Source organism: Schistocerca serialis, chromosome 5, assembly GCF_023864345.2.
Source record: "Schistocerca serialis cubense isolate TAMUIC-IGC-003099 chromosome 5, iqSchSeri2.2, whole genome shotgun sequence".
Taxonomy (NCBI): Eukaryota; Metazoa; Arthropoda; class Insecta; order Orthoptera; family Acrididae; genus Schistocerca; species Schistocerca serialis.
In genome coordinates this window covers 790,105,029-790,177,117 of record NC_064642.1, presented here as the reverse complement: position 1 = coordinate 790,177,117, position 72,089 = coordinate 790,105,029, and the positions used below count along the sequence as shown (strand labels likewise).

At 44.3% G+C, this 72,089-nt stretch overlaps 1 pseudogene; it reads right to left on the bottom strand.

The window, feature by feature from the left end:
* Positions 1-46,981: 46,981 nt before the first annotated feature.
* LOC126482569 (5S ribosomal RNA) lies at positions 46,982-47,099 on the bottom strand (annotated as a pseudogene).
* Positions 47,100-72,089: the final 24,990 nt, after the last annotated feature.

The following is a 72,089-nucleotide window of genomic DNA, read 5'->3' as shown; positions in this document are numbered from 1 at the left end:
CGGAGAGTAAAAGGTGTTTCTTCTGTTTGATAGTCATTTTTGCCTCCAACCAACTGTATTCATTGTTCTTGGCTATTTCCGATCGATTTCAGTATACAAAAGATGATGTTAACTATACGATTCCATCAGTACACCTTACTCCACAGCGAATTCAACATGTCTGCTAATGGTCCACTAGTCTCAGTTTTCAGTATTCTCAAAAAACTAGAACTAGTGGCAGAAACAAGTATAAGCTAAATAAAAGCCGAGGTTCTGGTTTGCTGTTATCTGAAAATATTTCTGTCACATGTGTCTTGAACGGGGGCTATTTCCTGCAAGATCAGTCAGTGCATTGTGACATCAACAGTGCAGATATGTAAAGTAGATGAAATACAGTACAGACTGGAAGGATGTTTAGCAAAATAATGTGATACCTTACCTAACAGAGACATGTTTCACCGTTGGGCCATATAACTATAGAAAAGCTTCAGCGACATTGAATGTGTTAGAGCCACAGACAAAATATTATCCTTTGATACCCACACACAGACACACACACACACACACACACACACACACACACACACACACACACACACACAAGAAGTGTCCCATCAAGTCGATTACATATTGTTCGATACATCCTTATGAAACATAATTATGAATACCGTAAATGAATATGAAAACCTGTTTAAGTTCTCTTGCATGTCAAGACTTTCAAAGGTATTAGTAAAACCTGTCAACAGGCACTGGCGGGCCTATAGGAACCAACCGATCACCGTGTCATCCTGTGCCAATGGTGTAACTGGACGGGGTATGGACGAACGTTGTAGCACACCGCTCACCTGGCCATTGTCATTCTTCGTAATCTGAAGCCGCTGTTATTCGATCACGTAGCTTCTCAACTGGCCTCATAAGGCTGAGTGCACCACGTTCCCGTTTCCACCGACGAATAAGCTCCTCGCGGCAATACCAGAAATTTAACGCAGGTCCTCCATGTGGCAATCAGACGTGTTAACGACTGGCCTACGGCGACAGACAAAAGGGATAGTATTAGTAGTTACAACACGGCATTCGGTCGCTACCGTTGGGTGTTTAAGGCCTGTTTTGACCGAGTTCAATTTATTAGCAGTTACATTGTAACGTGATCGTATTCCCGTTTCATCGATGAATCAGTGGGTTACTGTTTAAAATACTCGGAGAGTTTGCTCAACAGAAATGTCATTTTAGCAAAACAACAGGTATATCATGCCATGCTACATTTATTCATGTATGAGGAAGCCGAGATGATGATGCCCTCGCCCTGTTTGAATGTCGAAGTATTTTCTGTCAGTCCCTGTTGTCTTTTTCGTTTTTGGATCTCTTTTTTCTGCAGTTGCAGATATAAAAGTTGTATAGGTAAATTACCGTCTTTTGCAACTGCAATGAAGGTCTTATTAAGACCGATGCGTTTCGTTTTATTCTAAGGTATCTTCAAATGTCACTGTAACAACACGTTTTTTCTTCTTTTTTTTCTCTTAAAGTATTGTTAGACAGGGTCCTGAACAGTTCGAATGTTGGTAAATGCCAGAGTTTTTTTTGTGTATGTCAGTGTAATCGTACGTTTTTAGATATTTATGTATAGTTATTGCTGTGGTAAGCTACTTTTGTTCCTTGTTTCTTGAAGATGTTCCCATTTCTCTTTCCTATGTGTGTGTGTACCAGCTCGTGTCATGAGTTTCTGTGTTGTTTCCTTATTGTTTTGTGGTGGTGATGGTGTGTTTGTGGTGGGTATTGTGGGTTTCTGAGTTTGTGTTATTTATTTATTTTTATTTTCATGTTTTTCTGGATTGTGTCGTTCAGTTACGTTACTAGAGATTCTTGCGATACGTTATCTTTTTGCTATCCGAATCCATGTGTCCAGCACCTTATCATCGTTGTGTTTTGGGCCTGTCGGTGGTTGGATAAATGATGTCATATTGTGTCTCTTGCACTGACTTTTCTGCAAATGTTGGAAGTGATTTTTCTTTGTGATGGATATATCTAGGAAGTATATTTGGCCTCCTTATTCTGTCTTTAAGGTGAACTTTAGGCTTTTGTGTAATGTGTTTATCTGCTCGTGTATCTGTTCTGTTTTGTTTTTTGGTCCATCTTCCCATCCGAGGAAGTCAACCATGTAAATCTGCATGAAGATATTTGCTAATTCTGCAGAAATTGGGGATCCCTTTGGCAGTCTTTCATCTTGTGGATAGAACTCTTTGCTGAATTCAAAGTAATTTTGGTAAGTAACGACGTGTAGGAGTGAGGTTGTCTCTGTTATGTGTTCCTGTGGTAACGGATTGTAAGTATCTAGATTTTGTTCTATTATCTTGATAGTTTCTTTGACTAGGATTATGGGGTACATGTCTGCTACTCTGCAAAATCAAACCAGACCAACATAGCTGTACCTGGAATACGTAAACCTTTTAAGTGGTTTATTAGTTCTTCTCTGTTCTTCACTGTTCTGTAATTCTGTGTTTTATACTGTTGTTTGAGAATGTGTATGCCTGGCGAGGATTTATGTAGGCGCTTTTCTATAATTTACAGCCCCCCCCCCCCCCCCCCGTCGGAGGTTGTTCGAGTCCTCCCTCTTTCATGGGTGTTGCGTTGTCCTTAGCGTAAAGCATTAAAGCATAGCTTAGTTTAAGTTAGATTAAGTAGTGTTTTAGCAGTTTGGTCCCATAGTACCTTACCACAAAATAAAATTAATTTACAGAGGACCTACAGGAGTATTTTCCTTATGGAGCTATGGTTGACTCCGGAGTTTTTAGGCATTAGGTATCATACACAAAAGTCCAAAAAGGGGCTGAAATGTTGTGTGATGTGGTTGAGTCCGTGAGAGGACTTTCTTTTGGTATAGCCACTGTCTCTCGACCGTTTCCATCTGCTTGGTCGTACACAAACGCCATCTCGACTTGTGCCTGACATGAATACCGTACCATTCTGATGCTTATACTACGCTGTGTCAGTCACACAGTATACAACTACGGCACGTGGTCAGAGGAACTGTCATTCCTTTAACTATGTGCCGTATACTCATCAGCGCCACCTGTCTTGGAAACGATGCATTTCCCAACACGTATTCATACTTATAGGACCTTCTATCGTCCGTTTCAGCAGTGTGTCGGTTTTATTAATGTTCGCTCTGTATAGTAAGTAAAAATGTACATACCTTTGTTCTTTAACTAGTAGTGTTTTACTGAGTCAGTACAGTGAAGCTTTTATCAAAATGTTATTTTTGTTTTGTGTAAATGTCATAACCTGAAACTTGTAGTTGAGTAATTGGCTACGCATTCTGGCACTTTCTACATCGCTGGATTAGAATTAGAGCTTGGTGAGTTAACAATGAGTGCCAAGGAACTACGGTTGCGCCACGAGATGTCCGCTAGCAGAGGGGCTAATAATTGGAAATGTCCTGTGCGCTTGCGCAACACGAGTAGTGAAGCCCTTGCTGCAGACATCAGCCGCCTCACTGTTGGTTAAGCCGGCCTGAGTGGCCGAGTGGTTCTAGGCGCTTTAGTCTGGAACCGCGCGACTGCTACGGTCGCAGGTTCGAATCCTGCGTCGGGCATGGATATGTGTGATGTCCTTAGGTTAGTTAGGTTTAAGTAATTCTAAGTACTAGGGGAGTGATGATCTTAGATGTTAAGTCCCATAGTGCTCAGAGCCATTTTTTGAACTGATGGTTAAATGAGCCAATGTTGACAGCTGCTGCTGCAGCTTCGGCGTCAGCTGACAGGCTTGTAAGCTACAACGACTTCTCCTTTTGCGGGGATAGTTACTTATAGCCCTGGAAAACCGAACAAATAATGTATTTGCTCGTTATAACGTCTATGAACAGTGCTAACAGAATCAACGAAGTGTTAGTGCTAGTGAACCTGACGTAAAGTGTCCCAGAAGTTTAGTGCAATATTATATCCTGAACAGGCTTGACTTTGTAACTTTATATTGCTTGAAACGTCTGCTTTTGACTTATGGAATATTCTTGATTCTATGGTGATTGTTCACACAGAGAACAAATTTCCACGGCATTTAATTTTGTATTCCGTTTCGCTATTTTATGAGTAATTAAAAATTCATATATTATTCATACTTCTATGCGTGTTCCGGTGTCATGTGAATTACGTTTTGTGTGAACTGTCATTTTATCAATGATGGACACTAAGTAACCTTAGTGAGTAATCTTGCACCATTTGAACAGACAAAGAGAGAAAAAAAAATTTTCAAATAGCTCTGATCACTATGGGACTTAACTGCTGAGGTCATCAGTCGCCTAGAACTTAGAACTACTGAAAAGTAACAAACCTACGGACGTCACACACATACATGCTCGAGGCAGGATTCGAACCTGCGACCGTAGCGGTCGCGCGGTCCCAGACTGTGGCGCCTAGAACCTCGCGGCTACACCGGCCGGCAAACAGAGAAACCAAAATGAAAATTTTCTTTGCAAATTCATTACAAGGGTTACATAGCTTCTTGCATTCAATAATCTAGACTCACGCCGTTCTAAAGTTAGTGGTTGCAAGTGGGACAAAGAAGTAATTCTGGAAATTATGTCTTCCTATGCGAGGAGAGGTTAGTACATGGTTGCCCACCACCTACTTGCCATGAAGAACAATTTGAAAGCCTTAGAATCTTACATTCTTCACACCCTTCACATTGTTGAAATAACTTGTCTTTGTAGATCATGAAACGTCAATTTGACAATGATGTCTACTGATACCACTCAAATAGTTAATTGCTTTTTATACTTAATAAAACTACGAATATAAGTGAGTTATACGAAATTTCATAAAATGGTGCAAATGTTTCTATCGTAGAAAGCAAGGTTAGGTAAAATTTAACTTCCATAATTTGTCGAGTTATTACAGAAAAATTACAGTATCTAAACCTATTACTCAGTCCGCATTTTCTGTGTATATGACTAAATATAAACACTTCATGGGCCTGAGCCTACGCTGAAAATCACGTGCTTTACGCTACTTTTTAGTAAGAACGACATTATGCCAGGTCTAAAAGTATGATACCGGAAAGTCCCTATAGATGGAGTTAGTCGTTAGTTTAGGGCCCCTGAGACCGTGTATTCACCGCCATCTGCTTCCTGTAACGGCTGACAACGAATGTCAACACACAGTAACCCAAGGTCAATACATCGGTATCTCTTTCAAACCCGTAAACTTGTAGAGTTTTGTGCCTGAGAACTGCGATAAGCGGAAAGCATTGGTTTTCTGCTATCATTTGAAGAAAACTGCTGCAGAATCGCATAGAATGCTTGTCCAAGCTTTCGGCGAACGTGGTCTTGAGAAAACACACTGTTTCGAGTGGATCCAAAATTTCAAAAGAGATGATTTTGACGTGAGAAACGAGAAGCGCGGGAAACTACCGAAAAAGTTAGAAGACAACGAACTGCAGGCCTTATTAGATGAAGATGATAATCAGACTCGACTGGAACTCGTGAAACAATTGAATATGTCGCAGAAAATCTTTTCTTTTCTGTTGAAAGCTATGGGAGGGGTGCAGAAAGTGGGTAAAGGGGTTGCGCATAAACTGAATGAAAGACAGCAAGCAAATCAAAAGACCACTTGTGAAATGCTCCTCGCCAGGTACTAAAGAATGTTGTTTCTCTATAGAATAGCGACAGGTGATAAAAAATGAATGTATTTTGGGAATACCAAGCGTCGTAAATCATGGGTGAATCCAGGCAAACCATCGACATCCACTGCAAGACCAATATCGCTTTGTAAAGACGACAATGCTCAATGTTTGGTGGGATCAGAAGAGTGTCATCTATAATGAGCTGGTGAAACCATTAACACTGATCACTGCCAACAACAAATGATCGATTTAAATCGGGCATTACGTGTAAAACGACCGGAACATGGAAAAAGACAATTCAAAGTCATATTTCTCGATGATAACGCCCCATCACACACAGCAAAACGAGTCAGGAAAACGATCGAGGCTTTCAGTTGGAAAATACTAGGACATGCTGCTTTTTCTCCAGAACTGACTCCGTCCGATTACCATCTGTTTGTATCACTGGGACATACTCTCTCTGAACAACGCTTGAGTTCGTATGAAAATGTACGATAATGGCGCACTGACTGCTTCGCTTCAAAAGAACTTTTTTTTTTTTTTTTTGGCCTGGCAGTCATACCCTTCCAGAGAGGTGGGAGAAATGTATAAATTTCAATGGAGATTGTTTTGAATAAAACATTGTTTATCAGTTTCAAACAACAGACGTGTAATTATTGCAACCAAATTCGGTTTCATATTTCTATACCTGGCAGTCGCCATCCAGTAGGTGGGAAGTGTCTGTTTATTTGTTTGTTCGTTTTCTGTGTAAAAACCAGTTTTCGGACATTGTCATACGTTTTAGTTCACATACACAAATTTTTAGTTAACATTCATAACTGCACACGTTGATGTAGTGAACGTCAGAAATTATCACTTTTTTGTTGCAAAAGCAAACATGTGCTATGTACACTGTTTGACAGAGGGGCATTACAACTTGAAATACAAATACATACATTGATATAATGTGTGAATATCAAAAATTATCATTTTCTTGTTGCATAAACGAACTGATGCTACATACACTGTTTTAGAAAGAAATATTACAACTTGAAATCGTATACTGAATACCAGATTTTCTCTATTAATAAACGCTTAAGTTTATTCTTTAAGGTCTATATATTAGCTGTCTTGAAATCAGATGGTAGTCTGTTATAATAGATTGTACGTACTGTACATAAACTACGATTTTTTTTTACTTGCAATACAGTAAATGTTTCCTCTGCCCTTTTTTTGTACCTACGTACATTACACATTACTCTTTGTTGCATTATATTCTGGATTTTGTTCCACAAACATTATTCCTTGCAGGACTTGCCGGATGCACGTAGGGTAGATGGTTAGTATTTTATATTTTCTGAAGATTTCTCTACAAAGCTTAAAGATACAACCTCTTTCCATTTGCAGGCGGATTTTCGTTATTTTCTGATTAGTCGTTTCATTGTTAACGTGTCAAAGTTAAGACGTCGCGACTGAGCGTGCCGTTGAAACTGTTGCGGCGGAAAAAGCACGGGTGTAAAGCTTGAACGTTTGTTGGTTGCATCGTACTTAATTACTCTTGAATACACCTCGTGTTTGTCAGACAAGAGTTGGTGAAGTAAGTGCGTTAGTAACTGCAATATGTAAGGCTGTGGTGGAGCACACTTGTACCTGCGTGCCGTCTCTCTTGTAATCTCTTGTAATGCGTGCTAAACGCCCAATCAGAAGTGAAGAATGTGCAACTTCGTAGTCGCATTGCAGTACAGCAATGCCGCACTCATCTGTCATTGCGAATAGCGGGCAAGTGAACGTTCGATACAAGAGCAGTTCCGAATAAATGAAAATTGTAATGTTTGTCCTTTATAGCACGAAATGAACAATAGATTATCTCGAGTAAATTTTGCAGGAGAGACTGATGAATGAAAGAACATGTACCTTAATTGCTTTAGCTGTTGGCTGAAGTTTGGCTGCTGCTATTGCAGTCGTCCACTCGGACCAGCAACAGTTCCACTGCTACGTGAAGACAGCGGGTTCTGTATGCATAACTGTTTTCATGTTTGTGTACATGTCTCGCTGAATTGCTGTAGACACTCTGGATAACACTTTCGAGAGCACAGCGGCACGGCTGTAAAGTAATTTTAAGTATTGTTGTTCTCCTTTGCTACCTTGATTATGACAAGTGCCCAAATAAGTTCACTGGTGTTGGATTCACATTGCACCACAACCAATCGCAGAAGCTTCATTTCCTTGTTGACTCAGCTTAGTACACTTTACAAAAGGTATTCCTGTGACCTGGAGCGCCGTCGGGCGCTTTCCGGTAAACCCGCTTTGGTAAATTCCTCATATGATGTGGGATTAGACTGAAGCACTGTATTATTGCTCCCCACACACTCAAAAACAGAACCCTTTCTCAATTTCATTGATGGATGAATTTATCATTGTGTGTTATGAGGCCTGATCTAAAATAATAGCAGAACTTTTTTGGTAAGTTCTCGAGATAGCTCCTAAACAACTCTTTGCAGTGCCTGGCATTCACCTGAGATTGATAATCACGACCCCCTTTTTGCCCAATAAAACATAAACCACCAGTATGCGTGAACCCATCTTCGTTCCCACTGTGGCACGTTATAACCCTTCTTCAAGGACCGGACAGTGTTTGAGTTATTCACTTCCAGACATTCCATTCTTGAACACTTGCTCTGTGATAATCGAATACGTCTTCTCATGAATATGGCATCCTTTGTTCCTGCCATCCGAAATTTCTGCAGTGATTTACTCCAAAGAAACTCTCATCAGTTTAATACACAGTCCATCAAGAGTTTCGCCAGCATCTTTTATCTCGCAAAACTCGTCCTGACACTCGGTTATTCTCCAACACAACAGATTTTTTTGTTGAACTTTTTATACCTGACTCGCAATTATGTTCGAATAACACGCCATAGGGTTTTTTCACTCATCTTCTTCCACTCTTTCCAACATGTGAATTACGAAGCGTAAAAGAAAAAGGAGCAAAATATCTTTATAAAAGCAGCGCAAACTGTCGTATACATTAAGTCAATCGAACGAAGTCACCCCCCAAGAAAAGGTGAACTTGAATTTACATAACATCAAATATTGTAGTATATACTTACATTAAACTAATAATAAAGTACCAGAAACTAATAAAAACGCAAATTTTAGGAAAAAATTGGAAGTGTCGAGTCGCGAACCACTGCCCAAACAAGCCACTCCAGACTGATCAATTACGCTACTCACTTTCCTAAACCGACACGGTAGTGACAATCAATCATAGCATGCTAGCAGTTGCTGAAAACCTTAATCGTAGATATGTTACAAACTGAAATTTAATTATAACAAATTGTATCAGGAACAATGCGTTTTGGGCGGATCTTCAGTGTGCAGCTGCCTTCAAATAACCTACTCCCATAATACGCAAGTTAAAATAATTCTTTTCCCACGAATATGATGTTTCTCATTATTTTATTGGAACGAATCACACGCTTAAAAACGGGTTTTCCAGTGATTCTCAATTTGCTGGTGCCGAGAAACGGCATATATACGTATAGGCTTGAAATGAATGCCAATATGGCGCCTCACAACTCTCTACTGAAGGAAGAAGGCGTGCGTGTGACGTAGATGGCGTTGTGCCGTCTCATTGGCCAGCGCTCAGACGCACGCTCAGGATATCTGACATGCTAGATACTACTCTGCACGTTCGGAAAGACTCCCGAACGTGCTATTCCACACTATGACGTCAGAAACTCGGGACGCTCAACGCTCAACGTTCGGTTGCACGGTCCGTGTGCCGCCGGCTTAAGGGGACCTCCCAGGGCCACTCCTAACTGCATCAGTTAAGACGAGCCTCGCAGACCCCCACGCAAGAATGCCCGTGTGCACGCAGTCTCAAGCAAACACGCTGGCCTGCGGTCAAGCCGCCGGTCACATGCGCCCCGTACCTGCCCGCCAGCGCATTGAGACGTACACTGATCAGCGTAAACGTTACGACCACTGCTCACCGCGACGTTGGTTGCCACCTGACCGCGTTGCGGGCACGTGAAGCGGTAACAGTTCTACGTAAACCGAGCAGACACTGACTGGGGACCACCGTAGCGAAGATACGGGATGCAAATGGGGACATCCATTGAGATAGGCGATTGTACAAAATTGTTAACGCTATCGTGGCCACTTGTTGGCAAACTGCCCGTTGGCTTTTCTCTCGGGTTCTTCGGCCGACGTTCGTCTGGTGATTTTTCCGACGTTTCGCCAGCACGAGTGGCTGGTACTGTCAAAGTTACAGGATCCAGTCCACCACCAGCAATGGAAGGTGAAACTTTGACAGTAACATCACACACATCCATGCCCGAGGCAGGATTCGAACCTGCAGCCGCGTGGTTCCGGACTGGAGCGCCTAGAACCGCTCGACCACAGCGGCCGTCTTTTTCAAAAATGGTTCAAATGGCTCTGAGCACTATGGGACTCAACTTCTGAGGTCATTAGTCCCCTAGAACTTAGAACTAGTTAAACCTAACTAACCTAAGAACATCACAAACATCCATGCCCGAGGCAGGATTCGAACCTGCGACCGGAGCGGTCTTGCGGTTCCAGACTGCGCCGTCTTTTTCACGGAATTTATAAATATATATAAAGAGCAACAGTGCTTGCGCAAAGTGAGATCCAAAAACTATATTAATGTGAATTTAAAGACTGAAGCCTGCAACAAAATAATTGCGTTTTGGAAACCAGCTATCCTCGAAGTGAACCGTGGTTTTGTTAGAAAACTGGGAAAAAATAAAAAACTTACGAGTTTCATTTAGAAAGTAAGCGATTGATGTTTGTAAACGTAAGTTTAGTGGCAGGTCTCTCGTTTACATTTATGTACCAAATTTATCTTACTACGACTTTCCTTTATTTACTGTTCATCAAAAGCTGCCAATGGCTTCTGAAAACGTTGACTACACAGACAGAATTGAGTGACAATAAGATGTGTAAAGTGAGGCTTTTACCAGCAATCATCACCGTTTCTGTTTCCTCTCCTTCTACGTCTGAAAGTCTCACATTTATGTTCCGGATTAAGGCACTCTTTCCCTTAACGCATTTTACCACCAATATCGTATTATTTGACGCCTTTTACTTGTCTTTAATAAGTGACCTCACTGAAAAACTTACTTGGATGTGTGCATGAATTTTCTTCCATTTGATTTTCAGCCATTTCTTATTAAAAGTATTAATACAGTAACCAATACTTCTAAATGTTTGCCTTCATGACCTTTGGCCGCATGATTCATAAAGTAATTTGCAAGTCTTGGGAATTATATCACGTAGTGATGATGTGGAAACGGCTGTGGGAGATTTTTAAATCATTCAGGGACTGACCCGATGCTAAAAACCTGAGAGCAATCCTCTGCAGAAATGCTCTTCTACATAACTTCCGCGCGGCTTGCCCCGTCGGAGGTTCGAGTCCTCCCTCGGGTACGGGTGTGTGTGTTCTCCATAGCGTAAGTTAGTTTAAGCTTTATTAAGCAGTGTGTAGGTTTAGGGACCGATGACCTCAGCAGTTTGGTCCCATAAGACCTTACCACAAATTTTAATTTCAGTTTCCACATATCTGATTTTGTCCTTGACGATGGCAACCAACGAATCATTCTTAAACAGCTTCGATAGCTGGCCAATTGTCTTGCAGCTCGTTAATCAAAGAAGTATAATTGCGGCGGTCATTCCACTCCTTAACCTCAGTACCACTTCGTTTTGGTTTACTTTCATGTTCATAGCTGAACTCCTACTGCTGTAGTGCCGATAATAATACGTGCTCGATCAGTTTTAGCACGGAAAACGGCTACAACTGACGTACCCGCGGCGCACACGCCACGCAGGATTTTAGAACTGACAAAACTTCAAACGCCACGCATGCGCCTGTACCTGCGTGCGTGTTTCAGCATACACGCGGATACCTGCACGTGGCACTTTTGAACGCCGACTTGCGCATAGCCAAGAACGTGATCGAGAACTTTACTCAACACACCTGTTCGCCACGATTCAGTACGCATTCAGTTTCGCACGCCGATGCGTGGCTCTCAATCGCGCTGTTGAAACCGTATGTGGGAGGGCCCCTACTCACTTCACTAGTTGTGAATATGGAGGGTCATATTGTCAGCTTACCGATCTCCTGGCCGTTGTCAGTTTTCGTGGGCAGGGGCGCCACTTGTCAATGAAGTACCTCCCCAATTAGCCTCACAAGGGCTGAGTGCGCCCCGCTTGTCAACAGCACTCGGCAGACCTGCACGGTCACCAATTCCAGAGATAGTCGAGCCTGACAGCGTTTAAATTCGGGTGATCAGATAGGAACCGGTGTTATGACCGTAGGCAGGCCTTCGCACATAGGTAAAAGGCAACTAAATTATTTCACGAGGAGTGTCTCACACGAGTATATAACAACGAATGAGAGCAGCAGTGTTTCCTATCAAACGAGACGCCCCAATGTTAACACTGAAACAATAAACCATAAAATGGGAACATCGTTCAGAGGTCCGGCAATATAGCATACGCGAGCACGCGACGCGTAAAGGAGCATAAGCAAATAAATGAAGCCGGCCGCGGTGGTCGAGCGGTTCTAGGCGCTTGTCCGGAACCGTGAGACTGCTACGGTCGCAGGTTCGAATCCTGCCTCGGGCATGGCTGTGTGTGATGTCCTTAGGTTAGTTAGGCTTAAGTAGTTCTAAGTCTAGCGGACTGATGACCTCAGTTGTCAAGTCCCATAGTGCTAAGAGCATTTGTAACAAATAAATGAAAGGTATGATATTAACGCTATTTGTAGAATTACGTGCATAAAACCACAACTCTGAAAGGCAACAATAGCGCATACGTTTACATATTTCGTCTTGTTAATGCGTTTCAACATCAGGAGAGCTGCGACAATCTACATTCGCCACTATTAGGACAAAACGACTAATCATAAAGAAATGAAAGCTCCCCTGTAACTAGAGAATGGTTTTGTCTTTAAACTGTGCAAAGAAAAGAAACAAAAATTCTTCTAATTACGGTCTGACTTCTACGACTACTCAGAGTTGACACTCACCAAAAAAATGCACGAAAAAACATGCTCTCCCTTACATATTACCGCGTTATGTCGCTCCCTTTGCGACGAAAATGTAATATTCATACACGGAATAGAAGTGGACATTTAAAAAATTTCGGCAAGGTACTACACACTGGTGTTCGTCATGGAATGTAAGCAGAATAGGAGCTCAGGAATCAATCATTTTCAAATGGGTAGTAGGCAGATAGTATATATCGTAGCACACCTCGCAGCATCTGAAGACGACAACCCCGTTGATCATCGGAATATCGTGCATAATAATGGAGCCAACAACTCAGCCGATCAAATGAAAGCACACTATTAACCAACTGCGTCAAGAAAACCTGAGAGATAAAAAATTATTTTTGTTTTTAATTTAATTTTATTTTATCCACGTTCAAATTTATAGAACGCTGTGACTGTAACGCAGTTAAAGTTTCTTGATGAATATTGCAATCTGTATTGTTAATTTTATATAATAACCTATTCCCTACACATGTTGCCACTGCCCTTATTTTCACCGAAATTGCAGTCTGTGTCGGGACCGCAGTTGGTAAAAAATTGCTCTGAGCACTATGGAACTTAACTTCTGAGGACATCAGTCGCTTAGAACTTAGAACTACTTAAAGCTAACTAACCTAAGGACATCACACACATCCAAGCCCGAGGCAGGATTTGAACCTGCGACCGTAGCGGACCGCAGTTGGTCTTAACACATTGGAGAAGCACCCGAAGTTTTACGAACTCCACTGATACAGCGTCTTCTCTCCAAGACGTTGTCCAGCCACAGTGAATGGCGAGGTGTCGGAAGTAATCAAGCGCTGGTTGATGAAATGGATTGCATGTGACTCGGCTATTCAGACTGACAATGAGACAGATGAGTCGTAGCAGAGATTTCACAAGGGATGTCACTCATTTTTTCACGTCATTAGCACTGGTTAAGGTAACAAATTCACAGTCGTCACGAACTCGTATGTTCACACTGATACGCGATCTAAAACTGACACACAAAACAATCCACATTTGTTGCAAATATGCTTTTCATGCACAGACGAACAAATAATTTTCCTAATATGTAACTGGTCTGCATTGCTCGGAAACTGGCACTCTGAAATAAACCTTTACTGGTTGCCGGAAGTTCTTGAACTTTAATTGCCCAACCGACCAACATGCCTCCCCAATGAATGCCGGAAAGGTCAGCTCTGTATAACTGCTACCAGTGTCAATCACTTCGTTGGGGCATTGTTAGCGACAACCTCACATTGTGCAAAGTTATTTGTGCGGTTTAGATCTTTTCTTATTTTACATACACTACTGGCCATTAAAATTGCTACACCACGAAGATGACGTGCTACAGTCGCGAAATTTAGCGGACAGGAAGAAGACGCTGTGATATGCAAATAATTAGCTTTTCAGAGCATTCACACAAGGTTGGCGCCGGTGCTGACATGAGGAAAGTTTCCAACCAATGCCTGGTGAAACGTTGTTGTGACGCCTCGTGTAGGAAGGAGAAATGCGTACCATCTCGTTTTCGACTTTGATAAAGGTCGGATTGTAGCCTATCGCGATTGCGGTATGTCTTATCGCGACATTGCTGCTCGCGTTGGTCGAGATCCAATGACTGTTAGCAGAATATGGAATCGGTGGGTTCAGGAGGGTAATACGGAACGCCGTGCTTGATCCCAACGGCCTCGTATCACTGGCAGTCGAGATGACAGGCATCTTATCCGCATGGCTGTAACGGATCGTGCAGCCACGTCTCGATCCCTGAGTCAACAGGTGGGGACGTTTGAAAGACAACAACCATCTGCACGAACAGTTCGACGACGTTTGCAGCAGCATGGACTATCAGCTCGGAGACCATGGCTGCGGTTACCCTTGACGCTGCATCACAGACAGTAGCGCCTGCGATGGTGTACTCAACGACGAACCTGGGTGCACGAACGGCAAAACGTGATTTTTTTCGGATGAATCCAGGTTCTGTTTACAACATCATGATTGTCGCATCCGTGTTTGGCGATATCGCGGTGAACGCACATTGGAAGCGCGTCACCCGGCGTGATGGTATCGGGTGCCATTGGTTACACGTCTCGGTCACCTCTTGTTCACATTGACGGCAGTTTGAACAGTGGACGTTACATTTCAGATGCGTTACGACCGGTTGCCCTACCCTCCATTCGATCCCTACGAAACCCTGCATTTCAGCAGGATAATGCACGACCGCATGTTGCAGGTCCTGTACGGGCCTCTCTGGATACAGAAAATGTTCGACTGCTGCTCTGGCCAGCACATTCTCCAGATCTCTGACCAATGGAAAACGTCTGGTCAATAGTGGCCGAGCAACTGTCCCTTCACAATACGCCAGTCACTACTCTTGATGAACTGTGGTATCGTGTTGAAGCTGCATGGGCAACTGTACCTGTACACGCCATCCAATCTCTGTTTGACTCAATGCCCAGGCGTATCAAGGCCGTTATTACGGCCAGAGGTGGTTGCTCTCTGTACTGATTTCTCAGGATCTCTGCACCCAAATTGCGTGAAAATGTAATCGCGTGTCAGTTCTAGTATAATATATGTGTCCAATGAATACCCGTTTATCACCTGCATTTCTTCTTGGTGTAGCAATTTTAATGGCCGGTAGTGTATGTTATGATCAGTTTAACTTTAGAAGTGTGTCCTAATGACTACATTGATGACAGACTCTTTACCCTTTTGCGAATTCCTATTTGATTCTTGTTTAACTAATAATAAGTATTGAAGCTATAAGGCTTTGCAGACCAGCTGTGCCAAGAAACCGGTCAGGGCGTAGGACTGCCCCGCCGGTTCCCTGGCAGCTAATTTTTACGGACTATAAGACAAACCTTAATTTTTTTTGTAAAACAACATTTTTACCGTTTCTATTATTAGATTGCAAAGCCAGACTAAAAAAAACAAATCTTACTTTTTGAAACCGAACTGACCTTTAAAATTCCTGAGAACTGTCATCTTCTTGTTCTGGCCATTTCGCATTCAGTCCTCCATTCGCACATTTAGTCGTCCTCATTTTTTCTATTCTTCTTTACTAGCCGGCCAATCGCGAATGGTTTTTTCTGTTAGTGGTGGGGTGAAATGCCACTCGGCTGCTCTGTTTCCATGCTCTTCTGCGTATGCTATTACTTTCAGTTTGCCGTCCGCTTCATTTTAATGAATACCTTTTACTTTTTTCATTACGAAACTAGCTACTGACAAAAATATTGTACCGTTACCGATAACACGAATCACTTTCAACTCAAGCACACTTCGACGATACGTCATAAACTAGACAGTGTTCTGGGTTTGTGACGGCGCGGCGGGAGGGAGACAGTGTTAGAAAGCTGGTGAATCCTCCTATCTCATGTTCGTAACATCTGTGCACTGCTGCTGCCAGTTGAAACCAGTGTTGCTACATAGAGATACGTTTCCGACTGCAGCGAATATAGGGCCATTTTTAAGATAGCCGAGAAAATTAAATGAAACACTGCACATTTTTAACTTAATGTCGACCAAAAAAACCCACTGAATTTTGGAGGCCATTTTTCGAGGATAAAAGTGCGTCTTATGGTCCGTAAAATACGGCAATTGAAGCAACTCACCAAACTGTTTACGTGCGCAAATCGACAGGTGGCATCAGCGTTCCTTCGTCGCATCAGGGTCCCCTCTAGGGGCTGGCAATCCAGACATTTGTTCGGGGTAGCAAAATTAAGGGGTGCTATTTTTGCTGCAAGTGTGGGAAAAGTATTGATGTGTTAAATATTCAGTAATAGAAAAATATTACCACATGCCAACACAAAATGTAAGTTGTACTCATGTGAATGATTTCCATAGTGTCGGTTACATGAATTATTATGACGTCTCTCAATGCTCGCTCCGTGGAACCAAAATACATTTGTTTAAAATTTTGCAATCGATCAGGCACCACATTCTCTAGATGCTAGATCCGAACGACTTAGTAACCATAGTAACTGTTTTCAATTCTTATTTAAGATATACACGGCCTTGCCGCAGTGGCTGTACCGGTTCCCGTGAGATCACCGCACTTGAGCGCTGTCGGGCGTGGTCGGCACTTGGAGGGGTGACCATCCAGGCCGCCATGAACTGTTGCCATTTTCCGGGGTGCACTCAGCCTCGTGATGCCAATTGAGGAGCTACTCGACCGAGCAGTAGCGGCTTCGGTCAAGAAAACCATCATAACGAACGGGAGAGCGGTGTGCTGAACACACGCCACTCCTATCCGCATCCTCAACTGAGGATGACATGGCGGTCGGATGGTCCCGATGGGCCACTTGTGGCCTGAAGACGGAGTGCTTATTTAATATATACGGTTTAAATACTATGAGTAAATAAATGCCAAAAAATGGTTCAAATAGCTCTAAGCACTATGGGACTTAACATCTGAGGTCATCTGTCCCCTAGATTTAGAATTACTTAAACCTATCTAACCTAAGGGCATGACACGGAGCAGCAGCGCGGTTCCGGACTGAAGCGCCTAGAACCGCTCGGCCACAGCGACCGGCAAAAGAAATGCTACTAAAACACTCTAAGCGTTGTGCTTTAACCGATGGTAGTTCTGTTGACATAAATGGGGTGGGATTAGTAAAGGAAATTTCAGCCGACCTGCGCCTTTGGGCAAAAACGCAAGCGTAAACGATGTACTGAGTTTAATTACAAAGTTGAATTATGCCTCAAATCCTACTACTGCTTTACCAATATCGATAACGACACCGATAAGGAGTTTGTCTAAGTCTAATTTAATCAAAAACTTTTTACTTTCGACTGTAGAAAATCGTCTTAAGTGTTTTGCCGTTCTGGTAATCCAGATGAAATTGCTCACCAAGTAAATTAAAAAAAAAGATGTACTAAGAGTTTGCAGAACTTAAAGGAAGAAAACCTTTTTTGTGATTAGTTGATGTTACGTTGTTTTATTTTCGAAATAACGGACTTTTAAAATTGTGGAAATTGTATGGTTAACAGTTTCTGACTAGATATACATATTTCTTAATTAATTTGTACTGTGTTGTACAGTGTGGTTACCAGTGTTATTTTATGTCATATGTTTCTTTCTGAAAATACCCTATCATTAACATTTAAGTGAAATAATTTGATTTAAGAGGCGTCAATTTGTCTTCTTGTCCGGGGCGACGTAACCACTAGAGCTGGCGCTGGCCACATATACCGATCAATACTTCCTTGTGACGCCAGCAGTTCGCTAGAACATGTAAGGTGCTTTGAATGACAATAAAGTAATCACAGCCGGCTAGGGTGGCTGAGCGGATCGAGGCCTTACATTCTGGAACCGCGCGACCGCTACGTCGCAGGTTCGAATCCTGCCTCGGGCATGGATGCGTATGTTGTCCCTAGGTTAGTTAGGTGTAACTAGTTCTAAGTTCTAGGGGACTGATGGTCTCAGAAGTTAAAGTCCCATAGTACTCAGAGCCATTTGAACCATTTTGAACCAAAGTAACCATATCTGCAAGAGACGGAAATGTTATGTGGTATCACTGCCAGACACCACACTTGCTAGGTGGTAGCCTTTAAATCGGCCGCGGTCCGGTAGTATACGTCGGACCCGCGTGTCGCCACTGTCAGTGATTGCAGACCGAGCGCCGCCACACGGCAGGCATAGAGAGACTCCCTAGCACTCGCCCCAGTTGTACAGCCGACTTTGCTAGCGATGGTTCACTGACAAATTACGCTCTCATTAGCCGAGACGGTAGTTAGCATAGCCTTCAGCTACGTCATTTGCTATGACCTAGCAAGGCGCCATTATCAATTGCTATTTATCTTGTGATGCATGTACCGTCAGACCGATGTTCACCAATTATGGATTAAAGTTAAGTATTCCAACAGCTACGTACTTTATTTGCTAGACTCAAATCCTTTAACTGTTCCAGACCTCACGCCAGCCTGCGTGAGCTTAAACGCGTGCCTTTCGGCTTCACCTCCTAGTGGCTTGGCTGTCATGCCAAGTCACAACATGTTACACTGGTCAGAGTGGTTTGAAAATGTCCTTTACTGCACTGCAATGAAATGGTGCGGACTATTGGGCCCATCAGCTTTGAGTTTTTATTCCTCAGATGATTCAATTTTACCCCATAGGGACTAATTACTCCCAAGTTGGAAGCCACTGCAGTACGGACAGTAATGTATACAAGACTTAACGTTGACCTCGGTCGTGAACAAAGCAGTCACTGGCTCGCACAGTGAGGTAGGGCTGCTTGCTTGGCGCTAGCACCCGCCTCTCCACCTGTCCACAGAGGGCAGCTGCCGCGGTGACGCGTGCAGCGTTTTCGCGTGTCCCGCCGCTGTAAGCTGCTGAGGCCGGCAGCCACAAAGGCCGCACTGCGGGCGCCGCTGGCTGCGGCTGCGTGCAGACAAAGGAACGGCCTGGCGCACCGTGCCGCCCTGTTGCTGACGCTCTTGTTTCTGCGTTCTCCTTTCTGTTCCTTGCGTTATGTTCCGCTTCACGTGAATGCAGAGACACGGAAGTCATCGAGCGGCAGTACAGTTTCTGTGGTGTCACCGCCAGACACCACACTTGCTAGGTGGTAGCCTTTAAATCGACTGCGATCCGTTAGTATACGTCGGGCCCGCGTGTCGCCACTATCAGTGATTGCAGACCGAGCGCCGCCACACGGCAGGTCTAGTCTAGAGAGACTCCCTAGCATTCGCCCCAGTTGTACAGCCGACTTCGCTGGCGATGGTTCACTGGCTACATACGCTCCCATTTGCAGAGACGACAATTTAGCATAGCCTTCAGCTACGTCATTTGCTACGACCTAGCAAGGCGCCATATTCAGTTACTATAATTGCTTCAAGAATGTATTCTGAACAGATAATATTGTGAATCATGTACCGCCAAGAGTGACGTTCAACATTAATGGATTGAAGTTAAGTATCGGGCTTTCTGAATTCTCATTCCTTGTCATGTTTCAGACCTCACGTCAGTATAGTTCTTCCCTCCTCACGCCAGCCTGCTTGAGCTAAAACGTGTGCATTTCGGCTCCCAATCGTACCACGGTGTTGGCTCTTCTGCTAACACAAAAGTTTCTGTTTCTAAAATCGCCTCAGACCATACATTAAAATACCTCTGGCAAATCTTTGAACATAAATTAACATCAGAACACCACCTACTAACCATCGAACAGGAAGCCTGCAGTAGACTAAAACTAACAACCAGTCTAACATGGGGAATGTATTCCTCCACCATCCTCCACACCTACAAAGCACAGATCCGACATATCCTCCACTATGCAAATGTCACTTGGATAACTGCCACGCCTACATTCCATCAGTATCTCCAAATGGGGTTGTAGAAAAATGTCCACCACCAGTCACAATAAAAGGTTGTTTATTCGTCACACGACCGGTTTTGGGCTTGCGCCCATCTTCAGGTGTTTGTACATTCATGTACATGTTTGTACTGTTGGAGATCAATCTATAAATACAAAAAAATTATTTGCTAGTGACTGCACAGATACAAGTGGGAGAGTTGTCAGTGGTAAGGCAGCATTTGACGAAAATATATCTGTACTTACAAAAAGATGAACCACCATTATTACAGTTATGCAGTGGTGATAGTTTTGCCACTTATCTACACACAGTCCAAGGGTCATTATCATAAATTGTAATAGTCATATTGTAAACAAAATCTGTAACTGGCATTCTATAATGTGTAATAGCTTTCAAAAATTTCATATGTGTAACATTATTGTACCTCCTAGATCTAAGTTCTCTGACAACAGCGTGGCTCAAAACAGTTCTAGCTGTCATTTTTTAAAATTTTTAATAGCTTTGAGTAATTTCATATATATAGCAACATTGTACTTCCTAGATCAAAGTTTTCTGTCAAAAATGTGAACAAAAAAAATTTCATAATGTGTGTCAAGAAACGTCGCAGTCTATAATAGTTTTACAAATATCTACATATGCAACACCTTTGCACTTCCTGTGGCTAAGTTCTTTGACCAGAACCTACAAGCTTCTGTGTGAGCAACATCTTTACATCTGCTACATTTAAGTTCTTTGACCACAACCCACATGTTTGTATGTAAACATGTGCACATCATAATAGTGTAATATGGAGCTATACTTGATAAAACTGATATGTGGACGTAGAAATGACCATAAGTGTGTAACTAAGTGGCAAAACTATCACCACAGCATAACTGTAATAATGGTGCTTCATCTTTTTGTAAGTACAGATATATTTTCGTCCAATACTGCCTTATCACTTACAATTGTCCCACTTGTATCTGTGTAGTCACTAAAAAAAATTTTTTTTTTGCATTTAAACAGTGATCTCCAACAGTACAAACATGTACATGAATGTATAAACACCTGAAGATGGGCGCAAGCCCGAATCCGGTCGTGTGACGAATAAACAACCTTTTATCGTGACTAGTAACGGATATTTTTCTACAACCCCATAAAGAAACAGTCACGGGGTTCGACAGCATCCACTATGGATAAAATTCATTTCCAAATGTTTTAAGGCCATGCACTTTGCCTTGAGTTCTGAATCCGCTTGTTGTCGTTGTTGCGGTCTTCAGTCCTGAGACTGGTTTGATGCAGTTCTCCATGCTACTCTATCCTGTGCAAGCTTCTTCATCTCCCAGTACCTACTGCAACCTACATCCTTCTGAATCTGCTTAGTGTATTCATCTCTTTGTCTGCCTCTACGATTTTTACCCTTCACGCTGCCCACCAATGCTAAATTTGTGAACCCTTGATTTCTCAGAACATATCCTACCAACCGGTCCCATCTTCTTGTAAAGTTGTGCCACAAACTCCTCTTCTCGCCAATTCTATTCAATACCTCCTCATTAGTTATCTGATCTATCCATCTAATATTCAGCATTCTTCTATAGCAACGCATTTCAAAAGCTTCTATTCTCATCTTGTCCAAACTATTTATCGGCCATGTTTCACTTCCACACACGGCTACACTCCATACAAATACTTTCACAAACGGCTTCGTGACACTTAAATCTATACTCGATGTTAACAAATTTCTTTTCTTCAGAAACGCTGTTCTTGCCATTAGCACTCCGTCTTCAGGCCACAAGTGGCCCATCGGGACCATCCGACCGCCGTGTCATCCTCAGATGAGGATGCGGATAGGAGGGGCGTGTGGTCAGCACACCGCTCTCCCGGTCGTTATGATGGTTTTCTTTGACCGGAGCCGCTACTTTTCGGTCGAGCACCATACCATGGCACGCACGTTCACAGGATCTGACGGCCCCGGAGTTTTTTCTGTGGGGAAAGTTGAAAAATATTTGCTATCGTGATCCACCGACAACGCCTGACAATATGCGTCAGCGCATTGTCAATGCATGTACGAACATTACGGAAGGCGAACTACTCGCTGTTGAGAGGATTGTCGTTACACATATTGCCAAATCCATTGAGGTTGACGGACATTATTTTGAGCATTTATTGCATTAATATGGTATTAACATATAATCACACTGTAACAGCATGCGTTCTCAGAAATGATAAGTTCACAGAGGTACCTGTATCACATTCGAACAACCGAAATAAAATGTTCAAACGTACCTAAGTTCTGTATTTTAATTTAAAAAACCTACCTGTTACCAATTGTTTGTCTAAAATTGTGAGCCATATGTTTGAGACTATTACAGCGCCATCTATCACAAAGCGAAAAAAGCAGTCCAAGTAAAACATTCATATTGCTCCACGTACTTCACGAATATGTAATAAAAAATGGGGGTTCCTATTTTAGAAAACGAAGTTGATATCATTTTGACCTATGGCAGCGCGATCTAGCGGGTCAACCATAGCGCCATCTGGTTTCCCCCTACAAACTGGACAAGTTTCGTTCTTTGCAGTTTTATCGTTTGAGGCTTATTTCGTGAGACATCTGGCCCGGTCACGATCAAGGACCACCCTGTATATCTATCCCGTGACTTTTGTCGGTATATATAAGACATAATCAACATTAAAATTTGATGGCAACGACTTGACATAAATAGCGAAAAACAATGTCGTTACGTTACAGTACCACTCTTTCCTGGAAATATAACAGTCAGCCTTGTCGCTGGTTTCACTAGTTGTTGGGGGCAAGTCGCGTTCGTTAATTACACAATACGTCTCACTTACGGGGAACACGAAACGCCGCGTTATTGACTTGCTCACTCAGACGTACAAATGACGGCTATCATTCTGTGCCAGCTGTGAGTAAGGCAGGAATCAAGTTGCAGCACGCAGCGATCTTAGGGGATCAGATCGTCGGCCAGAGTCAGTCTAATAGTTTCACTCTCCAAACTCGGGAGAGCGGAAATAGCAGGTCGATGAAATATTCATGGCGCCCATTGAAAAACGATCAGAATCACTCCTGGGCTGGGGAGGCGGACCCTCTGCTCCCTAAAATATATTCGGCGCGTGATTTGGGTGTGAAAGGTGGCCGGCGGGCCGTCTCCAAATTGACTTCCACTGTTCTCAAGGAAATTGAAGTTCTCGGGATGTGCAGCTCTCACTCACTCCGCTACCGTCACCGATGATAATAATTCCGTGGAAGGCAATGAATTAATCCGTTGTTGTTCCAACAGCAGACAATTCAAACCGTCCACCTGCGACAGCAGTAGGATACTTAATGAGGCCCTGAGCATTGTACCGCCTCAACGGTATTAACAGCAGCTTGATACAAGCCTTTAATGATTTTTCTTTTCTTCTCATTTGTAGAATGTGAGAGCCACAGCCCGCCGGGTTGGCCGAGCGGTTCTAGGAGCTTCAGTCTGGAACCACGCGGCTTCTGCGGTCGCAGGTTCGAATCCTGCCTCGGACATGGATGTGTGTGTTGTCCTTAGGTTAGTTAGGTTTAAGTAGTTCTAAGTCTAGGGGACTGATGACCTCAGATGTTAAGTTCCATAGTGCTTGGAGCCATTTGAATTTTTTTGAGAGCCAGAGTGACCAGAAATCTAGGAACAACGTACATAATGAGTAATATATAAAAAGAAAAAATCATCGAACTTCGATAACACGAACGGGTTTTGAAGTATTCCAACGGGGAGCGTATTCCATGATTTTTCTGGCGTGCAGTCGGAACATCGTTATATCCTCCTGCGGTTGCGTCAGTCACTGACTCAGCTTGAGAATGACTGAAAATTTCTCAGCAAAGATTTCAGTGGAGATGTTATAGATATCCTAGATGCTTGATAGCTGATGGAATAATCACGGAATGTTCTTTAAATTTTTTATGACCAACTTTTTTCGGAGTCATAAAGAGAAACACTACATACCAGGCTAGTCTTTGAGTCTTGGATTTCGAACTCACATATGCTCCAGGTACTAAGAAAGTAACAGTGACATAGTGGCAAGAGACTTTCTGTTCTTATTTTTCTCTTTAAGCCCTTAACCTACGACTGCAACAGGCCCATTGGCATAAAAAAATAAAATAATTATATCACTCCTAATCAATTTTCGTATTCTGCTTTAATATTCTTACGTGTGTGCCTCATTCGCTTGGATCTACATTTATACTCCGTAAACTACTTACGATGTGTGGCGGACGGTATTTCGAGAACCACTGTGACATACCGTTTTCGTGTTTTTTTTGTTAAAAGGCAACTAGAACAAATGGGAAAAATACTTGCTGAAGTAGATGTTTGTGTTCACAGACAAAGACAAACATCAATTCAATCTGAGACTGATCACTAATATACCTCACACGAACGTGCAGATACCTCAGCGGCTGTGCAGTCCATTCCTAAACAAAGAAAGGGTGTATATTTACGTCATGATCATGTTTCCAGTCACAGATCAGTATGTGTATGAGACTGGAGCAGTTCTTTAATAATTTTTGATCAATAGGTTTTTAGAGTTATATTAATGCGAAATACCTTATAATGAAATACACACACCCAGTTCCGAGTGAATGAAATCCTCGACTCGGCTGGGAGTCGAATCTGTTACCCAATGATCGAGAGTCAGCAACGCTAACAACAGGAGCACGCACTCCTAATCTTTACATGTAACAAGAAATTTATTTTACAGAAGAGTTTTTTTAACTACAAATTACTGGTAATATGATACTGTCAAGACTGTCTATTCTGATATAACACCTTCAGTCGGGTTGTCACAGCTGCAGTTGTTGGATGTGTAATATTTATAAAAGTTACACAACAATCATGAACCCGTTCTCCACATGTAATAGAGTGAGACTACTTTGTTGGTTGCACAGATTTGGAGTGAGACTTAGCACGCTCAATACAGACCCTGTCCCCTTCTTCGTGAGACGACTTCTTCCTCGCGTAGTGAATGACAGGAGAACTGTACTATCAGGTGCTAACATCTACTTGACGGGAAGTGCGTTGCTACCACCATTTAGTGTATCAAGTTTACCTGCTTAACAAGTACCCCAGGGTCTCCTACACTTAACTACAATTACAGTTATAGTATTCATAGACCAGTTGACTCGTAGACGAACTTAATCAGCAAATTTATACATTAATATTAATTTTCCTCGTTGTCTTGGCTAGGTGCAGGACCATTGGATGTTGGTCATGGATCAATTTTAATATGGACTAATCAGTTAAATTAAGAAAGACACAAGGCGGGGTAAATCAGTAAGGGTGGGAACCGTTGCATTGAAATTTGTGCTGCAGACACGTCATTCTCACATGGTCGCACTAAGGGTAACTACTGGCACTGCAACACGGTACCCAAGCGTAACATCACGAAGTCTTGCTGCCTCATCGGCTAAAAACCGAAGGTACAGTTTTCACTGCGTGTCCTCACGTTCCAACATTGCAGAAGTCTCAGCTGTGTGCGGCCGCCGTCTCGCCAAATTTCACCAAGATCGTTTATTAACGTTTGGGAATGTTCCCTCGTCAGAATATAGAAGTCGCAAGCAACCCCATAGGAAAACGTTTACCAGATCAAGTAAACAATTTGTCAATTGCTTATTTCGACACGTCTCGCGCCATGTCTGGTATCACAGATCAGAGAGCGACCCCGATATTTCTTTAAGCGGCTCTTCTGCCTCGTTGTAAATTCTGCCGCCGCTCCCGATAAACGAAGCAGTCCGTGGCACGCGCGGGTTCAGAATTGGCGTTGTTTGGCCGCGCGGCGTGTTTAATTAACAATCACCGTCCGATAAAATGGTGGCGGCGGCGCGCTGTTATGGATCTGTTAATCGGCGGTGCGGGCGCGGTTAAGCTGCCGGCGGTAATGATCTATCGGCCGGCAGTTAAAGCGGACGGCCTCCTCCGCGGTGCCCACACGTGTGCGACACGTGGCAGCCGCCACACCGCGACTCTGGATCCTAAGGTCGTGGTCCTCTCTTTAGTGACGTCTTCACGGACACACGGGGTTTTACCGGTCAGAATAATTCAGGACATGCGTTGTAAGTTGGCTCAGTTATTCATCTACCATAACCCTACATATTTTATTTATTGTTTTTATGCTCTAATAGTATTCCGCAGGTCAGTTAACTAAATGAATGGATAAATGACATGTTCTTTTCGTAACACTGAAAAGCCAAAGAAACAGGCAAAAGTGCATAATATCGTGTAAGGCCTCCGCGGACACTCACAAGTGCGGCAACACGACGTGGGATGGACTCGGCTAATGTCGAAAGTGGGACTTGAAAAAACTGACACCATGAATCCTGCAGGGCGGTCCATAAATTCAAAAGAGTACGAGGGGGCTGAGGTCTCTTCTGAACAGCACGTTACAAGGCATCCCAAATATACTCAATAACGTCCATGTCTGGGGAGTTTGATGGCCAGCGGAAGAGTGTTCCTGGAGCCACTCTGTAGCAATTCTGGACGTGTGGGGTGTATCATCGTCCTGCTGTTATTGTCCAAATCCGTCGGAAGGCACAATGGACGTGAATGGATGCAGGTCATCAGACATGATTCTTACGTAAGAGTCAACTGTCAGAGTCATATCTAGACGTATCACGTGGCCAAAATTACTCCAGCTGCACACGCTCCACACCATTAATAGAGCATCCACCAGCTTGAGCAGTCCCCTGCTGACATGCAGGATCCACGAATTCATGAGGTTGTCTCCATACCCTTACACGTCCATCCGATCGATACAATATGAAACGATACTCTTCTGACTAAGCAACATATTTCCAATTATAAACAATCGGTGTTGACGAGCCCAGGCGAGTCTTAAAGCTTTGTGTCGTGCAGTCAACAAGGGTACACGAGAGGGCCTTCGGCTCTGAAAGGCCATATCTATGATGTTTTGTGGAATGGTTCGCACGCTGAAAAAAAAAATGGCTCTGAGCACTATGGGACTTAACATCTATGGTCATCAGTCTCCTAGAACTTAAAACTAATTAAACCTAACTAACCTAAGGACAGCACACAACACCCAGCCATCACGAGGCAGAGAAAATCCCTGACTCCGCCGGGAATCGAACCCGGGGACCCGAGCGTGGGAAGCGAGAACGGTTCGCACGCTGACACTTTGTGATGGCCCAGCATTAAAATCTGCAGAAATTTGAGGAATGGTTGCACTTCTGTCACGATGAACTATTCTCTTCAGTCATCGTTGGTTCAGTTATTGAAGGATCTTTTTCCGGCCGCAGCGATGTCGGAGATTTGATGCTTTGCTGGATTCTTGATATTCACTGTACACTCGTGAAACGGCCGTACAGGAAAATCTCCACTTCATCGCTACCTCGGAGGTGCTGTGTCCCATTGCTTGTGTGCTGACTACAACACCACGTTGAAACTCACTCAAATCTTGGTAACCGGCCATTTTAGCAGCAGTAACCGATCTAACAACTGCTCCAGACATTTGTTCTTATATAGACGTTTCCGATCACAGTGCCGTATTCTGCCTGTTTACATACCTCTGAATTTGAATACGCATGCCTATACCACTTTCTTTGGCCCTTCAGTGTACTTGCAAAATGCATATGTAATTCTATACGTTGCCTGCGGTCGATCTGGTAACTGAATTAGCTGCCCGTTTAGCTTTGTGTAAAGCTGTATTTTTCAGTTGTTCGGCGTAGGAGCCTAGCAGAGACAGGCAGGGGAGGGACGCAAGCATTGGAAGTTCACCACAGCTATAAACAGGTAGAGTTCAATGGTGTTCAGGTCTGATGCTCCCTCCACTTCTCCGCTTCCCCCGACTTAGGGCTGGCCATGTCAAGCCGACGGTAAGTGACGGGCGGGACGGCTACAGAGTACTAATACAACGGCGCGATGCCTACCTAGAGGAATGTCTCTTCTACTGAAAGGAAGGTGTGGTCGGAAATTTGCTGTGGTAGACGGACGTTTTGGAACGCGGCTAGAAATACAGTTAGCTTCTGCCTGAGTACCTGCGAACAAAACAAACAAAAAGTGTGAGTCTTGTTGACGGTGTGTCGAAACATTGAAATTTCATTGGATTAGTGGTCGCGGTCTCGGCAAAACTTGCCTAGACGTTGGACGGCACTCGGAATCATTACCGTCATTGCTGAAGGACTTCGAGGACTTCCAAAAATATCGAGAGAGAAGTGAAGATTTTAGACATGACATTCTGTCTACTGCATCCATGAACGATGGTCTCGCTGGCAAACTCGCAGGCAGCACACATGAAGGTGGGTCCAGTACACGACTAGCTACCACTCACGGCCGGCGAGCAAGCAGCCAAGTACTGGAAGTGCGTTTGGTGATATTGGCACAGCAATGCTTTCCGTAGCATAGTTCATGGGAGGGGGGGCAGTATTTATTCACTTTGCAGAATTAGACATTTCGGTAACTGATGACAGCATTTAGTTGTTTGGTTCTGAGGATGCACTTTGAGTTTGTAGGCAGTGTTTCTTCTTCCAAGTTTACTTTTCATTAGCGCTTGCTGAAGTGGACTTCACTCCACCGTTGGCATTTTTCATTCATCATCATCAGTTATCTGCTATATTAGCAAATCCTTTGCCTCTCCATTTTCTGCGATCCATTGCTTCCTTCTTAAGGCTGCTGTATGTTGTACCGTCCATCATGTCATCCAGTATCTGGGATCTCTTCCTTCCTCGCTTCCTTTTCCCCTCTACATAACCTTCTAAAACTGTTTTTATCAGTCCGTCATTCTTTCTTAATATATGCCCAATCCCATTTCTTTTTCTTCTCTTTATTGCATATAGTAACTGTCTTTTCTCTCTCACTTTTCTCAGTACCTCTTCATTTTTTACTCTGTCCATCCAACTTATTTTTTCCATCCTCCGCCATGTCCAGATCTCAAATGCCTCCAGCCTTTCTCTGTCTTTCTTTCTCATAGTCAATGTTTCAGCACCATATAGGAGAACACTCCATACAAGACATTTTATGAGTCTCTTCCTGAGTTCTCTTTTCAGACCGCTGCAGAAAATTCTACTTTTCTTATAAAACACCTCTTTTGCCATTGCTATCATCGTTTAAATTTCTGTTATGCACTTCCAGTCGGTGTCTATCCTGCTTCCAAGATACTTAAAATTTTGCACCTGTTCTAGTACTTCTCCATTCAGTATAATTTTTATTTACTTAATTCCTCCTAGTGCCAATACTTTTGTTTTATTTGTGTTAATTTTCATTCCATATTCTTTCCGTTAGTTTCAATGGTGTCCACCAAATCCTGTAATTCTTTTTTCCCTGTGGCTAGAAGGACCATGTCATCAACAAACCTCAAACACCCTACTCTTCTTCCTCCAATTTCTACGTCTTTGTCATCTAATGAGCATTGGTCATACACTCCTGGAAATTGAAATAAGAACACCGTGAATTCGTTGTCCCAGGAAGGGGAAACTTTATTGACACATTCCTGGGGTCAGTTACATTACATGATCACACTGACAGAACCACAGGCACATAGACACAGGCAACAGAGCATGCACAATGTCGGCACTAGTACAGTGTATATCGACCTTTCGCAGCAATGCAGGCTGCTATTCTCCCATGGAGACGATCGTAGAGATGCTGGATGTAGTCTTGTGGAACGGCTTGCCATGCCATTTCCACCTGGCGCCTCAGTTGGACCAGCGTTCGTGCTGGACGTGCAGACCGCGTGAGACGACGCTTCATCCAGTCCCAAACATGCTCAATGGGGGACAGATCCGGAGATCTTGCTGGCCAGGGTAGTTGACTTACACCTTCTAGAGCACGTTGGGTGGCACGAGATACATGCGGACGTGCATTGTCCTGTTGGAACAGCAAGTTCCCTTGCCGGTCTAGGAATGGTAGAACGATGGGTTCGATGACGGTTTGAATGTACCGTGCACTATTCAGTGTCCCCTCGACGATCACTAGTGGTGTACGGCTAGTGTAGGAGATCGCTCCCCACACCATGATGCCGGGTGTTGGCCCTGTGTGCCTCGGTCGTATGCAGTCCTGATTGTGGCGCTCACCTGCACGGCGCCAAACACGCATACGACCATCATTGGCACCAAGGCAGAAGCGACTCTCATCGCTGAAGACGACACGTCTTCATTCGTCCCTCCATTCACGCCTGTCGCGACACCACTGGAGGCGGGCTGCACGATGTTGGGGCGTGAGCGGAAGACGGCCTAACGGTGTGCGGGACCGTAGCCCAGCTTCATGGAGACGGTTGCGAATGGTCCTCGCCGATACCCCAGGAGCAACAGTGTCCCTAATTTGCTGGGAAGTGGCGGTGCGGTCCCCTACGGCACTGCGTAGGATCCTACGGTCTTGGCGTGCATCCGTGCGTCGCTGCGGTCCGGTCCCAGGTCGACGGCCACGTGCACCTTCCGCCGAGAAGGCCTCACGCCCCACGTGTTGAGCAATTCGGCGGTACGTCCACCCGGCCTCCCGCATGCCCACTATACGCCCTCGCTCAAAGTCCGTCAACTGCACATACGGTTCACGTCCACGCTGTCGCGGCATGCTACCAGTGTTAAAGACTGCGATGGAGCTCCGTATGCCAAGGCAAACTGGCTGACACTGACGGCGGCGGTGCACAAATGCTGCGCAGCTAGCGCCATTCGACGGCCAACACCGCGGTTCCTGGTGTGTCCGCTGTGCCGTGCGTGTGATCATTGCTTGTACAGCCCTCTCGCAGTGTCCGGAGCAAGTATGGTGGGTCTGACACACCGGTGTCAATGTGTTCTTTTTTCCATTTCCAGTACTGTATATCCCAAGTAGTGGTTGAAGAGAGTAGGTGATAGACAGCATCCTTGTCTTACTCCTTTTCCTAGTCCGATCCAGTTTGTACTTTCTCCTCTCACTTTAATTGAAACTTTTTGATTAAGACATAATGAGTTTAGAAGTCTTTTGGTTTTCCAGTCCACTCCCTTTTCCCTCATTATAGTCGCCAGCTATGATTTTTCATAACGCAGTCCTAAAATTGCTACCAAAATCGGATCTTTAACTTAGCATTCATAGTTATCTTGCTGAAGATTTTCCCACTTGAATGCATGTTAAGGGAAATAAATTGCATCTTTTATAAGAATGTATTTCCATTCAGTAGTTAGATGCCTCCCTTAACTAGAATGTGGTGTCGAGTGCTGATTTACCTGTGCACTTCATACAACACTATTATCTTCTAAGGGTGAGCCCCCCCCCCCCCCATTTTAGATTCAGATTTAATAAAACGTTACGCATTGTGTGACTTGCTTAATCCCCTTTCAAAAGTAAAATCGCATGATCCGCTTTCTGATCACGGGAAACTATAAACACAACCACCCCACCTCACAATATGAGCCACACATTACTTGCTTATCTCATCCTCTAAAGTTGAGGAAGATATTGAAACGACTACACAGCCGCATCAATGAGAATTCTTTTATGCTGGTTCGCAATTCTTCCAATTAAAATCTTATTATGTGGCTCCCATTTTGCCTCTTTTTATTCACGAATCATTCTCCAGATCTTGTAACTCACTTTCTGTACTTAACTACATGCACTAAATGTGTAAGTCGATATCAGGTTCGATTCCCTCGGAATTGTTGGTCCCGTGCACTGTTTCGATGAGTAATCGAAACGCAATATAACCTCTTTGTCGGTTGCCATACAACTGACTGTTTCGAATCTCACCATCTGGCACGGACATATTCCGCCAGCGATCCGTATGAACTGGCCTGAGTCATCGACCACCGACAACTGGAATTTGCCTTGCAACAGCTAGTGCTGGCAAGTATAAGGGACATGGACGCTACAACTTACTGCTTGAACTCAATATGACTTTGAGCGTGTGTGTGTGTGTATTGGTATTTTGCCAATATACATGCCTGGCAAACATCATTCGGATCTGTTGAGAGACGACTTTGGTATTGGATCAAATAGTTCAAATGGCTCCAATCACTATGGGACTTATCATCTGAGGTCATTTGAAAGGAAATTAAGCAAGTCACGCAACGCATAAAGTCTTATTAAATTGGAATTTACTATAGGAGGGCTCACCTTTAAAGGTTAATAGTGATGTATGAAATGCAAAAGTAAACCAGCACACGACACCACATTTTAGTTAAGGAAGGTATCTAACTACTGAATGGAAATGCACTCTTACAGAAGATGCAATTTATTTCCCTTAACATGCATTCAAGTGGGAAAATCTTCAACAAGATAACCATGAACGCTAAGTTAAAGATCCGATCTTGGTAGCAATTTTAGGACTGCATAATGAAAATTACCAACGATCGAGCGAAGACAACATCAGCAAGTGCTAATGAAAAGTAAACTCGTAAGGAGAAACACTGTTCACAGATGCAAAGTGCATACTCAGAACCAAACAACTAAATGCTGTCATCAGTAACCGAAATGTCTAATTCTGCAAAGTGAATAAATACTGCCCCCCCTCCCATGAACTATGCTACGGAAAGCATTGCTGTGCCAATCTCACCAAACGCACTTCCTGTACTTGGCTGCGTGCTCGCCGGCCGTGAGTGGTAGTTAGTCGTGTACTGGACCCACCTTCATGTGTGCTGCCTGCGAGTTTGCCAGCGAGACCATCGTTCATGGATGCAGTAGACAGAAAGTCATGTCTAAAATCTTCACTTCTCTCTCGATATTTTTGGAAGTCCTCGAAGTCCTTCAGCAATGACGGTAATGATTCCGAGTGCCGTCCAACGTCCAAGCAAGTTTTGCCGAGACCGCGACCACGAATCCAATGAAATTTCAATATTTCGACACACCGTCAGCAAGACTTACACTTTTTGCTTGCTTTGTTGACAGGTACTCAGCCGCGTTCCAGGACATCCGTCTACCACGGCAAATTTCCGACCACACCTTCCTTTCAGTAGAAGAGACATTCCTCCACGTAGGCATCGCGCCGTTGTATTAGTACTCTGACTTAGAACTACTTAAACCTAACTAACCTAAGGACATCACACACATCCATGCCCGGGGCAGGATTCGAACCTGGGATCGCGTGTTTCCGGACTGAAGCGCCTAGAACCGCTCGACTACAGTTGCCGGTCTGTGGTATTGGACCTGCTGTTTGGTATCCACACAGAACACGTGTTTTAGGCTTTACTTAAAGGGAGCATTATCTAAAAGTAGTTTACAGATAACACTGACTTACATTTATGCGAATTTTATTTCTGACTTCCGGCTTTAAGGTCAGTTGATAATTTATCAATATTGCATGAGTTGATTCTGTAGTCTACAGTGAAATCAGCATGCGCGCATGATCAGAGAATGATATAATTTTATTTATACACCTGTTTATGGATAAGCCTCGATAATACAAGTTTAAAATCAAGCTCTGTACATTGCTAAAGCTTTTTGTCCATGTATGTTACATATATTTCTGTCTATCGGTTCGAGCCCACTTTGTAATTTTTCCGTATTATTTGTGCCAGCTTTGATATTTATAGTCAATTATATTACTTGTTGCTGAAACTAGCTGCTCGTTGTGCTTTCAATGTTATTTATACAGCTTCTATCATTGAACATTTGTTTGTCAGTGGGTTTTTATGGCCTCACTACCTGTTCTGATCTCATAACTAAATGTTTATTGATGATAGAATTATTATTATTGAATACTAGGTAATTGATTTTTTTCTGTTCTAGTTCATACCGTACATTATGTAATCTACAAGAACGACCATCTTAATCCATAACTGGGAATAACTCGGGATGGAGATGAGATACTGCAAAATGATTTAAATAAAAGTTGTAGGTGCCAAAGAGGGTCACGCATTGCTACTAATGGCCGTGACTTTGAACGCGATGGATGTTCAAATTGATTTGGAGGTTAAAGAAATAAAAAAAAAATGGAAACCTTAATATTTGATTTAATAATTCAAAAGAGCGGCAAATTTTACGTAAAAAATGAAAAATGAAACATTATTGAAGATCGTAGCTAGGTTCAGTGACAGTCAAATAAACAAAGATGTTTTCGGTTTTAATGGGGATTAACTTGGAATAGAGAAGCACCACAGCAAAATACAGTGTTGGATACAAAATAGAAGACCATGCCGAGGAATGAGAGGTGAGGGGACTCACTCAAAAACTTGTAAATCAATGCTCTACGTTTTATTTATATTTCTTCTGTCTCTCAGTGCCACAATAACATTTACACGTTGTGATGTTTTCTTTTTATTTTTGCCAATAAACACGTTAATCAAAACTTAAATTTCAAACCTTCCCAAATCCGACGTCACAAATAGGGAATTTCATGAAACAAAACTCAACCTTCGACAATTACCTTTAAGATCACGGTTATTGGTAATGGTACGTGAACCCTTAGGTCACTTCCAATTGGCGTCTAATAATGTATTTTGCTACATCTCTTCTTCATTCCGAGTTAATTCTAATGGTTCTAATGGCTCTGAGCACTATGGGACTTAACATCTGAGGTCATCAGTCCCCTAGAACTTAGAACTACTTAAACATAACTAACCTAAGGACATCACACACATCCAAGCCCGAGGCAGGATTCGAACCTGCGACCATAGCGGTCGCGCGGTTCCAGTCTGTAGCGCCTAGAACTGCTCGGCCACCCCGGCCGGCAGCTAATTCTCACTAGAACTAAAAACATATTTGCTTATTGGATCTTCATTGAACCGTATCACGACATTGAGCAAATGTATGATTTTGTATGTAAAATTTGCTACTCTTTTCAAATCTTAAATCAAATATTAGCGTTCTCGTTTCAAAAATCACTTTACCACCAAATCACCTTGAAAACCACATTCAAGGCCACGGCCGTTAATAGATTTGCGTGACCCTCTTTGATAGCTACAACTTTTATCCAGAACTTTTTGCTGAGCTCTATACCCATTTATTCCACGTTATGGGTTGAAAGGGTCCGCCCTGTATATTAAAACAGAAAGAACGGACTGAGGCGAAACACGTCAGTTTGATATTTCAAGTTAAATTGATCACTGTATAACTCTATAATTGTGTTTTTCAGTTACTTGTAATTTGGACTAGCTTTAAAAAAAATTGTCCTTTCTGGTTTAAATGCCATGCTGGCGCCTTATCACTTCTTGTTAGAGTATTCTAGTTATTAATGCATTTGGAGGAATAAATCACGGCAAAAGTATTCCACCGGGTATTTAAGATGACAAGACTGTCGGAACAGCAACAGGTTCCTTGAAGAAAATAATAATCTCAACGCCAGAGAAGAGCCAACTGTGAGTAATGCCGATCCACCAGTTCAATTATTCATGATTGCAAAATACTAACAAGAACTAAATATTTACGGAAGAAGGAAAGAGGTGGCACTGACCAGCTTAGACAGATAAATTTTTACTGCAAAAAATATTGTTACATGCATAGTAATATTGAGAGCACGACTTACATTAGTATACAGGTAGAACAAGAGGAAATATACATTGATAAATTTGTAGATTTAGAGAAAGCTTTTGGGAGAGTTGATTCGAATATGCTCTTCTGAAATCTGAAAGTATCTGAGATAAAACACATCGACGGAAAGTATAGCAATAATTTGTACTGAAACCAGATTCCAAGTATAAGTTTCGATGGATGTCAAAAGGAGGGAGCAACAGAGATGGGGTTGATAAAATGCTCTAGTCTATCCCCAGTATCAGTAATTCTAAGCTTTGAGCAAGCAGTAAGGGAGAAATAGGAGACGTCTGGATAGGGAACTAAAGTTTTAGGAGAAGAAACCAAAATTTGTTGAGAAAATTGTAATTAAATGAGAGACTGATAAGGACTTGGAAAATTTGGTGAACGGAATAGATAGTGTGTTGAGAACAAAAGTATAGCATTGATAATCGTACGTGATCGAATAAACCACGTAATGTAGAGAAAATGAAGAGAGACATTTACAGTGATAAACGACTTCTGATGTTTGGGGAGCAAAATAATTGACGATGGCCGAAGGAGAAAGGTTATAAAAGTCAGACTTGCGGCACCAACAAACGTTTTACCGAAAAAGAGTGAAGGTTGATATCTAATACGAATTTAAGCATTAGGAAGACCCTTCTGACAGCATGTAACTAGAGTTTAATCTTATACGGAAGTGAAACGTGGACGATATACACTAAGACAGAAACAGAACTGTGGGGAGCTTCTGAAGCATGGCACTGCAGAACATTACTGCAGATTACATGGGTTGGTCGGATAACTATCGAAGATCTACTGAATCGAAAAGAGGGAGAACGAAATTTATGGCACAATCGGACTAACAGGAGGCATCCGATGATAGGACGCATTCTGAGGTATCAATGCATAATTTGGTAACGGAGGGAAGTGTGAGGTAAAAAACTGTAGACGGATACCATTACTTCAAGATGGTAAGCATGTTGTTCCTGGATGCAATAGCTATGCAGATACAGAAGGAGTTGCGCTAGGTAGACTAGAACAGAAAGGGGGCTTTGAGCGTGTTTGGACTGAAGGCTATAACAAATGCAAGAAGTATGTAACATGTTAATTTTGTAAACGTTTTACATAGTCACTTTGGCATTTGCTTCTGTCCGTTTGCCTGGGACAAAGTAATCTACACATATTTATCAATTTTAATAGGTTCTTTTAGGTAGAACTAGACAACTGGAAGGTCTCGACTTTTTTCAGAAACCGCACCACTGTCAACTGTCCATCTGGCGGAACTTACTGTGTGTAGGTTTCGGAGTATTGAACAAACACTGCTGTAATATGTTAGATGAAGGAAACATCACTTAATAAGAATACGTGAGATAAATACAACCGTAACAAACAGTACTGTAACATTATCTTAAGCTTTCTACCTTGTTTAAAGATCTATGCGTGCAGTATTTCCGAGTTGTTTGAAGAGTAGTAGTGACGAGAAGTGTTGCAGAAACCACAAAAATGTGTAATCTGCTAGCAGAGCTATTCAATAAATACAGTTTGAATTCAGAGAGGTCTCAACTGGACACATGTGTAAGGTATAGACACTTGAAAAGTTCTCCCTTAAGATTTAATTATTAGCATTATTCTCGATTATATGCTCTTTTTTTATTTTTTCTTCAGGTGACCTTGTAAACTTGACCCAATTACAACTTAATTTTCTTTTTTCTTGCCAAAACCCCTTCATTAATTCCCTGTGTGTTTCTCCCATCTGTCTATCCAGTTTTTCCTTGTTGTTTCTTCCGTCGAGACTTGTTCATGTTTCTTTTTCCCAGCATTACTACTGAATTTTTTTCTGTCCTCAGTATCTTCTTCTGTAATTTTAAGTTGTTCGCGGTCTTCTTATGGTTCCTTCATGTAACTGATCTTTAATTTGGTTGCGTTAACGATGTTACAAATTTTCTTAGGAAGTCTGTTTTTATCCAGCCTATATAGGTATCCGTAAACGATAGACGTCTTTTCTTACATTTATCTTTGATGTTGTCCGTGTATTCGTAGAGTTCCTTTGCAGCCGTCTAATCCAAGTTCTGTCTGGGAGAACAGAGCTCTGAATCCTTCTATGAATTTTTCGTTCTTGTTTATCTGTATCATTAATTTTTGTCAGCCCTCTAATTGCAGTAGTTTCTCGTACATACAAAACTTCTGGGAGAACAACGGTGTTGTAGAGTCGTAGCTTTGCAGTACGAGATATTGTTCGTCTGGTTTTAGTGATTCCATGACTGTTCGTGCCCCTTCTGCAGGTTTAATATTATTTCTATGCTGGAGGTTGTGTTCAGTACTGTGGGTTGAATTGTTTCTACAAAGTAATTTCAGCGAGTGACCTGGGAGGTTTCCCCATACTGTGTTTTCAGTGGTAGTTTCCTTTTGGTGTCAAACTTCTGATTTTCTCATTGGAAATTTGGAGTCCACTTTTACTGGAGATTTCACTCATTTAGTTTATCTAAGTGCACGGTTGGATTCATCTTTGACGTGTTGTTCGTTAATATAATGTTTTCATCAGCAAAGGACAATCGTAGTTTTCTAGAAATAGCTACTGTACAGTACCGAACAATTTGGCATAGGTTTTGTAGTTCTCGACTCCAGCACAGGTTAAGTCACTGACCTTCGTTACGTCGCCTTCAGACAAAAAAAATTGGCTATGAGCACTATGGGACTTAACTTCTAAGGTCATCAGTCCCCTAGAACTTAGAACTACCTAAACCTAAGTAACCAAAAGACATCACACACATACAGGGCTATTACAAATGATTGAAGCGATTTCATAAATTCACTGTAGCTCCATTCATTGACGTATGGTCACGACACACTACAGATACGTAGAAAAACTCATAATGTTTTGTTCGGCTGAAGCCGCACTTCAGGTTTCTGCCGCCAGAGCGCTCGAGAGCGCAGTGAGACAAAATGGCGACAGGAGCCGAGAAAGCGTATGTCGTGCTTGAAATGCACTCACATCAGTCAGTCATAACAGTGCAACGACACTTCAGGACGAAGTTCAACAAAGATCCACCTACTGCTAACTCCATTCGGCGATGGTATGCGCAGTTTAAAGCTTCTGGATGCCTCTGTAATGGGAAAACCGATGGATCGGTCGTGGTGGGGGTCATGATCAGCAATTCATGTCATGGCCTCCACGCTCTCCAGACTTAACCCCATGCGATTTCTTTCTGTGGGGTTATGTGAAAGATTCAGTGTTTAAACCTCCTCTACCAAGAAACGTGCCAGAACTGCGAGCTCGCATCATCGATGCTTTCGAACTCATTGATGGGGACATGCTGCGCCGAGTGTGGGAGGAAATTGATTATCGGCTTGATGTCTGCCGAATCACTAAAGGGGCACATATCGAACATTTGTGACTGCCTAAAAAAAACTTTTTGAGTTTTTGTATGTGTGTGCAAAGCATTGTGAAAATATCTCAAATAATAAAGTTATTGTAGAGCTGTGAAATCGCTTCAACCATTTGTAATAACCCTGTACATGCCCGAGGCAGGATTCGAACCTGCGACCGTAGCGGTGGCGCGGTTCCAGGTTGTAGCGCCCAGAGCCGATCGGCCACCCTGGCCGACCGCCTTCAGACACGTTCTCAGCTATGTCAATAACATCAAGAAACATGGCGTACACACTGATTATCGTTCACGACTAAGAGAAAAGACCCGCAGTAAATAGAAGATTTCTGCATGCTTCTCGAAGAAATCACGAACTAAATCCCTAAACATCACATCACATCAATATCCTGATAGGTGTCTTCTACGGGGACTTAGGAAAAGAAACGAAACGTGGTGGGTCGCATCAGATCAGTCAAAAGAATAAGGACACCTCACACGTCTGACTGATTTGGTGCGACCCATACTACACACACTGAAAATTTTGATCAGGTGGTGCGTATTCTCTCGGGTGCTCCTCGCGCGGGACTTTTAAGACAGTGCACGGTGTTGAGTATGGTCCTGCTGACTCATCGTTTTCAGTCTCGCGTGACAGTCGCGAGATCTCAAATAACACGAAAAGGAATATAAATGAGCGATAAACTGAAGTCTCTTTACACCAAGACCGTTCTCATTTCGAATCCCGACACGCGACGGTACACGTTTCTCGGTTTAATAGGAGGCATAACATGCTCTTCTGACAACATGCAACAGTAAATTGCGATTTCTGATTTAGAAACCCTCTGCATAATCTTTTCTTGTATACAGAAAGAACATTATGTTATTACCACTTAAGTTGCGCAGTCACGCTGGAAACTAATCATCTGCACAGTAAAGTAAAAACAAACTAATTCGTAATGTATGATTGGCTGGGAATCTCTCAAGACCCCCGTTGTGTGCCGTCTTCTTAGTGTTGTAGTTTAATTTCCAACAGTGTTTTAATGACACTTACGCGCTTTAATACACTTCGACCAATAGTCACATTCCGACACAAGGTATCTTGTAAACTCGTATACAGCAGTACTCCAGTTCTTTCCGAAGTAGTGGTCTGCTTACTGAACCGGCTTGGAGAGATGCTGGGGTGGAGAAGAGTTTGCACCTCTTTAATTCTGACGAATTTTGCATGAGAACGAGACATGCACACGACCCCCTACTTACCTACCACCTGATTAATTAGGCGCACAACGGTAACGAAAGGAATTGATGGTAGACCCTGGTAGTTGGCAAAATAAGGAGAGCACACTCACAATAATTTAGCAAAAATCGTAATGTACTCAGACAAAAAAAAAAAAAAAACGAACTTCATCATACTAAACAACGGGCAAAGGGATTCTCCACATATCTACGAAATGATATGCGTATTAAATATTACAATGAGGTTGATTATACAGGGTTATTACAAATGATTGAAGCGATCTCACAGCTCTACAATAACTTTATTATTTTAGATATTTTCACAATGCTTTGCACACACATACAAAAACTCAAAAAGTTTTTTTTAGGCATTCACAAATGTTCGATATGTGCCCCTTTAGTGATTCGGCAGACATCAAGCCGATAATCGAGTTCCTCCCACACTCAGCGCAGCGTGTCCCCATCAATGAGTTCGAAAGCATCGTTGATGCGAGCTCGCAGTTCTGGCACGTTTCTTTGTAGAGGAGGTTTAAGCACTGAATCTTTCACACAACCCCACAGAAAGAAATCGCGTGGGGTAAGTCGGGAGAGCGTGGAGGCCATGACATGAATTGCTGATCATGATCTCCACCACGACCGATCCATCGGTTTTCCAATCTCCTGTTTAAGAAACGCCGAACATCATGATGGAAGTGCGGTGGAGCACCATCCTGTTGAAAGATGAAAATAGCTCCCTGCTTGCTTTATTCGTCGACTTCTGCGGGCTACGCGTGAAACTTGCCCGCACGCGTTCAACCGTTTCTTCGCTCACTGCAGAGGCATCCAGAAGCTTTAAACTGCGCATACCATCGCCGAATGGAGTTAGCAGTTGGTGGATCTTTGTTGAACTTCGTCCTGAAGTGTCGTTGCACTGTTATGATTGATGTGAGTGCATTTCAAGCACGACATACGCTTTCTCGGCTCCTGTCGCCATTTTGTTTCACTGCGCTCTCGAGCGCTCTGGCGGCAGAAATCTGAAGTGCGGCTTTCGCCGACCAAAACTTTATGAGTTTTTCTACGTATCTGTAGTGTGTCGTGACCATATGTCAATGAATGGAGCTACAGTGAATTTATGAAATCGCTTCAATCATTTTTAATAGCCCTGTACATCAGAACATAAAGGCATATGATTATCGACTCAAATAGTATTTTATGGGATAGGGTACACTGAACTATTATGAGAATAAGAGTTGGTTCCAGAACAAGGGCTCCAATTCTCTGTGATGCAATAGTTAACGATAATGACTGAAGGTCCTAATGAATCAAATATTACCCTCCCGACTATATTGCAGTATGGCGACTAGTAGTGAGAACTCAAATGGGATCACAAGGAGAAACAAACAAGGCGGACTTGTAGCAAAGCGAGCGAGCGTGCTGTTGAGGAATTCAGTATAAAATTGATAGGTCCTACAATTCCGAAGCTTCAAAATACTGTACCAGTCCTGTAATCTGCAGTACTTCGTCGGTAGGTAGCGTTCTGATGATAGCGTCGACTTCAGCTGTGCAGCAACTCTGTTTCAGCCTCTGAACGTCGACAGCTGCCGAAAAAGTGCGACTACGTGGCAAGACTGTTCGACTCCACCGAAGATCAGATCCCGAATCCCTGCGCCAGCGCATCGCAGGAGCCAAGCCAACATTGCTCAACTTCCTACTATCCTAAAAACCGTGAATCAGCATTCACTGTTGATTCCAAAAATCCCCCACACTGTATCAATACATCATTCGCGCCAATAGCGACCGTTTCCTCTAATTTTGAGCAGGGCTTTATGACGTCAACTAGCCTCAGTTTAAGTTGACCAGTCATGCCTCTGCTATTCAGCTGAGGGCACTGAACTTGCCGTTTGATCGGCTACGGAAACAACATGCCTAGACCACCGGCCATCCGGTGCCAGACAGTCACGCCCAGCATTATGTTGACAAGATAACTAGAGAACAAGCTAGGCTGCATGCAGAAGGCGTAGCTCGGGCTGGAAGTGCTTCTATGAAATTATAGGGTGGTGCCACAGCTGGGGCCCAATCATTCAGATTACCATGAACATGAACAGGAATGCCTGTTTCATCATTGTTGGTGACGAAGTGTTATCCTTTCTTCCACACCTTCATGATGAGTATGCTGTGGACACTTCCGCCCCCAGGATGAAAAATACTGTACTCACAGGGTTTGAAACAGTTCGGTGCCAGATGCTCAGAAGAACTCCATCTGAGCTGCACTTGGACAAAGTGACATTTTCCTGAAAGTCAGAGAAATTGGACTGATATGGTTTAACTGAAGTGTTTGCTTTTCCACAAAAGACTTGTCCCAATCAAAGATTGCCTTGATTCGAGCATCTGTGGTACCTCAACTGTGGCTTACAGGCATTCCCGTTATAAACAAGCAGGTTGTTATTCAGCTGCAGCTTTCTTGACAGCTGAGAAATTCAGTGAAAAGCCTGGAGGGTTTCTTGATGGTTTCCACAGTAAACTTCTTAACGTAGACCGCTAGGGAACCATGTGCAACCAGTGAGAAGCGCCATGACTGGCGCGAGCGTAAGAAGAGCGCAGGAGTACCCATGCTACCCACCCGCCACTGCCCAGAGACTGTTCGACTCGCAAGTCTGGGAACTTCGTCACCCTCTTCCAAGACGGACAGGGATGTCTACCGGTATTGATCTTTACCTGGATGAGAGTGTACAGTGAGCCTAACAATGAGCAATATAACATAACGGGTAATTCAGAAGTCTCAGAGTCAGAGTAGGTGAAAAGCAACAAAATTTTTAAGTGGAGGCAGCCTCGTGGTTAGTGAGCAATCAATTTGGAGAGTAGTGAGGAACGAGCATCAGTGAGCCGGATGGTGTAGTCTGATGACTCACTCAATGAGCTGGTGTGTGAAATGAATGGACCAGTCAGAGAATTCGAAGTTCACGATGTGTTGCTGTGATTCAGGGATGATTCTGATGTGAGTCAAGAGTCGTGCGGAGATCGTTTCAGAAAATGCGCATGGCCCATTTTCAGTGATTTCTGAACCGTCCTGCATGAATCGTTATGACCATTTTAAAGACAATGCAGCTTATTAACAACTCAGAGTTCATAAACTGACCAGGATTTCTGCATTCATTCGTTTATCTATTACCATCTGAGAAATCCTTATTTTCCGTTTAATATCGGATGATCTTTCTTGCTTGAATCTTTACGTCCCCGACCATAATTTCTTCATCTGATCTCAGTTGCCAAATATATTATTGACGCCACCCTTGCAGGCTAATCACTGCGGCCAGCAGACGCCGTGAAAGTATTGGGAGTCGGTAGGTGCCCATTAGACGAAAAGTATAACATAGTAGTGGCTACTCGTCATCGAATATACCTGCAGTCGGATTACTGTTGGAGTGTAGATGGCTGGAGGAGTTGAACTGCACAGATCATCACCTCAAAGCTAGAGAACACGGCGATGAAGGCTGTCAGCAGCCACCGGACACAAGACGTGATTCGGCTGGTAATCAAAATATCGCACCGATACCAGCCACTCATGCGTGCATGTAACGACTCTGGTCGAAAGGTCAGATGAAGTTTTTTATCCCGGTGCCCCCCCCCCCCCCATCCTCCCAACACTTACTGCGTCGAGTCTATACCCATGCAAATCGAACCTAGAGTTTATCGTTGTATTGTTGACTCTTGAAAATTATAAGAAGAAACGTAAATATTTCTTTGCATTATCGTCAATTTGAAATTTTATTATATTTTGTCACCCAGTGAAGGGCCATTCGCATGTCATTTCCGAGACTGTACTTCATTTTTGGCGCTATTCGTTTGCAAGTCATTCCCTTCTACTTGCGTATTATTCGCTGTGCAAATACATTGCTCTTTACATAGACACTCGGACATGCTACCGCTTCTCGATTTTCGCTCCAAATCATCCGAGCTTAATATTATACGAAATATCTGGGACTATTGGGAACAAACAATGGGTCAAATACAACAATCAACATCCTCACAATTTGTACGTCTGTGGGGTCCTATGACCATTAACTGGCTTCAGCTGGGCATGAAATATCTGAAGAAATTTGAACACTGTCATCTTCGTCGAAGTGAAGCCATTATCAAGGCCTTGAGTGGTGTTCATGGTTGTTGTTGTTGTTGTTGGGGTCTTCAGCCCTGAGACTGGTTTGATGCAGCTCTCCGTGCTACTCTATCCTGTGCAAGCTTCTTCATCTCCCAGTACCTACTGCAACCTACATCCTTCTGAATCTACTTAGTGTATTCATCTCTTGGTCTCCCTCTACGATTTTTGCCCTCCACGCTGCCTTCCAATACTAAATTGGTGATCCCCTGATGCCTCAGAACACGTCCTACTAACCGATCCCTTCTTCTAGTCAAGTTGTGCCACAAACTTCTCTTCTCCCCAATCCGATTCAATACTTCCTCATTAGTTATGTCATCTACCCATCTAATCTTCAGCATTCTTCTGTAGCACCACATTTCGAAAGCTTCCATTCTCTTCTTGTCCAAACTATTTATCGTCCATGTTTCATTTCCATACATGGCTACACTCCATACAAATACTTCCAGAAACGACTTCCTGACACTTAAATCTATACTCGATGTTAACAAATTTCTCTTCTTCAGGAACGCTTTCTTTGCCGTTGCCAGTCTACATTTTATATGCTCTCTACGTCGACCATCATCAGTTATTTTGCTCCCCAAATAGCAAAACTCCTTTACTAAATTTAAGTGTCTCATTTCCTAATCTAATTCCCTCAGCATCACCCGACTTAATTCGACTACATTCCATTATCCTTGTTTTGCTTTTGTTGATGTTCATCTTATATCCTTCTTTCAAGACACTATCCATTCCGTTCAACTGCTCTTCCAAGTCCTTTGCTGTCTCTGACAGAATTACAATGTCATCGGCGAACCTAAAAGTTTTTTATTTCTTCTCCGTGGATTTTAGTACCTACTCCGAATTTTTCTTTTGTTTCCTTCACTGCTTGCTCAATATACAGATTGAATAACATCGGTGAGAGGCTACAACCCTGTCTCACTCCCTTCCCTACCACTGCTTCCCTATCATCTCCCTCGACTCTTATAACTGCCATCTGGTTTCTGTACAAATTGTAAATACCTTTTCGCTCCCTGTATTTTATCCCTGCCACCTTCAGAATGTGAAAGAGAGTATTCCAGTCAACATTGTCAAAAGCTTTCTCTAAGTCTACAAAAGCTAGAAACGTAGGTTTGCCTTTCCTTAATATAGCTTCTAAGATAAGTCGTAGGGTCAGTATTGCCTCACGTGTTCCGATATTTCTACGGAATCCAAACTGATCTTCCCCGAGGTTGGCTTCTACTAGTTTCTCCATTCGTCTGTAAAGAATTTGCGTTAGTATTTTGCAGCCGTGACTTATTATACTGATAGTTTGGTAATTTTCACATCTGTCAACACCTGCTTTCTTTGGGATTAGAATTATTATATTGTTCTTGAAGTCTGAGGGTATTTAGCCTGTCTCATACATCTTGCTCACCAGATGGTAGAGTTTAGTCAGGACTGGCTCTCCCAAGGCTGTCAGTAGTTCTAATGGAACTTTTCTTGTAGGCAGTATCTATCTTACCCCTGTGAGATAAGCCTCTACATCCTTACATTTGTCCTCTAGCCATCCCTGCTTAGCCATTTTGCACTTCCTGTCGATCTCATTTTTGAGACGTTTGTATTCCTTTTTGCCTGCTTCATTTAATGCATTTTTATATTTTCTCCTTTCATCAATCATATTCAATATATCTTCTGTATTACTTCTTTCTGGTATTAGCTGAATTTCTTTTGGGAGTGTAATTTTTAACCACCGTGCTTATAACTACATGAAATGATGAAGTATTTAGAACTTAATGTAGCCTTATAACGGATTTATTTTTTAGTAGTTCTACCTACGAGCAGTGGTTACCTCTGGACGCTGGCACGCAGGCGGGAGTCACAGTTGGTAGATAGCTTAATCGGGTTCTGCAATTCCGAAATGACCTCTAGAGGAAACATATACATTGTTGATAGATGCCATCGCGCCGAGGAAAAACAGACTGCATGTAGGGGTGCACATAGGCCCCAGGGACATATGCATTTTTTTTTTTTTTTTGTCTCTACTGCCTCCCAGAATGACGAGATCATGCAGGGAATGCCACGGAAACATTCCCCAAACCATAACGCTCTCTCCTCTGACCTATAAACCTCCAACGATTGTTGCAGGGTGTTTGGTTTCAGTCCGATGGAACATAAAAGTAGATTCATTTGGAGAGGTAACATGTCGCCACCCAGTGGACGCCCATTTACGGTACTGGCGTGCAAAATCCCAGCCTCCATCGCCGCTGAACAGCAGTCAGCACAAAGGCCACAACGGTCGTTGGGGAAATGCTGTTCAAAAATCATTCATTCATTTGGCGGTCAGTTGCTCAGCGTCTATTCGCCTGTACACATCCGTCATTCTCCCCTGTCACCTATGGACCGTTCTGCACCACAGTTGCTTCGTCGCCAGGTCTGGATGGCTGCCTTCTGACATTAAGAGTATACTTTATCCGCTACGGCACGAGCTTCGCCCGAAAGCCAGCGATCACGCTCTTTTGGTAGTCAGATAAATTGCCTCGTTTCCTGAGTACGCCAAAGACTGCACTGTCTTCCATGTCCCTCAGACACGCTTTATAAATCCTCCACCGCTAATGCTGCCACCTGCCGTGTGCTAGTGGTTATTGCACAATGACGTCCAACATAAGTGATGGTCACATAAATATGACTGGAACATGCACACAACTGTGGTAGCCGACATTGTGTCGGGGGTTCCATGCGACTTTTCGCGGATGATGCTGTAGTACACAGAGAAGTTGCACTCGTCTTCAGGCCACAGTGGCCTACCGGGACCATCCGACCGCCGTGTCATCCTCGGAGGGGGATGCGGATAGGAGGGCCGTGGGGTCAGCACACCGCTCTCCCGGTCGTAAGATGGTATTCTTGACCGAAGCCGCTACTATTCGGTCGAGTAGCTCCTGACTTGGCATCGCGAGGCTGAGTGCACCCCCAAAAATGGCAACAGCGCATGGCGGCCTGGATGGTCACCCATCCAGGTGCTGACCACGCCCGACAGCGCTTAACTTCGGTGATCTCACGGGAACCGGTGTATCCACTGCGGCAAGGCCGTTGCCTACGCAGAGAAGTTGCACCATTAAAAAATTGCAGCGAAACGCAGGAAGATCTGCAGCGGATAGGTGCAGGGAGTGGCAACTGACCCTTAACATAGACAAATGTAATGTTTTGCGAATACATAGAAAGAAGGATCCTTTGTTGTATGATTATATGATAGCGGAACAAACACTGGTAGCAGCTACTTCTGTAAAACATCTGGGACTATGCGTACGGAACGATTTGAATTGGATTGATCATATAAAATTAGTTGTTGGTAAGGCGGGTGCCAGGTTGAGATTCATTGGGAGAGTCCTGAGAAAATGTAGTCCATCAAGAAAGGAGGTGGCTTACAGGAAACGCGATCAACCTATACTTGTGTATTGCTCATCAGTGTGGGATCCGTACCAGGTCGGGTTGACGGAGGAGGTAGAGAAGATCCAAAGAAGAGCAGCTCGTTTCTGGATGAGGTATCGAATACATTGCTTCCCCCTACTTATACCTCTCGAGGAGATTACGAATGTGAAATTAGAGAGATTCGAGCGTGCACGGAGGCCGTCCGGCAGTCGTTCTTCCCGCGAACGGTACGCGACTGGAACAGGAAAGGGAGGTAATGACAGTGGCACGTAAAGTGCCCTCCGCCACATACCGTTGGGTGGCTTGCGGAGTATAAATGTAGTTGTAGATGTAGATGTATTAGTGACTACTTGCTACATAACTGGGGATGAAGGTGGGTACTTACATCAAGCTCGTAAGGCAGCTTTTGCGATGTTAGCTGTACACACTCGGAATGGCGGTCAAGCTTCCTCCGGTGGCGGATGGACCCGGGAGTGGACAGCCGAATTTGTTGGTGACAGAGGCAGAAGCCATTAGCGCCGTGCGAGGGCGGCGCATATGGGTCGGCGGGAGTGAGTGAGCCATCAAAGCAGGCGGGAGGCGTCCTCCTCAAAGAGAATGGCCGCAGCGGCCAGCGGGGGCGGACCGCCGCCAGGACCACAGCAGGGCTGCAGGGCAGCGGGGGCGGCGGGCGGCGCGCCGCAGGCCGCGGAATTTAATAAAGGCGCGTCCTCACAGGAGGAGCGGCCGGGGAGGTGTCGGCCGCAGAGGTTCATGCTCCGCCACTACTACACGCGCGCTTCTTTCTGGCCGCCGCTAGCGCATCCCGCTGTTTACTGGGTGTCCCGCACACATATTCCCAACACTTTTTAAAACTGATACCATAAAGCGGACACTTAGAAGTAGCATATATTATCTTGCTCAAAAAGTGTCAGGAGCCGACTACATTTGCATACTGTGAAACTCCGTGGTGCGTCTCTCTAACTTCAAACAGCACTTGATTCTAGTTTGCCACTGCACAAAACGAATATACCGTCACCGTTGGTCCGAGCACGGAGCTCACAACCCGAACCACACGCCACTGTTAAGCACTAATGAAGGACTGGGTCCCTTACTCAGACTGCACATAATTCATTAAGGTCAATCCAACACATTTATTTCAAATAACATAAATGAAGTTGCATTTGAATCTGTCTGACATTAAACAGGAAGAAAAAAAATCAATATCAGCTGATTTAGTGCGTGAAGCGCGAGTTAAGCCAATAACCAGAGAAACTAAAAAAATTCACCGTAATTCAAATAAAAGAGAAAAACAAAATTGAATCAATACCTCCACTGACAAATATCCAAAAAAGCTTACAATAGTACTCAAAAGAATACACTGATGTGACGAGCAGTCATTCACCCGACAGAACACTTCAAAATGAGTTCAATAACACAGCTGCATGCCCCAGAAAAGAGCAAGACATTAAATACACTTCATTTGACGAATAAAAAATACTCATTAACATTACGCCACTTCTGTTTGAACTGCAGTGTCCCAAAGAAACAGGCGCTTATTCTGAAAGAACAATTTCTTTTATATGTTTAAATTGCAGCATTAAGGAATTCCAAAAGATGTCCAATCGAACCCCCTCTTTCAGTTGGGGTACAAATGTTTCAACTTTCTAGGCGGAGGCTGAGTCAGAAACACAGAATGCCACAAAAATACAGTTTTACTGTGAAATCTTACAGGACACCCGGAAGCAGTGACAGACAAGGGGTCGGCACCCACAAATAACACAGGGTAAGAGTTAGGCTGGGAGCACATCCTACGAGAACTTTTTCACACTATGCTCACCACAACCTGTAGACATTACGGCAAAACATCCGCTTGCTGTGGCTGCCAGAAGGACGAAGCAACCAACAGGCACACGCCGTGCTTCTCACACAGGCACCTCAGTTTGTACAAAGACCTAGGCCAACACCAACTCCGGACTCCCCTCTCATTGCGAGACTTGGCACGGTTTATATGAAATGCCTTCCAGGCAACCGGTAACCGCCGCAGGTTTCACGATTAGCAAATAGCCCCAGCGTAACAGACGTCACACATGTGCTTACGTCCGAGCCACAACTCCGCCAGTCTCACCGGCCGCCCCAAACCGACTACCTCTCGCCGTCCCGCACGCCCCAGCAGAAAACGCAAAGATGCTCACGCCCGGGGACGCGCCAAAGATAACAAGCCGATTGCTGATGATCGACCAGCGATTTGGCTCAATCGTGTGAAGAACATCTTAGGAAGGCAGCGAGTAATATTTCTTATTTTTGGTTCGTCTAACCACCGAAAAGCTCTTGAAGAATTGAGGGACCTTGAATTGTAAGTCGAGTCTGAGTATAAAAGATTTTTATTGACTATTTATGGTGTACACAGATCGCATAAAATTGGCAGAGAGTGAAGTTTATAAAAACCTCAATAGGAATAACACAAAGTGACATTAACCCTGTATTGAGTTACTACACTTTATGGAAAGCTCTGTGGAGAAAACGCACCATCTGGGAAGCTCGTGAATTCAGTGGTAATGAAAGAAAAGATAGAAAAAATTATAATCAAATAGGCAAGACAAGTTTCATAGCATAACAAGATTTGAGCAGCTCGGAGTATGGGCTGTGCTACAGAAAATGCAGCACTTACGTTTCCCAAAAAATCTGCTAAGGCGCGCAGGTCAAGACCACTGAGGGGCCCAGAGACAAACAGCCCATTTGCCAACTTTCCAAAAAACTCTACATGGAGGGGACGACTCAATGCTGTTGCCACTGTGACAAAGACTTTCCCACTCTAGACATACAAGACGCACAATAACCAACAAGAATTTGACACTGGTCACAGCAGTGTGCAATCGACAGGTCAATATCCTCGCATCAAGTAGAGTGAATGTGAGACAGGGTTCATTTGACTGAGTGTACCAAAAATCTGGAGCAGAAGGAGCCTACCTTTCCACGCTGCTCGGGTGGCGCCACGATGTCCCGTTGTTATCCATAACGATAAGGCAAATATCTCATGCTCAGTTATTCTCTGTCGACAGCAGTAGCAGACCGGCTGAACCGTGAATTTACTTTCAAAATCCTTTCTTAAAGAATTTACTTTATTTACTAGCGATTCATCAAGAACATTAACACATTTAATCACACTAGGTGAGCGTGGAAATAGTTACCAGGGAGTAACTGATGAAAATGAAATTACCTTTAACAAATGGGAATTTTATTCATAAAAGCTTTTTCAAAAACAGATCTAAAATTTATAAGCAGAAGAGCACCCTCGGAATATCGAGTTACAATTTTATTTAGAGGCAGAAAGAACAATAATGACAGTATGAGCCTGCGGACTGAGAAGCTTGAGGCTCCCTTACAACACGGCCGTAGTCACGACCGCTCACAACAATCTCTGAAAGACTACACTGGTGCAAATCTGCAACACACTAGTTACTTTAAGCTAAAAATTTTAACAACTCAAACAAACACATTAACTGCGCACCCTGTAAGAGAGATGGAAATGGTACACACTAAGAAATTATTTGCCACCGAAACTGCAATTTGTTTTTATAAGGACTCTTACAGTGGAATGGTGGCAACTTTATAAAAATGACTATTTAAATAAAATCCATGAAATTCAGACATACATAAAATGTAAAACATGCTCTACATTACACATATGCCGGCTCGCAAGATGATAGCAGGATAAAAACATATTTCAGGAATTCGGCCTTTACACATTAACTCTATAAATTCGTTAACACCGAATCCGACAAACATGACAGAGGCAGCTATTAACGTATGGCAGATTGACAGGTAGATTACTGAACAACCCTAACAGAAGATTGCTCTAACCCCCCCCCCCCCCCCCCCCCCCCCAACTCCACAAGGGAAGATCGAAACACCCAATTCACAAATAACCACCTTCCCGCGGGTGGGCAAAAAGAGAAGAATGGTGGGACGACCCCAAAACAAAGCGGCTCGTGGCCTCACCAAGAAAGCAAGTAGAATTTAACACGTAAATGAAACAACATATCTCCAATCACTTAACTTCTAATAACTGCGATTTCTGGCGAAGACCTGGCACAGCACCCCCAACGCTCTCCCGAACCGTCCACTGCCAGCCGCTACAACGGACGCAGGAAGGCGCGCCGATCTCCTGTCTCACGGCGTCGCAGCTCGCCCCGGCCAGCCCGATGTCGTGGTTTCACTCCTGTTGCTCTCGTGTCAACCGCGAAGCCACTACCCCTTTCCATACGGCGCATCCCACTGGACTCACGTTGGGACCTCACACGCGCCGACGCTCAAGGCAGACAAGTCATCTTGTGTCTCAGTGCGCGACCGACCAACTGACCGATCCAACGGCCAATGACCGTTGCCCGAGCAACTCGAGCCGACTGGCGGCCTAACGCGCAGACTCAGCTGAGGGAACTAAGCCGCGACAGAGCGACCATTAGCTGAGTTCTGTTGCTGGTGGAGTGGCAAGACTCTCGTTCTCTGGCTTAAAGTTTGATCCAAACTACAGACAGACAGACACTAACTGCCGCGAACGAGAGACAGACCAGCAACTGGTGACGCGAGACTCACCTCAACGATTCGCGAGTTTTTTTTTTTCCTTTATTGTGATTTAATACCAGTATAACAAGTAGGCTGGCAGCAGCACAATACGCCGCTCTTCAGCCAAAGATAGTACAATGATAAAACAGAGAAGACACATGGGTTGGAACAAAACGGCGGGAGAAAAACAGTAGACACATGAACATAAAAAAACATGAAGCCATTCCCACTCGAAGAAAATGCACACTACAAACTGTTGACACGAGGCACAAACACTGAAGATGTCGATGGCACTGGTGAACGATGGAATGTGACGGTGAACACTGAACACTAAACATGACGGCACACACGAAACACTGATGGCGGTGATCTCCAGCGCGCGAATGTCCAATTAGCGTGTGCGAGTCCGGGGACCTGCCAAGAGGGGAACAGGGGTGAGGTGGGGGATGGGGGAGAAAAAGGATGCCAATGGCTGAGGAGACGTTGGCAGGAGGAAAGGGACAGGGGAGGGGAGGCCCGGGGGAGGAGGGGGGAGAAAAGGAGGAGGGAGGGCAAAGGGAGAGAAGGGAGGGAGGGTGCCCAGAGGAGCAAGCACAGGAGGAGGGCGGGAGGATCAAAGTTGGTAGGAGGGGTAGATGGAGGGGAGGAGGGCACCATCAGGGAGGGGGAGCTGGCGGAAGCCACCTTGGGAGAGGGTAAGGAAGATGGAGAGATGGAGACCGGGTGGGACGTGCGAATACAGGCGCGGCAGTGGGCGGGGGTGGGAGAGGATCGGGGAGACGAGCAGGTGAGGAGGATCGAGTTTGCGGGAGGTGTACAGGATCTGTCTCCTTTCAAGGAAAAGGAGGAGGTGGGGGAAGGGGATGAGATCGTACAGGATCCGCGTGGGGGAGGTGAGACGGATGCAATAGGCGAGGCGGAGTGCACGACGTTCAAGGATTTGGAGGAATTTATAAAAGGTAGGGGGCCCGGAGATCCAAGCCGGATGGGCATAACAAAGGATAGGGCGGATGAGGGATTTATAGGTGTGGAGGATGGTGGAGGGGTCCAGACCCCATGTACGGCCGGAGAGGAGCTTGAGGAGACTGAGTCGGGAGCGTGCCTTGGCTTGGATTGTCCGGAGGTGGGGAGTCCAGGAGAGGCGACGGTCGAGGGTGACGCCAAGGTACTTAAGGGTGGGAGTGAGGGCGATAGGACGGGCATAGATGGTGAGATAGAAATCAAGGAGGCGGAAGGAAGGGGTGGTTTTGCCTACATGATCGCCTGGGTTTTGGAGGGATTGACCTTTAGCAACCACTGGTTGCACCAGGTGGTGAACCAGTCAAGATGGGATTGGAGAAGGTGTTGGGAGCGCTGTAGGGCGGGGGCAAGGGCAAGGAAGGCGGTGTCATCGGCAAACTGGAGAAGGTGGACGGGGGCTGACGGCAGCGGCACGTCCGCCGTGTACAAAAGGTACAGAAGGGGGGAGAAGACGGAGCCTTGGGGCACACCGGCAGGGGGAAGAAGGTGTAGGAGTTATGGATGGTGACATAGGAAGTACGGCGGGAGAGAAAGGAGCCGATCAGATGGACGTAGTTAATGGGAAGGGCGAAGGTTTGGAGCTTGAAGAAGAGACCAGAATGCCATACGAGGTCAAAGCACGTTCGAGGTCCAGGGAGAGGAATATGGCGGAGCGACGGGAACTAAGCTGTTCGGAAAGGAGATGAGTGAGGTGAAGGAGAAGGTCGTCGGAAGAGAAGGACGGCCAAAAGCCACACTGGGTAATGGGAAGGAGGCGGTGCTGGCAGAGATGCTGGTGGATGCGTCGGGTGAGGATAGATTCCAGGACCTTGCTGAAGACCGAGGTAAGGCTGATGGGACGGTAGGAGGAGACGGCGGACGGCGGTTTGCCAGGTTTAAGGAACATGAGGATACGGGAGGTTTTCCACAGGTCAGGGTAGTAACCGGTGGACAGGACTACATTGTAGAGCCTGGCCAGGGTGGAGAGGAAAGAGACAAAAGCTTCACGAAGGTGACGGTAGGTGACACGATCGTGACCAGGAGATGTGTTCCGTTTTGTGCGGAGTGTATCAATGAGATCCTGTGTAGTGGTAGGGGCATTGAGTTCCGTGTGTGCAATGTTGTCCAAGTACTGGAAACCAGGAGCGAGGGGAGGGACAGAGGTGTCAGTTTGATCGTGGATATCTGGGAAGAGGGAGTAATCGAACTGGGGATCATCGGGGATGGAAAATACATCGGAGAGGTAGGAGGCAAAGTGATTGGCCTTACTAAGGGTGTCAGGGAAAGGGTGATCATCATGGAGAAGAGGATAATAGGGGGAGGGTTTAGTTCCGGTAAGGCGATGGAAGGCCGACCAGAACATGGACGAGTTGATTGGTAGGGTAGCATTTAAATGGGTGCACATCTGTCGCCAGTCCCGGCATTTCTTAGCCGCAAGCAAATTACGAATGTGTTGCTGGAGTTGCCGGTGGCGTCTTAGTGTGTCCGGGTCATGCGTGTGGAGGAAGGCACAGTAGAGATGATGGGATTTACGGAGGAGGAGGATGGCCTGTGGGGGTAAGATAGGACGGGGGGGGGGGGGACGGCGATAGTAGAGACGTGGGCCTCCACGGCCTCAGACAAGGTATGCTGGAGAAAGGAGGTGGCATGGGTGACATCATCAGGGTGGTGGTAGGTGAAGGGGTGGCTATCGATCTGGGTGGAAAGGGTTTCCCGGTAGGCATTCCAGTTGGCACGGGAATAGTCATAGACATACTTAGGGGGAGGGTCATTACGAGGGTTGGGGTGGGGGCGACGACCGTCTGAGATGGTGAGGAGGACAGGGAGATGGTCGCTACTAATAGGCTCCAGGACATCCACCGTTATGCGGCCAAGGAGGTTGGGGGAGGAGAGGATAACATCAGGAGTGGAGTTGGATTCAGGACGGGTGTGCTGGGCGATGGGGATGAGGTCGCCTTGAAGGGAGGAGAGACCCGATGCCACCGCCGTAACTGGGCAGCGGAACGACTATGGATGTTGAGGTCGGCGGCGATCACGTAGGAGGAGAAGGTACAGTCGATGTGGGAGAGGAAGTCGAAAGGAATACGGGCGTTGGGGCGGACATAGATGGTGGCGCAGGTAATGGTAAGGCCGGGGAAGAAGAGACTAAGGATCAGGTGTTCGGTGGGGTCAGGAAGGAGAGGTTGGAGCCGAACGGGGATCTGGCAGTGGTGACCAATGGCAACTCCGCCACGCGCAATTGGGAGGGGATTATCGGAGCGGTGGGGTTGGAGGAAGGCATCCACGCGGTGGGTGGCAAGGGTGTGCAGGAAGAGGTTGTTGTTGGCGGGAAGGGAGCGGATATTGTTGAAAAGGATACGTTGCTGTCGCGTCATGACAGGGATTTAGACGAGGGTGTCAAGACGGGAGAAGGTGAAATGGGCGTGGTTGTTGGAGTAGGTGGCGTACATTTTGAGTTGGAAAATGGAACGGGCGGCGAGGGAGATCTGTTGGAGGGTGTGGGGGCGCTGAAAGGGATGGACATTCTGAAGGACGATGGTGAGGAACCTGATGTCCTCAGCGGGGGGGGGGGGGGACGAAGGGAATTGCCAGGAGGGGCAGGGGCCTCCAGAGGACGGACAGGGACAGTGAGATCAGTAGTGGTCAGAGGGGGTCGGACTTTACACTTTTGGGAGTAGGTGGGATGGGGGAGATTGCAGGTATTGCAGGAGGGAGGGGATTGAAGGTTAGGGCACTGCCGGAGGAAGTGCGCTTGCCTACAATGCGGGCAGGTGGGGGCCTCGCGGCACTCAGCTATTGGGTGTGCGTTATAGCACAGACACCTCTAGCAGCGCAGGGATTGAGGAGGGGAACGGGAGGGGTCGACCTTGTAGCGCTGGCTGAAGAGGAGGGCACCCTCCTTCAGGAGATGGTCAATGGAGGGGGCGTCCTCGGAGAAAACCCGCATAAGGCGAGTGGGGCCGGCCGAGTTGAAACTGCGGCAGACCGCCTTCACCTCCAGCGTGGGATGCGCCTTGAGCTCCACCAACACCTCCTCCTCCGTGATCGACATCCACACCAGTACATCTGTATCTGAGCCTGACTTACGTACTTGGTTTTGTAAGAGGCATCTCTATCTTGTGATGTGCCAGAGTGGATAAGAGTTTGTACTTCTTAATTCTGGCAAATTCTGCATAAGCACTGGACACGCAATCGATCCCCTCCTTACCTACCACTTTACTGACAAGGGAACCTCCCCATCGCACCCCCTTCAGATTTAGTTATAAGTTGGCACAGTGGATAGGCCTTGAAAAACTGAACACAGATCAATCGAGAAAACAGGAAGAAGTTGTGTGGAACTATGAAAAAAGTAAGCAAAATATACAAACGGAGTAGTCCATGTGCAAGATAGGTAACATCAAGGAGAGTGTGAGCTCAGGAGCGCCGTGGTCCCGTGGTTAGCGTGAGCAGCTGCGGAACGAGAGGTCCTTGCTTCAAATATTCCGTCGAGTGAAAAGTTCAATTTTTTATTTTCAAACAATTATTATCTGTCCGTCCGTCCGTCCGATGCGAGGTAACTGCGCCGTAGTATGGGGACGCTATACCTATACAAACATCGAAACACACGTCAGTCGGCTACAGCGCAGGGAAGAGAGAGTATTCCTGCTAACGAGGCTCCCTGGCTGGCAGTTGACTGTTCGCTACTTTTGACGAGAGTGCATTAAATACGTGAGATGTATTCCGTGGACAATATGAACCCAGCAAATACAGCTCGCCACTTCAATAACAATAGCACGGTTTTGCGGTGCGGTCGCAAAACACTAAACCTATTACAGTGAACAGAGACGTCAATGAACGAACGGACAGATCATAACTTTGCGAAAATAAAGAAAGTAAAATTCTCAGTGGAGGGAACACTTGAACCATGGACCTCTCGTTCCAAAGCTGCTCTCGCTAACCACGGGACCACGGCGCTCATGAGCTCAGATTGTCCTTGATGTTGCCTATCCCTGCGCATGGACTACTCAGGTTGTATATTTTGCTTACATTTTTCATAGTTCCATACAATTTCTTCCTGTTTTCTCGATTGATCTGTGTTCAGTTTTTAAAGGCCTATCCACTGGGCCAACTTATAACTAAATCTGAGGGGGGTGCGATGGGGAGGTTCCCTTGTGAGTATATCCAGAACTGTAATGAAAGGAATTCATGGTGGACCTTACTAGTTGGTAAAATAATGAGTGCACACTCACAATAATTTAATAAAAATCGTTATCTAGACCCCATGATCTTGCCCTTTCCTTCGATCATGCGCTGCTTCTATTTCACAAATTAACTCCAATTCGCGCAAAAGGCTACTGAATCTTTCACTATTCGATCTGTACTCTCCTACAAGCGCTTGCTCGTACTTGCTTGGCAGTTTCGCGCAACGGAACTTAATTATTTCACCATCACCATGTGCCACATCAAGAAACTGATTCCTTCTAATTAAAGCCTCAGAGCTTCTTGGATCTCTTGCATTCTGACGCCTCTGGATCTGGAGACGAAATGATTTCCTATTTTATTCGGTCTTGCATTTCACGCGACCAATACGTTCCGAGAAACACGACGGCGAATTCTTGGTACGTTCGGAATGTAAAGGCAACTCCGCACATTTCCTCAGCTCTCTTGCCCTCGATGTGCACGCAGATAAATTCTAATTTTGCTGGCAATGGCCAAGATATTGGTAGCGTGTTATAAATTTGTGACAGCCAAATTTTTGGGTAAATTGAGCCTCCATTTTCCCGGAAGTTTTGGTTCAAAACGATTCAAATGCCTCTGAGCACTATGGGACTTGACATCTGAGATCATCAGTCCCCTAGAACTTAGAACTACTTAAACCTAACTAACCTAAGGACATCACAAACATCCATGCCCGAGACAGGATTCGAACCTGTGACCGTAGCGGTCGCGCGGTTCCAGACTGTAGCGCCTAGAACTGCTCGGCCACGCCGGCCGGCTCCTGAAACCTACAGCACGTCGTTGGTAGGCAGCGTTCTGATTATGTAGGGGCCGACTTCTGCTGTGCAGCAACTCTGTTTCAACCCCTGGTCTCGAAGGCTGTCTGAGAATTCTAAGTTCTGCTAAAAAAAATGCGGCTAAGTCGCAAGACCGTTCGACTCCGACGAAGATCGATCCAGAAAGCCCTGCACCCATGCAATGCAAGAACAAAGCCATCATTACTGAACTCCCCACTACCCTCGAAAACCGCGAACCAACATTCAGTGCTGGTTCCAAACTTTCCCCACACTATCTCAGAATATAATTCATGCCAATAGCGACCGTTCCATCCAATGGCCTCTGTTTAAGTTGACCAGTCATGCCTCTGCTATTTAGCTCGGGACAATGAACTTGCCGTTGACCGCCTACGAAAACAACCTGCCTTGACCACCGCCCATCCGGCGCTAGACAGTCGCTCCCAGCAGGGCACGGTCCACAAGTATTCTCAGAATTATGAGGACAATACAGACAGTCGTCGCCGGCAGTTTCGTTCGAGACGCGCCGGAATGGTAAACACGTAAACTGCGGCGACAGTCAGAGCGCTCGAATGTCGTTTCGGCCTGCCTACAATAGGCGAAACTCGACCGACGTCAGTCGTCCCTCCAATTGATGAACGACCCTCTCAGTATTCGCGAAGTGCAGCCCCCCACCGGAAACGCAGTGTGCCGCGTCCTCCAGTGCTCGCCCCGCACAGGCCACACAGGGAAGAAACAGAGGAAACTGAAAGCATACAGTTCCCAACATGCATAGCAATCAAGTGAAAAGTATTTCGAGCTCTCAGTACAAACACTCTCATTAGAATAACCTTATTTGGCATGTTACCACCATGCAATGATATAAAACGTTAAAAAAATTGGGCCAAAGAGGGCATGGAACCTCTCAATCTCGTTATACGCATTTATTTAGCAACATTCCATTTTAAAAAGATTCCCTCTTCGCCGCCCTTCTTGTTCTCCTACTCCATCATTACCTCCTCTTTTATTCATCTTCAACAGTTAAGACAAAGCCAATTAATTTGCCTATTTCTTCCTTGGATATCTCTCATCGTATTTTATTATACACTATACTCACATCAGATCAGTCTAATGGCATAATTACCACTTTCAACTTATTATCTATTAATCATTGAAGAAAGAAAAATGGGGATTTTTGTGAACAGAAGTTGATTTGGTATGTTATGTAGTTTTCTCATGTTCTGCTATCCATCTTTTTCTTTCTTTCTTTAACATATCACTTGATAAGTGTTGGAGATGCATGGAATCCACTAATGACAAAACGTGATTTGAGGCATCAGATGGTCGCTGGATGAAAATATTGTCACTTCCTGAACACGAAGCGTTTATGGTCCCTACCAAATTGAAAATAGAACTACTGGCTACCGCAGTAATGTTCATTTCACCTTGCCTTTTCATTGTACTGCGCAGGATTATATATTAAGCTAGATTTTAATATCTGTATTAATCTTGCTGTCACACAGTCTCTAAATGGTTCAAATGGCTCTGAGCACTATGGGACTTAACATCTGAGGTCATCAGTCCTTCAGACTTATAACTACTTGAACCTAACTTAACCTAAGGACATCACTTCCTGCCCGAGGCAGGACTCGAACCTGCGACCGTAGCAGCAGCGCGGTTCTGGACTGAAGCGCCTGGAACCGCTCGGCCACAGCGTCCGGCCACACATCCTCTAAAATGTTGATTTCTGTCTGTTTTGAATTTTTGCATATTGTAATGAAGCCAGATACTGTCACACTAGACGAGGAAGGTGGCGAATTTGTTATTGAAATAAATCAAAGGCTGAATTTCGGCCAAAGAAACAAGCAGTATTTAGCACTGAACTCTGTCCTCCTCGAAACATTAACTAATATCGTCTCGTAGTTCAGTGCATCTACAAAGTCTTAAGACATTCCTACCTGTACAACTATTCTCAATGTTTTGAAAACCAAAAAGTATGTCATACATCGCACAGCAAACATTTGTCGATTCAAGTCGATCAGAGATTAGCGCGTAGGATTCGTATTCTTATGGAAGATGGTTCGAACAGCTGCCCGCTCATCCAGATTTTTTTTTTCCATGAAGGTGAATCCCGGGATAATTTCTAAAATGTCACGATCGATACCTTTCCCCAGTCCAAGATTGTGCTCCGTCTATAATGACCTCATTGCTGACGGGATGTGTAACTACACTTCTGGAAATGGAAAAAAGAACGCATTGACACCGGTGTGTCAGACCCACCATACTTGCTCCGGACACTGCGAGAGGGCTGTACAAGCAATGATCACACGCACGGCACAGCGGACACACCAGGAACCGCGGTGTTGGCCGTCGAATGGCGCTAGCTGCGCAGCATTTGTGCACCGCCGCCATCAGTGTCAGCCAGTTTGCCGTGGCATACGGAGCTCCATCGCAGTCTTTAACACTGGTAGCATGCCGCGACAGCGTGGACGTGAACCGTATGTGCAGTTGACGGACTTTGAGCGAGGGCGTATAGTGGGCTTGCGGGAGGCCGGGTGGACGTACCGCCGAATTGCTCAACACGTGGGGCGTGAGGTCTCCACAGTACATCGATGTTGTCGCCAGTGGTCGGCGGAAGGTGCAAGTGCCAGTCGACCTGGGACCGGACCGCAGCGACGCACGGATGCACGCCAAGACCGTAGGATCCTACGCAGTGCCGTAGGGGACCGCACCGCCATTTCCCAGCAAATTAGGGACACTGTTGCTCCTGGGGTATCGGCGAGGACCATTCGCATCTGTCTCCATGAAGCTGGGATACGGTCCCACACACCGTTAGGCCGTCTTCCGCTCACGCCCCAACATCGTGCAGCCCGCCTCCAGTGGTGTCGCGACAGGCGTGAATGGAGGGACGAATGGAGACGTGTCGTCTTCAGCGATGAGAGTCGCTTCTGCCTTGGTGCCAATGATGGTCGTATGCGTGTTTGGCGCCGTGCAGGTGAGCGCCACAATCAGGACTGCATACGACCGAGGCACACAGGGCCAACACCCGGCATCATGGTGTGGGGAGCGATCTCCTACACTGGTCGTACACCACTGGTGATCGTCGAGGGGACACTGAATAGTGCACGGTACATCCAAAACGTCATCGAACCCATCGTTCTACCATTCCTAGACCGGCAAGGGAACTTGCTGTTCCAACAGGACAATGCACGTCCGCATGTATCCCGTGCCACCCAACGTGCTCTAGAAGGTGTAAGTCAACTACCCTGGCCAGCAAGATCTCCGGATCTGTCCCCCATTGAGCATGTTTGGGACTGGATGAAGCGTCGTCTCACGCGGTCTGCACGTCCAGCACGAACGCTGGTCCAACTGAGGCGCCAGGTGGAAATGGAATGGCAAGCCGTTCCACAGGACTACATCCAGCATCTCTACGATCGTCTCCATGGGAGAATAGCAGCCTGCATTGCTGCGAAAGGTGGATATACACTGTACTAGTGCCGACATTGTGCATGCTCTGTTGCCTGTGTCTATGTGCCTGTGGTTCTGTCAGTGTGATCATGTGATGTATCTGACCCCAGGAGTGTGTCAATAAAGTTTCCCCTTCCTGGGACAATGAATTCACGGTGTTCTTATTTCAATTTACAGGAGTGTACAATATTCCTTTCACCTTTTATACGAATTTTCTCACAATCGAAAAGCTCTTTAAGTATTCCGCAACGAGTTTCTGCTGTCATATATGTGAACTTTGACTACAATCACATTTCAACAAGCGTAGTGACGCCTCGTTGTTAACCACCTATGGCTGGATTTTCCTGACACAATCTTTCATATCGTTGAGAATGTTGTTGGCCCTTAGTTTGAAACACCATGGTAGGTACATGGCAAATATCGAAAAATAGCTGTGGTTTGTATGAAAAATTACTGGGAACATTTTGGAAGTGACCCCCAATTGACGCTTAACGTTATTGGCGGGGGCGCGTCATGGTTACGACAGTGGGGTAGCTTGCTGGAGGGCGGCGGTTCAGTAACTTCTCTGACCAACCAGATTTCCGAAAAATCTACGATGAATACAGTCCGCTGCACGCTGTCTCATACTACTGGAAAAATTGGTTAATATTTGTACGTGACTTTTACGGTTTGGTGGGACGCAGTTAAGCACCTGGAGATGGGATTAGTGTCCTGAAACTAGAGACGTACATGGCTGTATGGAAACAAAGAAATTTTGAAGCTCGAACTGTCGCGGATTTTATTCACCAAGAACAATCCAAGTAACATTTCCGAAAAATGCCACTATGGTGAATCCGAAAAGGCCTCATACAGTTTCTTTCCCCAATCCTAGTTAGTGTTTCGGCTCTGACGACTCAACCCTAGTTTTCTCTCCCAATGAGTAACTACTGCTAATTCCCACAGTTGTTTCACATATCGATAGTGGTACAAGTCCATTTTTGTTCATTTTCAGAAAGAATTATTTCAATAGTGGTACAACTCCATTTTTGTTCATTCTCAGAACGAACGAAAATGGACTTGTACCACTATTGAAATAAGCCTTTCATTTGTTGAAGATTTAAAGAAGTAAAAAAAATATTGGGAAAAGCTGCTGATTGGAGTTCTCTTTTATTTTCCCCGGAATGTGGTTGACTCGCAGCCGTCGTAACATGTGACACATAGATTAACGGAGTCGATGGTCGATAGCTTGATAGTTTTCTTCAAACAATGTTTTCCACTTTTGCCAAATATTGACGCGTAATAAAGAAAACTGCTTAATAAGGAAATGAAGAAAAATATTTATAAATTTATGATAACGTCTTATGGGAGCAAACTGCTGAGGTCATCGGTCCCTAAGCCTACACACTACTTAACCTAAGTTACGCTATAGACAACACACGCACCCGTGCCCTAGGGAGGACTCGAACCTCCGACGGGGGCAGCCGGACCGTGGCAAGGCGCCTGAGACCGCGCGGCTACCCCGCGCAGCAAGTAAAATTTTTAATAAACTGCGAATCTAGAGGACAAACCCTTACGCAAGCGAAAAGTTTATCGTATGAAAACTGCAGCAGAAATATTTGAAATGTGGGACAATTAGCAAATTTTGAAAATAAGGTGAACTCGTTCCACAGAAAATGAAGGGACTTACGTAGAAATAAATAAGGAATATCGTCGGAGGGGTAAAGGTGACAGGGATGTTTGTAAAGTCATGGACGAATACATTATTTGGCAATGGAATATTCGCTGGAAGAGTATTGTGACAATGTGTAATTAGTGAAGGACGTATTGAGCACAGTAACTACTGAGGAATTCGAAATTACCTCACGAACTGAAAAGGAATATTGCATCAAGTCATTCTAAAAACTTATGAGTACAGAAGGGTAGGAAACAAGCAGTAAAAACGTGATATCTTTAGCTTTAGCTCGCCCGTCCACCGCCATGATGAGAGGCTACTTGCTCCTTCAAGCACACTTCAGCGACCGAGTTCACCTTGAGCCTGGAGGCAAGGATCGCCGTCTACCACGATCATCGGCGTACTTTGTTGTGCTATGGAATATCAAAAGCACTCTACAGCACGTGGCCTGCATATATCGCGAATACCTCGCCCAGCGTGAAGTCCCACGCGAATGGACAAGGACGTTAGGCGATTCCTCTGTATAAGAAAGGTAAAAGAACGGACCCGCGAAATTACAGACCAATATCTCTAACATCGATTTGCTGCAGAATCTTTTAACACATTCTCATTTCGAATATAATGAATTTCCTTGAAAGGGAAAAGCTTCTGCCCACAAACCAGCACGGTTTTAGAAGACATTGCTCGTGCGAAACTCAACCTATCCTTTTCTCACACGAAATCATGTGAACCATGGATGAAGGGCAACCGGAGGATTCCATATTCCTAGATTTACTTAACCCATTTGACACGTTGCCACACTGCCGACTGTTAACGAAGGTGCAGCCGTGTGGAATAAGTTCACAGGTATGTAAGGGGATAGGACCGCTGTTATTTTCTATATACATAAATTATCTGTGGGAACAGGGTAAGCGACAGTCTGCGGCTGTTCGCTGATGATGCTGTGGAGTATGGGAAGGTATCGTCGTTGAGTGACTGTAAGTGGATGCAAGATGACTCAGACCAAATTTCTAGTTCGTGAGACGAATGGCAGCTAGCATTAATATAACTTAATACAAGTAATAGGAAAAACAAGCTCATAATGCTGAAATACAGTGTTATTAGGGTTCTGCTCGACAGTCACGTCGATTAAACATCTAGATATAAGGTTGCAAAACGATATGAAATGGAATGAGCATGTAACGACTGTGGAAGGGATGGCGAATGGTCGACTTCGGTTTATTCGGAGAATTCTAGGAAAGTGTGCTTGGTCTATAAAGAGACTGCAGGTGCGACACCAGTGCGACCCACTGGTGAGTACGGTTCGAGTGTTGGGATTCGCACCAGATCGGATTAGAGGAAGACACCGCAGCATTGCAGAGGCGAGCTGCTATATTTGGCACGGTACCAATAGGTCCGAACAACACGCAGGTATTACGGAAATGCTTCGGGAACTCAAATCTGAATCGCTAGAGGGAAGCAGCGTTCTGTTTCAGCAGCACAAGTGAGAAAATTTAGAGAACCGTCATTTGAAGCTGACTGAAGAATGGATCTACTGCCGCCAACGACTTTCATGTAAGGACCACGAACATAAGATTAGAGAGAATAGCGGTCGTATGAAGACATATAGAGTGTCGTTTCTCCCTCGCTCTATTTGCGAGTGAAGCAGAAAAGGAAAAAACAAATAGCGGTAAAGGTCACCCATTGCCACCCACAAGTTGGTGGCTTGTGGAGCATCTATGTAGATGTAGATGTAGATTGCTATTTTGATGACAGGACGTCGGGCATCCACCAGGTACTCACCCACGACACCACTGCAATCACGTCCACGTTGGTGAAACGCAGAACTTCCTGACCACTAGCTACTCAGCCCCACCACCTATCATAGAGGTCATTGACCTCTGATCTTTATAGTGGCTTCTACCTCTCGTCTACTCAGCATGTATTAATCCACCTTCATATACTCATCATAATGTCAGTTAGTTAGTTACATGTTCCGTATATCTTCTTAAAAATTGTGAGTCAGAATCAGCAATGATCAACGACATGAGGATGCAGAAGGCAATAGAAACCACTGCATTAAAGACACGTAACGTGTATCCACAGGACATGTGGCCTGTAATTGAAGAAGTGTCATGATGATCTCTCCATTGGCAAAAGATTCCGGAATAATCCCCCATTCGGATCTCCGGGACGGGACTGCCAAGGGGGAGGTTACCATGAGAAAAAGATTGAATAATCAACGAAAGGATAACGTTCTACGAGTCGGGGCGTGGAATGTCAGAAGCTTGAACGTGGTAGGGAAACTAGAAAATCTGAAAAGGGAAATGCAAAGGCTCAATCTAGATATAGTAGGGGTCAGTGAAGTGAAGTGGAAGGAAGACAAGGATTTCTGGTCAGATGAGTATCGGGTAATATCAACAGCAGCAGAAAATGGTATAACAGGTGTAGAATTCGTTATGAATAGGAAGGTAGGGCAGAGGGTGTGTTACTGTGAACAGTTCAGTTGTTCTAATCAGAATCGACAGCAGACCAACACCGACAACGATAGTTCAGGTGTACATGCCGACGTCGCAAGCTGAAGATGAACAGATAGAGAAAGTGGATGAGGATATTGAAACGGTAATGCAGTATGTAAAGGGGGACGAAAATCTAATAGTCATGAGCGACTGGAAAGCAGTTGTAGGGGAAGGAGTAGAAGAAAAGGTTACAGGAAAATATGGGCTTGGGACAAGGAATGAAAGAGGAGAAAGACTAATTGAGTTCTGTAACAAGTTTCAGCTAGTAATAGCGAATACCCTGTTCAAGAATCACAAGAGGAGGAGGTATACTTGGAAAAGGACAGGAGATACGGGAAGATTTCAATTAGATTACATCATGGTCAGACAGAGATTCCGAAATCAGATACTGGATTGTAAGGCGTACCCAGGAGCAGATATAGACTCAGATCACAATATAGTACTGATGAAGAGTAGGCTGAAGTTCAAGACATTAGTCAGGAAGAATCAATATGCAAAGAAGTGGGATACGGACGTACTAAGGAATGACGAGATACGTTTGAAGTTCTCTAAAATATACATACATATATATATATATATATATATATATATATATATATATATATATATATATATTGAAAGAAGGTTGTATACATGGAAGAACCCTGGAGATACTAAAAGGTATCAGATAGATTATATAATGGTAAGACAGAGATTTAGGAACCAGGTTTTAAATTGTAAGACATTTCCAGGGGCAGATGTGGACTCTGACCACAATCTATTGGTTATGACCTGTAGATTAAAACTGAAGAAACTGCTAAAAGGTGGGAATTTAAGGAGATGGGACCTGGATAAACTAAAAGAACCAGAGGTTGTACAGAAATTCAGGGAGAGCATAAGGGAGCAATTGACAGGAATGGGAGAAATAAATACAGTAGAAGAAGAATGGGTAGCTTTGAGGGATGAAGTAGTGAAGGCAGCAGAGGATCAAGTAGGTAAAAAGACGAGGGCTAGTAGAAATCCTTGGGTAACAGAAGAAATATTGAATTTAATTGATGAAAGGAGAAAATATAAAAATGCAGTAAGTGAAACAGGCAAAAAGGAATACAAACGTCTCAAAAATGAGATCGACAGGAAGTGCAAAATGGCTAAGCAGGGATGGCTAGAGGACAAATGTAAGGATGTAGAGGCCTATCTCACTAGGGGTAAGATAGATACCGCCTACAGGAAAATTAAAGAGACCTTTGGAGATAAGAGAACGACTTGTATGAATATCAAGAGCTCAGATGGAAACCCAGTTCTAAGCAAAGAAGGGAAAGCAGAAAGGTGGAAGGAGTATATAGAGGGTCTATACAAGGGCGATGTACTTGAGGACAATATTATGGAAATGGAAGAGGATGTAGATGAAGATGAAATGGGAGATATGATACTGCGTGAAGAGTTTGACAGAGCTCTGAAAGACCTGAGTCGAAACAAGGCCCCCGGAGTAGACAATATTCCATTGGAACTACTGACGGCCGTGGGAGAGACAGTCCTGACAAAACTCTACCATCTGGTGAGCAAGATGTATGAAACAGGCGAAATACCCTCAGACTTCAAGAAGAATATAATAATTCCAATCCCAAAGAAAGCAGGTGTTGACAGATGTGAAAATTACCGAACGATCAGCTTAATAAGTCACAGCTGCAAAATACTAACACGAATTCTATACAGACGAATGGAAAAACTAGTAGAAGCCAACCTCGGGGAAGATCAGTTTGGATTCCGTAGAAACACTGGAACACGTGAGGCAATACTGACCTTACGACTTATCTTAGAAGAACGATTAAGGAAAGGCAAACCTACGTTTCTAGCATTTGTAGACTTAGAGAAAGCTTTTGACAATGTTGACTGGAATACTCTCTTTCAAATTCTAAAGGTGGCAGGGGTAAAATACAGGGAGCAAAAGGCTATTTACAATTTGTACAGAAACCAGATGGCAGTTATAAGAGTCGAGGGACATGAAAGGGAAGCAGTGGTTGGGAAGGGAGTAAGACAGGGTTGTAGCCTCTCCCCGATGTTGTTCAATCTGTATATTGAGCAAGCAGTAAAGGAAACAAAAGAAAAATTCGGAGTAGGTATTAAAATTCATGGAGAAGAAATAAAAACTTTGAGGTTCGCTGATGACATTGTAATTCTGTCAGAGACAGCAAAGGACTTGGAAGAGCAGTTGAATGGAATGGACAGTGTCTTGAAAGGAGGATATAAGATGAACATCAACAAAAGCAAAACAAGGATAATGGAATGTAGTCTAATTAAGTCAGGTGATGCTGAGGGAATTAGATTAGGAAATGAGGCACTTAAAGTAGTAAAGGAGTTTTGCTATTTGGGGAGCAAAATAACTGATGATGGTCGAAGTAGAGAGGATATAAAATGTAGGCTGGCAATGGCAAGGAAAGCGTTTCTGAAGAAGAGAAATTTGTTAACATCCAGTATTGATTTAAGTGTCAGGAAGTCATTTCTGAAAGTATTCGTATGGAGTGTAGCCATGTATGGAAGTGAAACATGGACGATAAATAGTTTGGACAAGAAGAGAATAGAAGCTTTCGAAATGTGGTGCTACAGAAGAATGCTGAAGATTAGATGGGTAGATCACATAACTAATAAGGAAGTATTGAATAGGATTGGGGAGAAGAGAAGTTTGTGGCACAACTTGACCAGAAGAAGGGATCGGTTGGTAGGACATGTTCTGAGGCATCAAGGGATCACCAATTTAGTATTGGAGGGCAGCGTGGAGGGTAAAAATCGTAGAGGGAGACCAAGAGATGAATACACTAAACAGATTCAGAAGGATGTAGGTTGCAGTAGGTACTGGGAGATGAAAAAGCTTGCACAGGATAGAGTAGCATGGAGAGCTGCATCAAACCAGTCTCAGGACTGAAGACCACAACAACAAACAACAACAACATATATATATATATATATATATATATATATATATATATATATATATATATATATATACCAGATTACTGTTAATATCAATGAACACATTAATATTTTTTGTCCTACTCATAGAATAAGTCGGTATGAAAATATACTACATACCAATTTTTAAGTAAAATGTCGTAAATGGAATAGAAATATTTGTCCAAAAAATGATTTCAAATTAGAATTAAAACTTTCTTCGCTACCTGTCCGGCATTATATGTAATTGGAAAAATGATCAAAAACTTTTGTTGTTGCATATTGATCTCTTTTTGAGCCACTGACAGCTTTAATAATGACTAATAAAGGTCATTTTTCCCTCTAGTGTTGTAGGTAGGTGCATCACTGTTCTTCTCAAATTGTGATGGATTTAATTAGCGAATATATGTACGGTGACGGCTCAGTTAAAATACCTAGCCCATTGAAGGGGTAGCTACAAGACGTCAGAGTGTGAACACTACTTCCTGGTAGCTTTTGAGCAATCATTACTTTCTTTGTAAGTGACGAGTTAACACAGAAAATCATTCCGTCTGACCTTATTGAGTGGAAATATGCAAAATACGTCAGTAGATTGATACGTTTGTTTCTAAAGTTAGCAACTGCACGAAGAACAAAAGCAGCTCAACGTGACTGTTTTAAAATCTCAGTAACATGCTTCCTTCAGTTCAAGTTTTCATCAATCGGTACACCAAAATTTTGTGCTACATCAGTTGTTATTATTTTCACGTAGAAGAAGGTGTAATTAGATGAATGACGAACCCTAACTTCACTGAACGAAGGTTTATTCAGCACTTGCACATACAAAAGTGTGGGGCGAACTGCATCCGGCCAGAAAAAAAAAAAAAAAAAGTGGTTCAAATTACTCTGAGCACTATGGGACTTACGTGCTGTGGTCCTCAGTCCCCTAGAACGTAGAGCTACTTAAACCTAACTAACCTAAGGACATCACACACATCCATGCCCGATGCAGGATTCGAACCTGCTACCGTAGCGGTCGCGCGGTTCCATAGTGTAGCCCCTAGAACCGTTGGCCACCTCGGCCGGTGGACCAGAACACATACGGTATACATAAAGTTACAGAACATTTCAGTACAATGATTCTTGACATTTGTGGATACTTCTAGAATGCACTCGAACCGAATATAGAAATTAAAATTTTACTGTTCAGAGTAGTTTTGAACTCACCACCCTCCATGTAACAGTCTAGTATCATAAAAACTTTTTTTAATAGCTTCAGACGAAGGCCCAAATGTGATAAAGAAATGAAAAGGAGATACGGTTGAACGGAAACATGCGACTATAAGTTTAGGATACACAACGATTATCACTTTTTTTTAAATATACACTCAAATGTATCCCTTCAAAAAACGAAAATATTCACTCCTTTTTTCCAAAGCACTTATTGAAGACAGTCAATTAAAATAAAACAAAAGAAGTCATTTCGTCAAAAACAAAAGGGTGAAATCAGAAAAACCTATATGAAGGAATGGGGCGTTAATTTTAACGTGACCACACATTCTTTCCTCTGTCACTCCTGCATCGTGGAACATCTAAATCCATATAAGAGTGTTCACACACAAAAAAGAGTGTGTGTGGGGGGGAGGGCGAGGGGAGAGGGAGGGGGGGAGGGCAACTCATCAAACACCTTGTGGATGAAAAAGAAGACACAACATATTAGAAAAAAATTCACGATAACGGGGCATCCTGGGCCACGTCCAAGGGGCGGTGGCCATATATGAGGAAAAGGCACACGGATCGGCGTCATATCCACTCACCATCACGTAGTGGACATAATGTTCAACAAGCCACATGATGGCATTGTTCTTCGATCGGGGAAAGAAGGTTGAATCGGAACGCACGAGAATCTCCCCCCGAGATAGCCGTCTCCGACGTCCTGAGGAGAAAAGCCAGTTGTCGGCGAAGCTATCTCCAATGGTCACGACCGCAGGAGATCAACCGATGTGATAATGTATCAGTTCCATGGCAACGATTGCAGCGATCCGTTACACTGAGGCAATACGAAAAAGTTGCACGTTGCTAGGTACAATATCACGAACAACTTGGTACCATGATGACGCTACTTCCAACGGGAAAATCGGGAGGCTGATGTTAGACCAAAGAGCCTTCCAATTCGTTTCTGGCGACAGGGCTTCCAGAGAGGGAAGACTATGAGGAATTGGCCAGCGGCTTAACAGGATTTTTAGGGAGAGATTCGCTTGGGAAAGGATATTTATTCCTAAATAACTGACCTCAAGAAAAAATTGCTTAATGTGCCGTAGTTTATAACTAATCCTACCAAACCTCGCCGTCGGATACAGTCATAAAGGCGAGCTGTAAGTGACTGGGGGACGCGTTGACATGTTAAAACGGTGCGACGGATGAATAAGGCAGAAACCTTAACCCGAATGTTAGGGAGGCTCAAACCTCCCTGCAGAAGGGGGCGCGCCATGACCCTATAACGCACGAGAAATACAGAGTTGCGCCAGATAAACCTGCCAGTTAAACTTTGCAACTTGCGGGACATCATCGCAGGAAGTGGAAAGATTTGTGCAATAAAATAAGTCTTAATGAACACATACGTTTCCATGGCCTGAACCTTATGAAGAAGTGAGAGGGAGCGACGTTCAATGATTGCTCCCTGAATCCGTGACAGACTTCCAGTTTATCGTAGCGATCTTTAGCGGACAACTGTCAATTATAACACCTAACGATCGATATCGGGTGACCTTCAAAGCCCATGGAATTTCAACAGCGTCAAATCCTTGCAAACTGAATAAGCGACATTTCTGGTCATTAACCAGCGCTCCCGTAAGACGACAAAAGGCATCCAAATCTTTCTTCAGCAATGGTATATCATAACGGGTACGGAGAAGAACCATAACGTCGTCAGCATATGCACGATCGGTAAACCTTTCTCCAAGCAGCGACCAGCCACTCAAACGAGCAGCTATAGTTCGCAATAAGGGTTCCAGAAAGAGCACGTAGAGCGACATAGATAATGGACTCCCTTGAAGGACGCCCTGACACACCTCGATGGGGGAAGTAAGACAGCCATTTACATCAACGGACGCCCAACCACCAGTGATCAGAGAGCTAAACAGCCGTCGTGCAGCATCGTTAAAACCAACAGCCGTCAATACACGCGTAAGGAATCCATGATTAACCCGGTAGAACGCTTGGTGATAATCAATGAAAAGGAGAGCGCTTGGCACGGGAATGGTGGAAACAATCGAAATTAAATCACTACATTCAGCAACGCGAGTCAGGAGTGTACGACCTGGAAGACAACTTTGATGGCTGGCGATGATGGTAGTCAACAACACCGCTGGTCAGCTACGCTAGTCGGCTATTGACTGCTCGCGCCACTATTTTATAATCATAGTTGAAGAGGGTTATTTGGAGGACCTGATCCACACGCAAACGTCCCGGCCTTTTGGGAACCAGGACAATTTTAGCAACCTTAAAGCTGGGCGGGAAAAGCCCTCCTCGGAACACTTCATTCGCCATGGAACTTATCGTATCTCCTATAAGGGGCCAAAATCGAATATCAAATTCTTTGTGAAGGCCATCGGGGCCAGG